Raw genomic sequence first — 72,089 nt, forward strand, 5'->3', positions numbered from 1 at the left:
ACACGTCGTCACAACCATAAAAGGTTGGTAGCACCCCGCGAAGATCCGTAGGATGTAGAGTGCAAGCTCCCATCGCCAGAAAAGGATGGCCCCAGGAAATGCTCCCAATGGGCATCCTCTCGCTCGAGGAAAAGGACGCCGATATTCCACCTCGACATCGCGTTAACATGTTGGTAACTCCCTCTTTCATTTTACTCATTTCAAATAAAAAATGCACTTATGGGTGCAGCCGGTTCGACCAAAGTATACCGACGATGTTGGGCCGAAGACGATAAGACGATCCGGGTCAACGTCGCTCTCGGACCGGATCTCTAATAGGCTCTTGAGGACGATTGACACAACAACTAAATCACTCCCATCGTGCAGCCCGCTTGAGTTCAGGGTGATATGCTGAGCGTACAAGGCGCGGACGCATCGAACATGCAACGACAAGTGTATCGCCTGGGGCGCGACCCCGACCCCGACCCTGCTCCGCCAAAGGTATTAGACCCCGCGACAAACACAGGGCTAAAGCATCCAGCTATGAGCGACAAGAAAAGATCCAACACCCCATTCCTATAGCTGGAATTACCCTCGAAAGAGGTCAAAGGGTAAGGATAATCACATCCCCGGCCAGACTTGGCCAAACGAGAAAGGCGACTATAGCGAGGCTTACTCCCCGGAGCGCCGCCTCCACACCTCATAGAAGGGAAGAACTACCCCACCTTTTTTGTCAGTTACTTTCTTTCCTTATTATTAACCTGTACGCAGGGTATTCGGTAGTTTCGGGTCCCGCTCAAGGGCCCGCGACCGTCACGAGGCTCGCCGGGCATTCTCTCCTTGATCAGGTTTCTAGCAAGAAGAAGGTTCCGCCAACAAGATTAGTAGTAGAACTACGTATCCCTGGGAGGGGGTCCCAAGAGATCGCAATCATCTCTCCTAAAAACTTTCCAATATGGAATCAAGCAAGCACGTCGGAAATTCGGGGAAGCCGCACCCGAGAGGACCAAACTCACAAACAACAGGACAACATGTATTTTCTCGTCAAACAATAAAGAATATTTTATAAGCACTCCATGCATCGAAGAAGATTATTTCAGCTTATCCACGGCAGGAAATCTCTCCATCAAATACGTCCCGAAACACTCAGAGACATAAAGCAACTCGACATCCACCCTATCTCAGGGTCGGAACTCCAAGCTCACAAAGCCCTCACAATGCAATGCCGGGCCCGCAAAAAGCTGTCTTCAAGCTTGAGCGGGACCCAGTATTTCGGAAAATCATCTCCAATCGCCATACACCGGAAAATCCGAAATTGTAAGACCTTAACAGGCAGCCTCGACACATCCAGATCTATTCTCCATACATTGTAAGACCTCAATAGGCATGAAAAGTCCCCCAGTCTAGGCTATACGTCACATTTGTTAGAATCCCTAAAGGGCATACCCTCGGTGTAGATGCCTAGAACTGCTTCTCGGGATCAAAATGGCCCCGGCCAAACGCACATGACTCCGATCATAATGGCTGCTACATCCCAGAAACCCGACTCGAGGACGACCGACTGTCGTTACAAAATCCTTCGAATCTACTTCGGAAAGAACCGGTAAAAAACAAGCTTCCCTCAATAGGCAAAAAGCACGAGTTCCGACCACGTCGGCTCCAAAATCGCAAAAAATGTCGATCTACTCGACCTATGAGCTATGAACCTTCCGAGGTGCTCAAAACATCGCTGACTATGACTTCAAATCGAGGTTCTTTTAGAACCGACGACGGGTCAGGCAAAAACATTCAATAGATCTTAACGAGAGGAAACAAAGCCCACAGAGAGCCTCTGGGCCTCATATCAAAAGGTCTCTACAATCAAACGACGTAAGTTCCATTGTCGCCGGCTAAGCACGCCTTCGGGCCTCACATTGAAAGGTCTCTATGACCAAAACAGCGTAAGAGCCATTGTCGCCAGCTTGAAAATTGACAACTTGAGGATTAAAATGAGCTTGAAACGTAACCCGATTCGTGGACCGGATCCAAAATATTTAACTAAGTAAAGTCTCCGGGCCTCATATTAAAAGGTCTCAACAACCAAGTAGGAGAAAAGCCACCGCCGCTGGCCGCAAAAGATTTGGGGGTTGATTACAGCTCGAGTCGCAATGCGACTCGGAGTCTGGGCCCTAAAAATTATTACACGCTCAAGGGCATGTCAGCGACACTACTATCGCAAACTGGAATATCCAGAAAGATAGAGGGTCGATTACAGCTCGAGTCGCAACACGACTCGGAGACTGGACCTGGGAATTCGCCAAACGCCTGAGGGCAGAAAATGAAGGCTATTGTCACCAGCCCGAACGTGCCCAAAAGCATATCAGACTCGAGTCAAATCCCGACTCAAAGACTAAGTTCGGGGACAATTCAATCGTAAAACGCTTAAAGGCACGCCCAAACAATGCTACCAACGGTCAAGACAAATCTCCAGGCCGTGCGCCCCCTGAACCGTTTGGCCTGGGGGCACAAAGTGTCATCACCCTCTGCTCATCCCTGGTTTGGCTTAATGCCGCTTCCGCCCGAGCATCGGTTATCTCGGCCTTGACCTTCGATAGGTCAGACTCAAGCTTCTCGATCATGTACTCCTGGACTTTGGCGTTATCATGGGTCAATGCAAGTTGAACTTCAAGGGCTGGTATCCTAGACAAAATACCCATTTCCTCTAGGGCTTGAGTCTGCACTTGAACTCTTATCTCCTCGCAAGATGCCCTGACGCGGCTCACACTGCCTATAAGATACTCGAAGGCCTCTTTCTATTTCTGCAACTGATATGGCACGAAGGAATTAGCCTTGAAGATTACAGAGAAGCAAAAAATGCACTATAGGAAGTTACCTGTTCCATCAGTTAGCTCTCATAGTTTGAGCTCCAATACACCTTGTATCGCCAATGTTGCAGCTCGACTTCCTTCACCTTGCAAAAAAGCCTAAGGGATTCTCCCTTATCCAGGATCCTTGGAAATTTGGCCTTTTGACGAAACAACTCGGATTTAAGCCTGTCATAGGCCTGCACAGGGAAGATTCAATGAGAGGAGGAAGATGCAGGACATAGGAAAATTATGCACAAACTCACCGCGAAGTGAAGACGTTGGATCTCTTCCAGATCAGAACATGCTCCAGCTAGTCCTGCCCCAGCAACCCAGAGGAGCTGGCCCCGACCACAACACCCACACCCAAGGGAGCCGTTTGCCGAGGAATGGGTGCTCCGGAAATATCCAACTTGAGCGATGCCCTGTCCCTAAAAATATGGGCCCGATTAGCACTACTAAAGGATCCCTCGCATTGTGGGCTCTGGTCCCCCTTGTTGTTGCCATTTCTCAGTCCGGAGGCCGACGACTCTATCTCCCCTCTAGAAAAGCAACGCCTCGCCCCAAGGAACCGCCCGACATCTACAAACAGCAAACCCAACACAAATGAGATAGGGAAATGTTATCTCGAGTATATGCTAGCAGGAGAAAGGCAACACACACACATACCTCGGAGCTCCACTCTCCACCTGATGCAAGACATAGCTCGCCACTTGTGTTCGTTACAAGATGAATGGGTCACCAACCTCCGTACCCAGCCAGGAAGATCATGAACTTGGACCGACGTCTACGAAGTCGATGCAACAAGACAAATGTCATTGTTAACTGGTCGATTTTTGCCATAAGAAAAATCTAAAAGAGCGACAAAAGGCCTCACTTATGCGCTTGATTCCACCCCTCGGGGAATGGCAGGAACTCCATGGGGATAATATCGACCGTCCGGACTCGGACAAACCAACTGGCCCACTCTCGATCTCTGCCCTCCTCGTCATCAACAACAAAGGGCATGGACGAATGACCCCTTAGGGTTAGCAGGCCTCGATGATAAAAGGGCCGATATAGCCTGATAAGATAATCAAGCGTGAACTCGAGCCCGGCCTTCTCCACAAAGAATCTCATCATCAGCACTGTTCGTCAAAATAATGGGTGAACCTGCGCCAGGGTAACCTGATACTTCAAGAAAAAGTCAAAGGACAACCCTGTTAGGAGGGCTGAATGCAAATAGGTATAGGTGCACATTCAAAAACCTATCGGCGGAATCCACGATGCCTTCGCCTAGGGAAAATACCAGCAATGTCACCCCTTCGCCCCATCCGAAGTACCGCCTCACCATTTCCAGGTGTACCTCTTCTATCAAGGACGCCGTCTCTAGAACAAAATCTTTCAACTCCCCAGCACCGGGAACATCTTTCTCCGCCATTCACCGTGACAGTTCCGAGGTAGTCGCCATGGCTATGGTAGAACTGACAAAATAAAGCAAAGGTACGCACCAATACTTTCGCGCCTCGAAATGTGCAGTCCCCTGTACAGAAACGATAAAACAACTGTGTGAAAATAGTTGAGCCTTGAGGAAACACTGAGGCCACTCCGCATATATGAAAAAAGCAGCAACGATTCACCTATCCAAGGCAAGCCCCGGAGGCCCGCGGCTTCAGTACAGATCGATCAGTTAATACTCGGCCCAAGGAACACCCTCCAATAGATGACAAAACTCGAGGGACCGCAAAAATTATCACCGCGCTCGAGGCATCATTTCACACTTGGAACCCCGGTTCCGAGAAACAGGGTCACAATAAGCTCCAAAGCACCGATACCAGACACAAGACAAGTGCCCAAGCTCGCGATCCCCTCTATAGGGGAATAAAACCCCGGAAGGCCCGATCGTCAAAGCTCCACGAGGGCCCGAGAGAGGCGCCCAAGCATAGGCAAAATTGCTCAACGAAAAACAACCTTACACTCTCTGAAAAGGTTATCTACATCAAAATCAGTAGAGCCCAGAGCCCACTGGGTCTCCCGAAGATGATCCTCATCTGGAGCAGCATTCCCGAAGGCCCCGAGATTCGAGGCACGATCTCCAAACAAATTATCAGACCTCGGTAGCCCGACCTTATTCGGTCGATCCTCCCTTGGTTTGTAGCACGACAAAGAGATCAGGGAAGAGCTTTGACAATTAGCTGGAGACCGAGTCAAATCATAATTCAAAAGATTATAATTCGAAGAGTCATCCGCACCATCTCCATGCTTGGAGCAGCACTCTTCGATAGAAGGCCCCCGCCTAAAGAGGTCGAGCTTCAATGAGCTCGCGACGATCAACACTTAGTGTGAAGCAAGCAACTGATCCCACCAGTCACTCTCTCTGGAGGGGAAGAGTAGATACAAGAAGCTCCGATCGCGAAGGCTATGCGAAATGCCCGAAGAGGCACCCAAACTACATGCAAACTCCTCAGCATAAGTCTATCTTATATGATCTGGAGAGGCCATATGTATCAAAGACCAGTAAGGATCCCAGGGCACCCAAATACAGCTTATATCTGGAGTAGCGTCCCCCGAACCCCCAGAATGCGACACGTAATCTCCAAAAACGAACCAAGAGGCCTTGAAAGGCTCGACCCATCAGGTCAGTTCAAGATTGGTCCGAGGATCGACGACGAATCCAGAAGAAAACCATGCCAATCAACAAAGGGTCAGTGTTAGAGGGAGCTCGAGAGGTCGAGTTTCAGAATCGTTTACCATCACTTCGTCATGGGAAACGCGGAGACTATCTGTACGCGGCAAAATCAGAAGACTTGATTTTTTGCTATCAAGGCACTTTGAAGGCTTTTCCCCAAGATCCTGAGGGTAGAAGGCCGCGACCCAGTGTAGACCTTAGGGCTCGACGAAGTCAGGATCGAAGGAAGCAAGGTCCGAGGCCGGGATAGAAGAAGAAATCTCCTAGGCACACGTCCGTACCTGACAGATCTGACCTATCTAAGGCCTACCATGATGTTTCGTGTCAAGCCGTCCCATCCTTGTACTCTTGCAGTTAACACGTTTATATTATACCAAGTCCCCTCGCCTATATAAAGGGGACTCGCCCTACCTTGTATGGGGCTGAGGTTGCTCCACTTCTCCACAAAGCAATAATACTCTCTCTCTCTCTCTCTCTCTCTCTCTCTCTCTCTACTTCTAAGATATTTGTCTCCATCGACCTCGAGGGCCTTAGCATTTTATTATTTCCTTGCTTGTTCTTTGTTATTTTGCTCAATATTGGTAGTATAGAGATTGGTTCAACTGTGTTATTACTTGTTATCCCCTTCCCAACCATCCTTGATTAGCCCGAGACAGGCTCGAGGCTCAGCCTCGAAGTACCCACTGACTGGCTTTGTGCCCGGGGATCGTCCCCTTACTAGTTCGGTTATCGATTTGTTTAACTTGTTCTCGATCGTTTTACTTCTTGTTTTGACACTAAACACCCCTACAAACTAGCTCGGGAATAGATCACGTATTTTTGGAATCCCATTTATAAATTTAATTGTTGTTACCATTTTCACGTTAAACAAAGTATATATGAAATGTATAATAGTAGTTCATGGTCGGTCTACCGTAGCAGATCTAATCGAGTTAGATATGGTAGAATTTGATGTTATAATGGGTATAGATTGGTTGGCTTCTTATTATGCCAACATTGATTGTAGATCAAAGATAGTCCGATTTCAATTTCCAGGGGAGCCTATTTTGGAATGGAAAGGTAATACGACATCGCTGAGAGGAAGATTCATTTCCTATATCAAGTCAAGGAAGATGATCAGCAAAGGCTATATTTATCACTTAGTTTGGGTTCAGGATGTGGAAGTGGAGTCACCAACCATTCAGTCCATTTCTGTGGTGAATGAGTTTCCCGATAGTTTCCCCAATGAGCTTCCAGGTCTCCCGCCAGAGCGAGAAATTGAGTTTTTTATTGACCTACTACCAGATACTCACCCAATATCTATTCCTCCCTATAGAATGGTTCCCGCAGAGCTGAAAGAGTTGAAAGAACAACTAAAGGACTTGCTTGAAAAAGGTTTTATCAGACCTAGTACGTCACCGTGTAGAGCACCTGTTTTGTTTGTAAGAAAGAAAGATGGTTCCTTACAAATGTGTATTGATTATAGATAGTTAAATAAGGCGACGATCAAGAATAAGTACCTGCTCCCGAGGATTGGCGACTTATTTGATCAGTTTCAAGGTGCCAAGTGTTTTTCAAAGATAGACATGAGGTCCGGGTACCATTAGGTAAGTGTTAAGGATGAAGATATTCCGAAGACAACATTCATGACTAGATAAGGGCACTTTGAGTTTCGAGTTATGTCGTTCGATCCGGCCAATGCCCCAACAGTATTTATGGATTTGATGAACCATGTGTTCAAGCCTTTTTAGATCTGTTCGTTATTATATTTATTGATGATATATTGGTGTATTCTCATTCAGAGGATGAGCATGTTGGTCATCTTTGTACTGTTCTTAGAGTTCTACAAGAAGGGAAGTTGTATGCTAAATTTCCTAAATGTGAATTCTGGTTGAACTATGTAACTTTCCTTAGGCATATCATTTCGGGTGAAGGCATCTGGGTGGATACACAAAATATTGAGGCGGTAAAGACTTGGCCTAGGCCCACAACACCGATGGAGGTTCATTGCTTTCTTGATTTGGTAGGTTTCTTCCCTTTCAGCACCATTGACAAAGTTGACTCAGAAAGAATCAAAGTTTCAATGGACTAATGCTTAAGAACGAAGATTCCAAGCATTAAAGGACAGATTAATGTCAGCACCAGTTCTAATGCTTCCAAAAGGGACTGATGGTTACGTTATCTATTATGATGCTTTAGGCATTTGATTGGGTTGTGTGTTGATGCAGCATGGTAAGGTTGTGGCTTATGGTTCTAGACAACTAAGAAAGCACGAGAAGAACTACCCGACCCATGAATTAGAGTTAGCTGCAGTGATTCATGCACTAAAGATGTGGAGGCACTACTTGTATAGCATTCATGTTGATATTTATACGGATCATAAGAGCCTCCAGTACATCGTCAAGCAAAAGTAATTGAATCTACATCAAAGGAGATGGTTGGAGCTACTTAAAGACTATGACATTGAAATTTTATACCATCCGGGGAAGGCGAACGTAGTAGCCGACGCCCTCAGCCGTAGATCTACGGGTAGCCTATTGTATTTGCAGCTAGAAAAGAGTGTAATAGCCCATGAGGTCCATCAACTAGCTAATCTTGGAGTTTGGTTACTGGACTCAGGTGACATTGGAATTACTCTTTAGAATACGACAACATCCTCTTTAGTAACTGAAATAAAAGAACGGCAGTACGAGGATCCCGTGTTAGTTCATTATAGGGATACCAGCCTTCAGAAGGAGAAGGCGCCGTTTGAAATTACAGAAGATGGGGTCCTCAGATATCGAGGATGATTATGTGTGCCTAATGTTGCAGGGCTGCGTCAGCAGTTTATGGGAGAAACTCACTATTCTCGTTATTCTATCCATCCAGGAGCAACAAAGATATATCATGATATCAGGAAAATGTATTGGTGGGACGGAATGAAAAAGGATATAGCAGAGTTTGTTGATTAGTGTCCTAACTGTCAGCAGGTTAAAACCGAGCATCAGAAACCCGGTGGGTTATTGCAAGCTATGGAGATTCCGACTTGGAAATGTGAAGTAATCAATATGGACTTCATCATAGGCTTACCTCGTACCCAGCGCAAGTTTGATTCGATATGGGTGATTGTTGATAGGTTTACAAAGTCAGTCCATTTTCCGCCCGTTAGAACTACATATTCCTCAGAGGATTTTTTGAGGCTTTATATCAAGGAGATAGTCTGACTGCATGGTGTCCCTGTATCTCTTATCTCGGATAGATGAGCTCAATTTATAGATAACTTCCGAAGGTCCTTCGAAAAGGGATTGGGGACTCAAGTAAGTCTTATTACAGCATTCCATCCCCAAACAGACGGACATGCTGAGCGTACTATTCAGACACAAGAGGATATTTTACAAGCTTATGTAATAGACTTCAAAGGTAGCTGGGATGATCATCTGCCACTAATTGAGTTCGCATATAATAATAGTTACCATTCCAGTATTCAGATTGCTCCATACGAAGCTTTTTATTGACGGAAGTGTAGGTCGCCTATATGGTGATTCGATGTTGGAGAATCCGAATTACATGGGCCAGACCTGGTTCAGCAGGCCATAGAAAAGGTAAAGCTTGTCCGGGATCGACTATTGATAGCTCAGAGTCATCAGAAGTCATATTCTGACGTGCGGTGATAAGATTTAAAGTTCGGGGTTGATGACTGGGTATTATTAAAGATATCACCTATGAAGGGTGTGATGAGGTTTGGCATGAAAGGAAAAATTAGCCCACGGTATATTGGGCCTTATAGGATCATTCGGAGGGTGGGCCAAGTAGCTTATGAGTTAGGATTGCCGTTGGAGTTGGAGTCTGTCAATCCGGGGTTTCACATATCTATGTTACGAAAGTGCATTGGCGATCCTACCGAGTGGTGCCAACAAATGATGTACAAATTAAAAAAGACTTATCATACGAGGATGTTCCGATTACCACCCTAGACCGACAAATCTGTAAGCTGCGAAATAAGGAGGTAGCCTCCGCGAAAGTACTTTGGAGGAACAACAATGTGGAAGAAATGACTTGGGAGGCCGAGAAAAACATGAAGTCTAGATATCCCTACTTATTTCCTCCTTCAGAAAAGGTTCCAATGAAGACATCATAACTATAAGGTACGTGTACAAATTCTTTTATTGGTTATTGTCATTGGTCGTGTGAGGTCATTGTGGTTATTGATAATTGTGGTCCTGTGTGGCGTTGGGTTATTAAGCTTCTACGGGGAGAGTTGGTAGTGGTGTTGTTACAGAGGCGACCTTGCCAAAGTTATATAGATCACTGGGAGTTGAACATTCGAGGACGAATGTTTCTATGGAGGGAAGGATGTTACATCTAATGTTTTCGAACGTTAAAATTTCGTTTACCGTTAACTGACGTAGACTCGGGGATGAAATCATCTTGACGTTGACATACTTACGCTATTTATAACAGGCTATAAATAAGTGTTATGAAGGATAAATGGGTACATAGATTAAAAAAAATGATTTTTGTTGAATATGGCCAATTTGGAATAAAATACGGGTCGAGCGATAATACCCGATAATTATGAACTAATACCATACAAGGTATCATATGACCACAGTAGTATAATGTATATAATATATATATAGTATATTAAAAATAAATAGAATTTTAAGTAATTTGAGGCAATTTTTAAATTATACAGGTAATTGATTAATTACCGGGTAACGGGACATTACCCAGTTAACTAATAAGCGGACAAAAATTAACTAATTATTCCCAAAAGAAACATGGAACAAGGACACTAATTGAGAAGAATGACTCATTAATACATGTATAGGTGTCTTAAGTTTAAAGAATCTTAAACGCTTAAAGTCTTGGTAAGACTTATCCCATGACATTTAGAACGAATACCTTGCAAAGGTTTCAAAGGAACAATCTGCCTTTAAGCCAAGAACGTGGAGCAGAAACATTTAATTTAAAATCAAAAGCTTCATTAGAAGCAATTTTCGTCCAAACTTCAACAAATAAAGCAAAATTTCGTTCAACAATCAATGAAGCAGGAGCTTTATTCTTTTGCGTTCAACATATTTCATAGAAGAAGAACTTCATTTCATTCAAATAATTCAAGGAACATGTATGTTAAGGCCCTCCCTTCTTTCTTTTGACATAGTCCAAATTATACTAAGAAATGAGCAAACACATAGTTTTCATAAATTACTCTATTCACAAAAATAGTAGGGGTGTCTATATACTTGATTCCCTCTGAAAATTATTATTATCTTCTGTTCATAGGTCTCAGAATAATACACAGTTGGAAAAGGTTATCCGGAAGAAATATTGAGATTATTATGTATTTTTCATGCATTTAACTCATTTATACATGTGCACTGACCCATGATCAGATGTCGTTATATACGCGTATATATGTAAATATAAGTATATGGGATATGGGAAAAGATTACGGCGCTATATACACACCTTCACCTCATCAACTGCTATATGTTTATGATGTTACTCACAGTGGCCGAGATGATATGATAGGATGCCCTCATTGGCTTGATGATATTATGTACACCCATACCTATGCATGACATGATATTTATACACATGTGCATGATGTTATAAATGTTTTAGAATTTACAAAGTTATTCAGATATAAAGACGTGTTTCTATAGTCCATGTTTCATCTATGTCTGTTATGTACTAATTTTCATGCCTTACATACTTAGTACATTTTTCGTACTGACGCCCTATTTCACAGGGCCTGCGTTTCATGCCCGCAGGTGCAAATAGGCAAACCGACGGTCCCCCTTCTTAGGTTCCCTAATCAGCAGAGTCGTCGTGCTCCATTTGATCTGGAGCTTCTTTTGATTTTGGTACGATACGTTTGTGTGTGTGTATATATATATAGGTATGACGTGGCTCAGTCTCGTCTTTATACAGTTATATTTTGTTAGAGGTCTGTGGACAATATGTCTAGTTTGGTTGTATGTTACCTTGTCGACTTTCAGTTTTGGATGTATAGTTGTCTGTAATATCCTTTCCGGCTCACCCACTCTATTAATGTATACGTACATATGCCTTGATGGTAGTATTCCTCCGTGTATGCATTTTTCGCAATGCAGCAAATGTTATTCAAGTTCATATCTTAGATGAATTCTTAGGGGTGTTTGACAGGTAGGACTCAGACACCCATCACGGCCCATCGGTTTGGGTCGTGACAAAAATCTTATATATTTTTATGTGTAAACCCAGCCGGTAAATTTTGTATTTAACACGTGAAATACATTCAGCGAAAGTCTAAAGAAAATAATCAATAAACTAAATTGTCAGTAATTTATTTTAATTGATTAGCATCTGAATCATAACATTGAAAGTTAAATAAGATTTTATCGATGAATTTCGAAATTGAATAAAGAGTGCAATTATGAATATTTAGTGGAATAATTCGTAATTAATTATGGTAGATATTAATTTCAAAAATTTAAAATTAATTATATAATTTATAGCATTGTTAATTAATTTTTATGGTCCTTGACGTGCCTATATAATAGGAAATAAAGGAATTCTTTTCTAATGGAAAAGAAAACCCAACAAGTTTTGGAAAATGGATTTTAACCCTTAAAACTTGTGCTATAAATATTGCGACCCAAATTCCGGTCGTGATGGCGCCCAACACACTACTAGGCAAACCCGACCGTTATTCAACACTTAACCCAATTTATCAAAAATAGCGGAAAGAAATATCAATTAAGCAAAATTAAAGTACTGAAGATTTTAACAAAATACACAATATAATCTCATTAGGACCTGGTGTCATGAATCTGAGCCTCTAGAATACAGAATATCATCCTAATACACGGTATATCCAAAGTCCGATAATGCGGAAATAAAGAGATAGGATAGGAGGGAGAAGATCAATGGCTGCGAACGCCGTGCAGCTACCTCGATACTCCCAGAGGCTGGATCTGCTGATCAACTGGATCTACTGAGCCTGAGACTGCCCTGGATCTGCACACAAGGTGCAGGGAGTAAAGTGAGTACTCCGACCCAGTGAGTAATAAAAGTAACTACAGTCCGAAGATAAGAAAATCCAGTAAATACACAAAGTAAGCTACAATCCGAATATACAGCAACATATGGAACTGAGCAGCTAAACACCAGTATAAATACAAATACATGAATGCAATGCAATGCATATGATGGTACATTCCAGTACCCACTGCGGCGTGCAGCCCGAGCCATCCATATTTATTTATCGTCGACGGCGCTCACTGGGGGTGTGTACAGACTCCGGAGGGGCTCCTACAGCCCAAGCGCAATATCTTGGTCAGTCATTGTTACCTGACCGGTCAGCCATTGTTACCTGACCAATTTATATCATACAGTGCCATTGTTACCACTGTTCAAGTATATCATCCAGTGTCATTGTTACCACTATTTCAAGTATATCACACAGTGTCATTGTTACCACTGTTTCAAGTATATCACACAGTGTCATTGTTACCACTATTTCAAGTATATCACACAGTGTCATTGTTACCACTGTTTCAAGTCACTTTATAATCAGTCCAGAAAATAATATAATAAGCCCCTTGGGCATTTACAAAACAGAAGTTCCCAGCCCGGAATACATTTAAAAATATCATTTAAGTTTTCAACACTTAGAATTATGGCTGAGTTTGCAAAACAGCATTTAAAACCTTGGACTGAAATTAAATGATATGCAAATCATGCTAAGCAGTAATATCAATCCTCGAAGGATTTTACAAATCGGCACAAGGCCCCAAACATGGCATCAAGCCCAGTAATATCAATGAAGTATGTGTATCAATCACCAGTATAGTATAAACATCACACGGGATGGACCAAGTCACAATCCCCAATAGTATCCGACCCCGCACTCGCCATGGAGTGCGTGTCACACCTCAATATAGCGTTACGATATAAAAGTCCAGGGTTTCAAACCCTCAGAACATCATTTACATCTATTACTCACCTCAAGATTGCCAAAAGTCTACTCCGCGATGCCCTTTCCTTTCAAATCGACCTCCTCGCGCGTCAAATCTTGCCAAAACCACAAGGAATATATTACAATAGGCTAAGGGAATATAACCCAATCAAAAAGACTCGAAAAATATCGAAAATCACGAAATTTGCAAAACCCGAGCCCCGGGCCCACTTCTCGAAAAATTACGAAAGTCACATCACCGGATTCCTTGTCTCGCCACGAGTCCGTACACATAAAATTTACCAAAATCGTAGTTCATTTGACCCCTCAAATCACCAAATCTTATTTTCAAATCACTAGGCCTAAATACTCAATTTTTCTACAATTTTCATGCTCAAATCCATACATAATTGATATACTTAACTCAAAATAGGTGGGGATAACTTATCTTCACATTGATGATGAAAATCCCCTCTTGAAGCTCCCCAAAAATCGTCCATACTTTGAAGAAATGAAGAAAAGTGAGCTAAATCCGTGTATAAAAGAATCTGCCTGTGCTTCGTCGAGTTGTACCTTGCACTTGTGCTATACAAGTTGTACATCCTATTAAAATTGTTCCTTGTCAGACACCTTCTGTTTAAACACCCATAACGTCTTGTATAAATATCCAAATGACAAACGGTTTAAATATTTAGAAACTACACTCAAAGATCTTTAATTTAATAGGTTGTACACCTTATAACTCTTTATATATCCCGAGATATGAGCTTCTAAAGTGCATCGTAAATTCTGCCGAAATTGCTCCAGCAGCCCTTTTCGATCCATTGTAACTTTCTGAGATGATATCCAAATCGCGAATAGTTTAACTTTCCGAAAACTAGAATGTATGGGCTACAACTTTCATGTTTTGTACTTTTTCTGATTTCGTATAGATTACAAGATATGAGCTTCCACACTGGACTACTCGCACCTAAAATTTTCTGGGCACAGCAGAATTTTCTGCAATTTTTCTCAAGTCCGAAATCACTCCGAGACATCTCCGAAACACTCCCGAGCCCTCGTGTCTCCAAACCAAATATGAACACTGACTCTAAAACATCACACGAACTTACTCGAGCGATCAAATCGCCAAAATAACATCAAAATCAATGATTTGAGCCTTAAATCCAAGAATTCTTTCAAATTTCATAAACTTTCAAATTTTCCAATTTAAGGCCGAAACCCGTCAAACAACGTCCGTTTGTAACCAAACTTTACAGGAAGCGCTTAACCAACATATATGACCTGTACCGGGCGTCGGAACCAAAATACGAGCCCGATACCATTACTTTCTGATCAAATTTCATTTTCATTTTCCTTAAACATTTTCAGAAAACAATTTCACGAAAAAATTCATTTCTCGGGCCTGGGACCTCGGAATTCGATTCCGGAAACACGTTCAACTCCCATATTTTTCTACGGACCTTTCAAGACCAAAAAATCACGGATCCGGGTCCGTTTACCAAAAATGTTGACCAAAGTCAACTTTAACAATATTAAAAATTTTCAAATTTTTCCCATAATTCATATATTTCAACACAAAGATATTCTGGACACACTCCTAAGTCCCAAATAACCTAACGAAACTATTAAAACCATAAAATTCGCATTTCGAATCCGATATCAAAATTTCCACTTCCGGCCAGATCTTCTCAAAAACCTTCAATTTTCCATCTTTAGTCGAACGACTCCAACATGACCTACGGACCTCCGAATTAACTTCCGATCACTCTCCCAAATCCAGAATCACCATACGGAGCTACTCCCAGTCTTGGAATCCCAAACAGACATCAATAACACTGAAATGCATTTTAAACCAAACTGATGCAGTTTCTTCTAAAATGCTATCTTCCACAATAGGCGCAAAACGCTCCCGGGTTATCCAAAACCCGATCCGGGCATACGCCCAAGTCCGAAATCATCATACAAACTTGTTGGAACCTTCGGATCCCAATTTCGAGGTTGTTTACTCAAAATTCCAATCCTAGTTCATTTCTTCAATTTTAAGCTTTTAAAATGAGAATTTCCATTTAGATTTGACTTTTCCTGAATTTTAATTCTGACCATACACACAAGTCAATATACCTGAGATGAATCCGCTCATGGCCTCAAACTGCTGAATGACGCGCCAGAGCTCAAAATGACCGGTCGTGTCGTTACACTCTCCCCTACTTAAACATACGTTCGTCCTCGAACGTGCTGAGAACTACTTTGCTGAATTCACACTTTGCATCACTTTACTCATAGAACCATAATAACATTCTTTAAACATAATAGTCGAAATTCCACGAATCGATGCTCCCATTGCATCTCATGATCTACACAGGTCTTGCTCTAGTTTTTTTTTTCAACACCGATACGACTGAAGAGATGTGCCGAAATTCACAACCAACTGCTGAATCAACAATTCATTGGATCTACACTCCTGACAAGTTCCATTACCTTGTCCCAAACCAAAGAATGATCTTTGCTCTATAATATACTTCATATAATCAGTTTGCACTGACCCCAAATCTAGTAACCTCGTCTCACCCAGTACGAACTGCTCAGGCAATAAGCCACCTCAGACATAATCAAAAATCCCACAAGACGCCACAATGTGCCAGTATGCTATCAATTCGAACGCGATACAAAAGGAAGGCGAACTCTAGAAGGAACTACTCAACTCGCACACTAACATAGACTTCCTCAGAAAACAGGGAAACAGAACACACAAAAGCAAATATGGGCACTGAACTGAACATCACACTGTTGCGGCGTGCAACCCGATCCAAACAACATACCCATGGCGGTGTGCCACCCGATCCACATATAGAACTCACATAAGGAGATATACGTCGAGCTGAATAGCTCATCACATCAAAATACCGAATATCGGTCATAAACACACTAAGGTGCATAATATCATTCCCAAGGAAACATATAGCGCTATAGGCTACAAACTCAAGCACAACTGAGGTGCGATACATGATCTAAGTCTCATCCTGCTCATATAACATCACCGCTGAGCGGAACCTCAACACATAAGGAATTTACCAAGCCGTCTCACAACTCATACGGTGCAATATATCTTTACATGAATTAACTGACCACGAAATAAGACTGCGACTATCCTTCCATAAAGAGCGCATTGCTGAAATAAACACAACTGGCCTGACGTAAGGCTCACTTCCACATTTAAATCTATCCACCGACCTCAAGTCGATCCTGATCGTGCCAAGCTAGGCCAATAATCTTTCACAGGTCCATAACCCAATAAACAGAGTGCCCTCCAGGCATAAATTCTCAAATGGATGATATTACCAAAATCCTCATACTTGGTTTAAATTTCTAATTAATCAAGTGACTACATGTCACACTTATACAATATTCCTGTGGGACAAGCTCCCACCATCTTCCGAAATAATTAACGGGTCTGCACATCCAAACCACCGGCTGCACTAACGCTGAAAAGCGATCAAGAATCCCTAACCAGGATGCAAAGCCTTTCTCAGAGAACACCGACCTCAGGTGATACTGACGTCAATACCCATCTTACTCAAAACACTGAAACTCATATACTGCTCATCCGAGATCGTGACATCACAGTCATTGACCAAACTACAACCTTGGTCCTTACTTCAAATTACATACCACTCACTACACCTCACGTGCCAATATACAATAGACGCGATTTCCATCACAACTCTGGAACCTCCGATAGGCTAATACTTCATCACATAAGACTTTCCATTTAACTCACTTCAGGAGAACTATAGCAGCATACAGGAGAATCCTCATAATCGTCGAATATGCCAATCTCTAAGTAGTTGTCCAAGCCACTATAACACTTTCTGGGATCTGCCTACTCATAATAGGCCCTAACAAAAGAATGCTTCAGAATAACATCAATCACTGCGGCCGACAAGCCTCACATGCATAACTCGATCACGCTGAACGAACCGATCACTGACACCAGTATACCAACTCAACTATGGCTAATCAATCTACTTCCTTCCAATTTATCCTTGATTGCCTTAGAAATAATAATATCTCCCTTTAACACCTAACTTATTTCAACCAAACTCACCCCGAGTGACCTTAAATCACGAGACCATGCTGTCTCAAATACCATGACCATTTCATGTCTCTCAAATGCTACACCGCAAGTCAAAACATCATAGAACATTCTGTGCCTTTCTTCATAAGCTGCTTCAAAAGCTTGACTCTTAACCGTACTTATAGACTCAAAATCATTAGGCACCACACTTTACCTCTTGAATTAACTAGGACCGCTATTGAGAGCCACCCAGCTCTGACTTGGCCCCGAATGCAACCAACTCTACTGAATTTTATAACATATGAATACCCTCTCGATAAAGCACCTAGAGGGATCACTTCCCTCGAAGCCTGCACCTATACGAGGCATAAATCATGAATCTTCCCTCAAGTCTGAACATGAGCCAATAAGGCTAACCATAGCATGCATCCAACAATTCATTTACTCAAATTACCACTCATGGTCCTTTTCCGTAGCTGCAATAACCCACCAATACGCCAATAACCAGAATTCACGCAGGTAATAAACCGTGCAATCAGCTAATCAACAGCAAGCTCCCCAACTTGGCTCGAAGCCATAGATCACAACACATATACTCTATTGCTGTCATAATATCATGGTGAGATTAAACTCACTCCATCATAAGCTCGTGGAAACACGAATCATCTGGAATTTTAACTCTTCTGCAATTCTTGCATTTACTCACACAACAGTTAAGCCCACTATCTAGGCGACCAATTTTTTTTTTAAGTCCTAAATTTTTCAAAAATTTCGGCAGAGCCTCCTTTGTAATTGGTCTTATCCACCTTCCAGAGAATCACCAAAACCATCATAACAACACATCCACAACTTGACAAAGCATCACAATGCATATCAATTACATAAATCTAAATTGATACATGGACATGCGTTGCACCTATTTGAATCATAACACATAGAAAATACCCTTCAACCCTCCATTATTGGGCTATTCAACCAAGTAGGAACATATTCTTCCTTTAATATTTTCGACCTTCAAGGTGGTCTCCTTGACTCAACGATTTCGTCATAATACATTTACGGAAGCGATCTCAGCTCCCAGACTTATCTAACTAGGAGACACGAAAAATATTCTTCACGCGCCCATAACTCGGGCTACTCAACAAATCACAATAAGAAACGAATCACTTAACAGTTCATCTACTATCCAGTAGGCTTCTTCGCCACTACCAAGTCGTACAAATACACCTCGCAACAATAACATACTTATCACGTGGATATCCAACCGCCATTCTGGCTAACAAGGACAATAATGAACATATGAGTTCAAAACACTTGCTCACAAAATCAGTACCTCGGTGCTCAAGCCATTGGCAAAGATTTGGCCTCAAGTCCTCCAGACTAGTCTAACTTCAAACTCATAGAGATTACACCTCGCCCCTCGATCGGGGAATAAAAAGCCATCGAGACACATCTGATACTAAGCGCCCGTTGGTGCATACGATCACGCGGAACGAATTTCAAAAGTTTCTTTTCAAGCTGAATCAAGGACGCACGATAAGAATTCAAGAATGTGAAGTTTTCCTAAAGGTTCGGTAGCCTCTCGAGAATAAGTACAGACGTCTCCGTACCGATCCGCGAGACTCTGCTAAACAGGCTCATGACTCGCGAGACCAAGTAACCTAGGCTCTGATACCAACTTGTCGCGACCCAAATCCCGATCGTGATGGCGCCCAACACACTACTAGGCAAGCCCAACCATTATTCAACACTTAACCCAATTTATCAAAAATAGCGGAAAGAAATATCAATCAAGCAAGATTAAAGTACTGAAGATTTTAACAAAATACACAATATAATCTCATTAGGACCCTGTGTCACGAATCTGAGCCTCTAGAATACAGAATATCATCCTAATACACGGTATATCCAAAGTCCGATAATGCGGAAATAAAGAGATAGGATAGGAGGGAGAAGATCAATGGCTGCGAACGCCGTGCAGCTACCTCGATACTCCCAGAGGCTGGATCTGCTGATCAACTGGATCTACTGAGCCTGAGACTGCCCTGGATCTGCACACAAGGTGCAGGGAGTAAAGTGAGTACTCCGACCCAGTGAGTAATAAAAGTAACTACAGTCCGAAGATAAGAAAATCCAGTAAATACACAAAGTAAGCTACAATCCGAATATACAGCAACATATGGAACTGAGCAGCTAAACACCAGTATAAATACAAATACATGAATGCAATGCAATGCATATGATGGTACATTCCAGTACCCACTGCGGCGTGCAGCCCGAGCCATCCATATTTATTTATCGTCGACGGCGCTCACTGGGGGTGTGTACAGACTCCGGAGGGGCTCCTACAGCCCAAGCGCAATATCTTGGTCAGTCATTGTTACCTGACCGGTCAGCCATTGTTACCTGACCAATTTATATCATACAGTGCCATTGTTACCACTGTTCAAGTATATCATCCAGTGTCATTGTTACCACTATTTCAAGTATATCACACAGTGTCATTGTTACCACTGTTTCAAGTATATCACACAGTGTCATTGTTACCACTGTTTCAAGTCACTTTATAATCAGTCCAGAAAATAATATAATAAGCCCCTTGGGCATTTACAAAACAGAAGTTCCCAGCCCGGAATACATTTAAAAATATCATTTAAGTTTTCAACACTTAGAATTATGGCTGAGTTTGCAAAACAGCATTTAAAACCTTGGACTGAAATTAAATGATATGCAAATCATGCTAAGCAGTAATATCAATCCTCGAAGGATTTTACAAATCGGCACAAGGCCCCAAACATGGCATCAAGCCCAGTAATATCAATGAAGTATGTGTATCAATCACCAGTATAGTATAAACATCACACGGGATAGACCAAGTCACAATCCCCAATAGTATCCGACCCCGCACTCGCCATGGAGTGCGTGTCACGCCTCAATATAGCGTTACGATGTGAAAGTCCGGGGTTTCAAACTCTCAGAATAACATTTATATCTATTACTCACCTCAAGATGGCCAAAAGTCTACTCCGCGATGCTCTTTCCTTTCGAATCGACCTCCTCGCGTGTAGAATCTTGCCAAAACCACAAGGAATATATTACAATAGGCTAAGGGAATATAACCCAATCAAAAAGACTCGAAAAATATCGAAAATCACGAAATTTGCAAAACGCGAGCCCCGGGCCCACTTCTCGAAAAATTACGAAAGTCACATCACCGGATTCCTCGTCTCGCCACGAGTCCATACATATACAATTTACCAAAATCGGAGTTCATTTGACCCCCTCAAATCACCAAATATTATTTTCAAATCCCTAGGCCTAAATCCTCAATTTTTCTACAATTTTCATGCTCAAATCCATATATAATTGATGTACTTAACTCAAAATAGGTGGGGATAACTTACCTTAACATTGATTATGAAAATCCCCTCTTGAAGCTCCCCAAAAATCGTCCATTCTTTGAAGAAATGAAGAAAAGTGAGCTAAATCCGTGTATAAAAGAATCTGCCTGTGCTTCGTCGAGTTGTACCTTGCACTTGTGCTATACAAGTTGTACATCCTATTAAAATTGTTCCTTGTCGGACACCTTCTGTTTAAACACCCATAACATCTTGTATAAATATCTAAATGACAAACTGTTTGAAGATTTAGAAACTAGACTCAAAGATCTTTAATTTGATAGGTTGTACACCATATAACTCTTTATATATCCCGAGATATGAGCTTCTAAAGTGCATCATAAATTCTGCCGAAATTGCTCCAGTAGCCCTTTTCAATCCATCGTAACTTTCTGAGATTATATCCAAATCGCAAATAGTTTAACTTTCCAAAAACTAGAATGTATGGGCTACAACTTTCATGTTTTGCACCTTTTCCGATTTCATATAGATTACAAGATATGAGCTTCCAAATTGGACTACTCGCACCTAAAATTTTCTGGGCACAGCAGAATTTTCTGCAATTTTTCTTAAGTCCGAAATCACTCCGAGACACCTCCGAAACACTCCCGAGCCCTCGGAGCTCCAAACCAAATATGAACACTGACTCTATAACATCACACGAATTTTCTCGAGCGATCAAATCGCCAAAATAACATCAAAATCAATGATTTGAGCCTTAAATCCAAGAATTCTTTCAAATTTCATAAACTTTCAAATTTTCTAATTTAAGGCCGAAACCCGTCAAACAACGTCCGTTTGTAACCAAACTTTACAGGAAGCGCTTAACCAATATATATGACATGTACCGGGCGTCGGAACCAAAATACGAGTCCGATACCATTACTTTCTGATCAAATTTCATTTTCATTTTCCTTAAACATTTTAAGAAAACAATTTCACGAAAAAAATTCATTTCTCGGGCCTGGGACCTCGGAATTCGATTCCGAAAACACGTTCAACTCCCATATTTTTCTATGGACCTTTCGAGACCGAAAAATCATGGGTCCGGGTCCGTTTACCAAAAATGTTGACCAAAGTCAACTTTAACAATATTAAATATCAAAATTTTTCAAATTTTTCCCATAATTCATATATTTCAACACAAAGATATTCCGGACACACTCCTAAGTCCCAAATAACCTAACGAAGCTATCCAAACCATAAAATTCGCATTTCGAATCCGATATCAAAATTTCCACTTCCGGCCAAATTTTCTCAAAAACCTTCAATTTTCCATCTTTAGCCGAACGGCTCCAAAATGACCTACGGACCTCCGAATTCACTTCCGATCGCGCTCCCAAATCCAGAATCACCATACGGAGCTACTCCCAGTCTCAGAGTCCCAAACGGACATCAATAACACTGAAATGCATTTTAAACCAAACTGATGCAATTTCTTCTAACATGCTACTTCCACAATAGGCGCCAAAACGCTCCCGGGTTATCCAAAACCCGATCCGGGCATACGCCCAAGTCCGAAATCATCAACGAACCTGCTGGAACCTTCGGATCCCAATTCCGAGGTCGTTTACTCAAAATTCCAATCCTAGTTCATTTCTTCAATTTTAAGCTTTCAAAATGAGAATTTCCATTTAGATTTGACTCCAAACTTCCTGAATTTTAATTCTGACCATACACACAAGTCAATATACCTGAGATGAAGCCGCTCATGGCCTCAAACTGCTGAATGATGCGCCGGAGTTCAAAACGACCGGTCGGGTCGTTACAATAAATACATAAGGTTTTCCACCTAGAGGGAGCAATAAATGGTGGCCAAAAATTTCAGCCAAGTTTTCCTTGAAATTTCGCCCACACGAAATTACTATTTTTCGGATATTATTTGGGTAACATAGTAGAAGACCATGGTACGTTCGGGAATCGTGATTGTGCTGATAGTGGAGATTTCATTGAGTTGTTGTGGAACTAGAGGCTCATGTAATAGAGGAGTTTTGTTCTCGCTTCAAGAGGTAACCCGTGAAACCCCAAATATATAGTTGTCTAGATTATATGTTATTTTGATACTGGAATTGCTTTCGCTACTTATAATAATCCATCAATTTGTATGTCACGACACAATTCCCACTACTGATCGTGATAGCGTCCAACGTTGATGTTAGGCAAGCAAACGGTGAGCTAACCATTTATCCACTCATTTTGTTATTATTAAAATCAAGGCTTTTATTAAATAAGAAATTAATGCTTAGATAAGTCGTGAATATATACATAATATTAGTAAAACATAAACTAAGAAGGTTACAATATTAAGCAAGTCCATAAACATCTACCAGAAATCCCAAAATCCGGTGTCACAAGTGCATGTGCATCTACTAGGAAGTACAACAATAATACAACATATGTCTGGAATGTAATATAGACAAGATAAAGTAAATAAATATAATGGAGACTCTGTGTGCCATAGATCGTAACATGGAATACAACTCACCATAAAGTCCACCTGGCAGCTGCGCCTATGCACCCAAATGACCACCAAAATATCTGCACAATAAGTGTAGAAGTGTAGCATGAGTACATATATCAACACGTACCCAATAAGTATCTAGTCTAACCTCGGAGAGGTAGTAAAGAGGAGTCGATATCGATACTTACTATTGGTCTAATAAATGAATATAATAGATTATAAACAGATATGAAACATAACAGTGTTAACGAGGTAAGACTTGTAACTAACATAATCCTCTAACCTGATGACAACATAGATTTCTCAAATCTCATGTACTATCTCAACAAATAGAAGAATCAAAGGCTAACTCAAACAGGTAAGGAATATCAAGCGCTATCTCCAACAAAAAAGGCATATCTTGTAACAACCAAATCTCAATCAAAGGGCAAACTCATAAAAATTCAGACTCCTAGCGGTATCACGCATGAGTTATGCCGAGGTCGTACGGACCGATCCAAAATAGTATATATACATGGCCAATGGTCGACCGACGCGAGCAATAGCTGCATATCAAATAGACTGCCAAGCCCGATTTACAGAAAAAAGGAGAAACTTATCAAATTACGAGTCACGTGTTTGCAATATAAGAGCAGTAACATAAAGTAAGCATAACTGTTACCAGCAATCGGATTTCCCGCCAAACAACTCTAGATGTAGAGATTAGACCTAACATGATCTCTAATCAAATTACATTTACAAGTTTAGGTACTTAAACTAACAAGTTAAGTTCATGTAATACAAATATCGCATGATATAGTCCTAAGTCAACTCGGACATATGCATAATTTTAGCTACGCACGGATTTTTGTCACCTCGTGCATACGTAGTACCCACAACAAATAACACATAACAATTACATCACATATGCGGATAATTTCCCTATCACAAGGTTAGATAGGAGACTTATCTCTTTCCGAAATCCGATTACCGGCTCTAACGCCTCTCTAGCACCTCAAACCGATGCCCATCGATCCGAAACTAGCCAAACAGCGTGCAATCCAATCATAATATACTCCAATACTCATAATTCAAAAATTTATAACAATTCCCCACTCCGTTCGAAAAGTCAACAAAGTCAACGTCGGGGTTCTCGTGACCGGATTTCGAAAATTTCGAAGATAATCATTACCCATAATGACACGAACTCAAATATATAATTTATTCCTAATTCCAAGTCCAATTTCGTGGTAAAAATCCAAAATAGCGAATTCTATGTTTTCTTCAAAAATCCCACAATTTTCACAATATTCCATATTTAAATCCATACATAATCCATGTATTTAACTTACAACAAGTGGAAATCACTTTGGCACTCCAAAATCGCCCCAAGTTCGGCTCCAATGAGAAAAATAAGATGAAATGAACCAAAATCTGATTTTTAATAAGTGTTCTGCCCAACAATCGTTCTTACCGATCGCGGAAAGCACCTTGCGATCGCAAAGGCCAACCAACTTTGCCCAGGAAATCACACTACGCGAATGCGAGGGATCCTCGCGATCACAAGTCTCAGCCTGCCCAATTGTTCGTGAACGTGAGCCTAGCTACTTGAACGCGAAGCTCAAATCTTTCAGCTTCTGAAACCCCCTTACACGATCGCGACCAAGCCACACGATCGTAATGAACCACCATCCATACCCAGGCCAACCCCTCTTACTCAGCGCGTTCACGACTATCACCATGCGAACATGAAGCATAGCCAGATCAAGCTATGTAAAGGCGACACCATCTTCACGATCGTGAAAAACAAAGTCCCTAAACCTTTCGCGATCTTGATGCTCACCAAATACACCAAAAGCTAGCAGCTGCAAAACATAGAGAAATGATCCGAAACCATCCCAAAACACACCTGAGGTCTCCGGTACTCTGTCCAATCACACCAACAAGTCCCAATACTTTGTCCAAAGTCCCGAAACGCCATGAGTAACATCAAAACCATGAATCGACATCAAAAACCTTCTTTTCACTTTCTAACATTTAAACTTTGTTGAATGCATCCGAATCACACTTAAACATTCCGGAACAATGCCATATTTTACGTACAAGTCATAAATCACAATACGAAACCATTCCAAGGCTCGGAATCCCAAACGGACATCAATTCCACTAAAGTCCACTTCATATCAAACTTAGGAAACTCTAAAATATTCAAAATGCCAACTTTCCATAATAAGTGCCGAAACAGTCCCAGACCATCCGATACTCAACTCGAACATCCGCCCAAGTCCAAAATCATAATACGAACCTATTGGATCCTTCAAATCCTGATTTCGTAGTCATTTACCAAAAATTCAAACCTTGGTTAACTCTTTCAATTTAAAGCTTCCGAATTGAGAATTTTCCTTCCAAATCAGCTCCGAACTTCCCGAAATTTAAATCTGACTACACGCTCAAATCATAATACATGAAGTGAAACTACTCAAGGCCTTAAACCACCGGTCAGGTCATTACATTCTCTCCCACTTAAACATACATTCGTCCTCAAACGTGCCAATAACCGCTTTAGAGTTGCCCAAAATCACTATGTAACACCTCTATGAGTATACTAGATCAAGAAGCACTGAAGATCTTTCGTAACACCTTAGCCCACAAGCCTTATAACCAAATTCCTATGTCCAAAGTTCTCTATCAGGTCTGTTTCTTACGTACGAACACCGTATCAATCTCAACATACCAAAACATGACCATGCACCCATACCATAGTCACGTAAGGCACCGCATAATTCGTATGCACGCAATAACATCCTCCAACTACTATAGCTGCAAATTTATGAACCTGATGCCTGTATTATACCTCATACACATATAATTCTGTCTCAACCCTTCGAAATACTGCAACGATGAAATAGATGTGTAGAAACTCATAAAAACCCACCAAATCAATAATTAATGGAGTATCTCTACTTGACAAGAACCATTGCTCACTTTGAATTGACTAGTGATATTTTATTTCTAATATACATTATATAAATCTGATTGCACTTATTTCAGGTCCAATAACCTCGTGTCACCTAGTAAAAGATGCTTGGTCAATAAGCAACCTCAAACACCATCTGAAACCTCATACAACGCCATCCATACACCAACAAGTTACAACTCGAATATGACCAATAAGGAAGAATGAACTTTGGCAAAGAACTGCCCAGTCCGCATAACATTCAAATCAACAAGACAAATGCTATGAACTATCACAAGTGTGAGAAACAAAATGTCACGACCCAAACTGGAGGGCCATGACTAGCACCCGACCATACTTGCTGAGCACCAACGTACATTTTATCTAACCTTTTTCTTATTATCTTTTAGGGTTGATAAGATTAATATAAATGGTAGACCTGGATCATGGACAACCAGCAATAAAATATGATGGCATGAACATACATAGTAGGGGATTAACAGACAATCAAGAAACTACATATAAGGTACGAGCTACCACGCTACCATGAAAGACTATACAACAAAAACCAGCCGACAAGGCATACCAAACTATACATGAGTCGACACTTGTCTATGAGCCTCTAAATGAACATAAGTGCTGCAACATAGCCGGAACAGGGCCCCGACATACCCATAATGTCTATAACAAAAATGCATACCAAGACCAAGGCAAGTCCGGAGAAGGGATCTCGCCAATCACCGCTGAACTGGACAACCTACTATGGTGGGGGAGCTGCACCTGCCTGTTTATTAGGGCCTGCAGCACGACAAGCAGCATCGACAAATAAAAGGACGTCAGTACGAATAAAGTACTAAGTATGTAAGGCAGGGAACCATAAATATGAACAGTAATGTAAGCAAGGATAGAGAATATACAACCTGGAACATCTGAGTACCTCTGAGGGCTACTGACATGAAATGCATGATACATATGTATGTATACATAAACTTTTAAAACATACGCCTTTGTTGGTATCATCATCATCATATCGTACCCAGCAATAATAGGCTTGGTAAAAATGTACCCGGCCATCATAAGGCTCGGTAGAATCGTACCCGACCACGTGGAGCTCGGTAAAACCCAACTGATCAGTTGTGGCACAATATGTGCCGTACCCGGACGATTATAGTGCGGCTCGATAGAGTAAAATAGATACATATATATAATGCATGCTCGACTCTTGGAATCACATTCTAAACCTTTCGGAGTGATGTAAGGTCGGTATCCTCTGTACACGTTATTAGGACCAACTCTTCATTACGAACCTTATAAGAATCAGGAAGTACCAACAACATTGATAACATAAGAATAAGAGAAGCAACATTAACATCAATCGTTCCATAAGAGGGAAAGCAATGTAAGTACTGCTAGCTTCTAAGAGTAGAGTATCTTTGGAAGCTCGTTCATTACATTATGTACAATCGGAGTCGTGCAAAAGAAGAAAAGGGATAGCCTCACATACCTTGTATATACTGCCCCAATCACAAGCTATGCCATTGTCACAACTCCTTAGTCTACAATAAGAGAAACGATACTATCGTTATCATTTAAGCGTCACAACTATTATGTATCGACCACAACCTATTTTACGTTGAAACGGACAGCACCTCCCCTATATATATGAATTCACACCATTCCAAAAAATCACCAAACAGCCCAAATAACATCAATAATAAACATATTGAGCCTCCCAAAACAGTCCACGCACAACCTAATTACATCATACATACGACGACCACCGTACTCGTGTCAAACGACCCGAAAATGTTACGAATCACTATCAGCCCACAACCCTACATATATATGGTGTTCCTCCACACCATTCCACCACCAAAACTCCACAAAATAGTAGTAAAACATGCAGCCCAATAGCAACACAAAACAGCCCACAAAACAGTCCGCTACAAGTGAATAACTCGAACTCACGGCTTCCGATCACCGTCCCGTGAGTTCTTACATGTATAGAACGAATTACCATGAATTCACAGCAGAGAAAAATGTATGAAATATGGCAGTAACTTACCTTACTTGTTGGATAACTCAGCCCTTCCCTTGGTTCTTCAAACTCTAGGTTTACCTTCAAATAGAACTTGAAAGAGAGGGAAAATCGATTAGGGTTTGTGTGGGATTTTTGGGGAGGAGTTGCAGGGGTTAACTTTGGTTTTGAGGGTCTGAAATAAGGATGAAATAACTGAGTTCATAACCCCTTAAAAGTCCTCTCTTGGCCGACTTAGGTCTTTTAATTTTGTCCTATCATTTTGGCAAGTAGGTGATGCACCTACTTGCCATCTACCAATCTGCGCAGGCTTGCAAAAATATGAATATCTCTATACTCCGAGATCGTATTGACAAATGGTTTAATGTGTTGGAAACTAGACTCGTAGATTTTTAATTTTGTGGGTATATGACCCTTTAATTCCTTATAAATTAGGAGAAAAGCTTAGAAACATTTAACCTAATGTTTAAGTAAAATTATGAACCTAAGTTGCGACAACGTTTGTCGACTTTTGTCATAACTTTTTTGACTTCAAGACTTATGATACAGATATTATATGATTCAAACGCTTTAATACATGACCTTGAGTTTATTAAGAACCTTTAGGTTTACCTGAAAATACGAGTTACAACATCCTTGATTCGTTTAACTTCTAATACTTGTTAATCACCCTTATACACCCTTGTATCACTTAAGACCAATAGGATTAACTTATTATCATCTCAAAGGTAATTCCTTGTTGAATTTATGTTAACTAATATATGGCATGAACTAACGCGTGTGGATATGGGTTGTAACACCCTTCCCCCTTAGGAACATTCGTCCTCGAATGTTCCGGTTTATGGGGAGTTTAAATCATCGTGGATTCCGGTCAAGTTTCTCCCATAAATAGAGGACAAACTTGCAAGCGGTTAACTCAACGTATGGCCTTACAAGAGTATGCAAAGCATTATGGACATGTACATTATCTGCATATCGCCATTTTGTATTAAGGAAGAGTATTCTCAAGTTATTGCTTACCTCATAGAGCCATTTCACCTTCCAATGTATCATGTGTTCCACCAGCATCCTTGTTATCTTCATTCTGGAATAGGTACGGGTATTTAGACTTCATCTCCTCTTTTGCTTCCCATGTTATTTCTTCCATATTCTTGTTCCTCCACAATACTTTTATGGAAGCTACATCTTTTGTTCTCAGCTTGCGAACTTGTCGATCTAATATAGCCACTGTCACTTCTTCATATGATAGGTCCTCTGTAACATGTACATCTTTGATAGCGACGACTCGAGAAGGGTCTCTAATACATTTCCTCAACATAGATACATGGAATACCGGGTGGACAAATTCCAATTCGGATGGAAATTCTAACTCATAAGCAACCTGTCCAATCCGTCGAAGAATTTTATACGGCCCGATATACCTTGGACTCAGCTTACCTTTCTTCCCAAAATGCATAATACCCTTCATTGGTGAGATCCTCAGGAAAACCCAATCACCAACCTCAAACTCTAGATCACGACGTCGGACATCAGAATAAGATTTTTGCCTGCTTTGTGCCGTCCTCAATCGCTCCTGTATCACTTTCACCTTCTCAATAGCTTGGTGAATCAAATCTGGCCCATATAATTCTGTTTCACCGACTTCGAACCATCCAACTGGTGATCTACATCTCCTCCCGTATAGTGCCTCGTATGGGGCCATTTTAATACTGGAATGGTAGCTATTGTTATAGGCGAATTCTATGAGTGGAAGATGGTCATCCCAATTTCCCTTAAAATATAGAACACATGCTCGTAGCATATCTTCCGGTGTCTGAATGGTACGTTCAGCCTGTCCGTCAGTCTGCGGATGAAATGCAGTGCTGAGATTCACTTGTGTGCCTAAACCCTTCTGAAAAGACCTCCAAAAGTTAGCTGTAAATTGAGCTCCTCGGTCTGATATAATAGATACCGGCACACCATGAAGCCTAACAATCTCCTTGATATACAACTTCGCATAATCTTCAGCCGTGTAAGTTGTCTTAACTGGCAGAAAATGGGCACATTTTGTAAGTCGATCAATTATCACCCAGATGGAGTCAAACTTATGATAAGAGCGAGGTAATCCAATAATGAAGTCCATATTAATCACCTCCCATTTCCAGGTCGGAATCTCTATATTCTGAAGCAATCCACCGGGTTTCTGATGTTCTATCTTTACTTGTTGACAATTGGGACACTGGGCTACAAATTCTGCAATAGACTTCTTCATGTTATCCCACCAATACTGCTCCTTGACATCATGATACATCTTTGTCGAGCCGGGATGGATGGAATATCGGGATTGATGAATCTCATTCATAATCTTCTCTCGCAACCTTGCCACATTAGGCACACATAATTGGCCCTGGTATCTCAGTGCCCCATCGCTTCCGATCTCGAAAGCCATACTTTTACACTGCTGAATGCTCTCTCTTAATCGTACTAAGATAGGATCTTCATATTGCCGTGCTTTTACCTCGGCTACCAAAGATGATTCTGATGTATTCTGTACAGTAACACCTCCGTCATCAGAGTCTAACAATCTGATTCTCATATTGGCTAGCTGATGAAGCTCTTTAGTCAACCCCCATCTACCTGCCTCAATATGTACTAAGCTTCCCATTGATTTACGGCTGAGAGCGTCTGCCACAACATTGGCTTTACCGGGATGATACAATATCTCGACGTCGTAGTCTTTCAATAATTCAAGCCACCTACGCTGCCTCAAATTCAACTCTTTCTGCTTGAAGATGTATTGTAAACTCTTGTGATCTGTGTAGATGTCAACATGGACGCCGTATAAGTAGTGTCGCCATATCTTCAAAGCATATATTACTGCAGCCAATTCCAAATCATGGGTTGGATAATTCTTTTCATGCTTCTTCAATTGTCTTGATGCATAAGCAATCACATTCCCACGCTGCATCAATATGCACCCCAAACCTATACCTGAGGCATCACAATATACCACATAACCTTATGTTCCTTCAGGAAGAGTGAGCACTGGTGCAGATGTCAATCGATTCTTCAGCTCCTGAAAACTATGTTCACAAGTGTCAGACCACTGGAACTTGGTAGCTTTCTGTGTTAACTTAGTCAATGGTGATGATATAGAGGAAAATCCTTCTACAAACCGCCTATAATATCCTGCTAGCCCTAGGAAGCTGCGGACTTCTGATGGTGTTGTAGGTCTCGGCCAATTCTTTACTGCATCGATCTTCTGAGTGTCGACACTAATACCCTCATCAGATATCACATGGCCAAGGAATGCTACTGAGTTCAGCCAGAATTCACATTTGGAGAGCTTAGCATATAACTTACGATCCTGAAGCGTCTGTAATACTATCCGCAAGTGGCCCGCATGTTCCGCCTCCGAACGAGAATACACTAGAATGTCATCAATGAATACAATCACGAACACATCAAGATAGGGCCTGAATATAGTATTCATGAGATCCATAAAAGCTGCTGGGGCATTTGTTAGCCCGAACGACATCACCAAGAACTCAAAGTGCCCATATCTTGTCCGGAAGGCCGTCTTTGGAATATCCTTCTCCCTAACCCTCACCTGATGATACCCTGAACGTAAATCAATCTTGGAGAAATACTTGGCACCCTGGAGTTGGTCAAACAGGTCATCAATTCTTGGAAGTGGATACTTGTTCTTTATAGTAGACTTATTCAACTGTCGATAGTCGATACACATCCGTAACGACCCGTCTTTCTTCCGCACGAATAGGACTGGTGCACCCCAAGGTGAAGTGCTAGGCCTAATAAAGCCCTTATCTAGCAAGTCCTTCAACTGCACCTTCAACTCTCGCAACTCTGCCGGGGCCATTCTGTATGGAGGAATAGAGATCGGTTGAGTGTCAGGCAACACATCAATGCTAAACTCAATCTCCCTTTCAGGAGGAAGGCCTGGGAGTTCATCTGGGAAAACATCTGGGAATTCGTTGACCACAGGGATTGATTGTAAAGTAGGCGGTTTCGCCTCCGCATCCCTAACGCGAACGAGATGATAAATGTAACCTTTTGAGATCATTTTCCTTGCCTTAAGATAGGAAATAAACCTACCTTTCGGTGTAGCAATGTTCCCTTTCCATTCAATGATGGGTTCACCCGGAAATTGGAACCTAACCATCTTCGTACGACAGTCAACATTTGCATAGCATGAGGCCAACCAGTCCATTCCCATTATCACATCAAAATCAACCATTTCTAACTCAAATAAATTTGCCGAGGTTTGACGACTACAAATCATCATAGTGCAACCTCTATATACCCTTCTAGCAATCACAGAATCTCCTATCGGAGTAGATACCGCAAGGGGTTTACTTATCAATTCAGGTTCAATGCCAAACTTATTAGCCATAAAGGGTGTAACATATGATAATGTAGATCCCGGAACAATCAGCGCATATACATCATCAGAAAACATAGATAATATACCCGTAACAACATCTGTAGACGACTCGAGATCCTGTCGACCTATTAGAGCATAGGTTCGATTTTGACCACCCCTCAAACTCGGCACTGCACCTCTACCTCTACCATGACCTGTCGACTGCTGAAAACCCCATGTTGGAGGTCGAACAGATGAGGAAGAAGTAGACACAGATCTAGTCTGCTGAGCCATACCATCACCTCCCCTGTTAGGACAATCCCGCATCATATGGCCAGGCTGTCCGCAAGAATAACATGCATCAGAACCTCGACGGCACAGTCCAAAGTGGGCCTTGCCGCACTGATCACAACATGGTGTTGTGGGTCTTGTCTGACTAGTATCCCTGTGATGTTGCGAGCCTGATGCCTGCGAACTCTGACCTGGACCAGAATGGGTAAATAGATCATATTGAGACCTCTGAAACTGTGAGGGAGCACTAGCTATAGGTGGCGCCGAACTCCTCGAAGATTGGGGCCTGACGCTGCCTCTGAAGTCATTAGAATACCTTGCAAATCTCGCCCTCTTATGCTGGCCCCTATCCTGCTCCCTATCTGCCCTCTGCTGGCGCTTACGATCCTCTAAGGTCTGGGCATAAGCCTGAATACGGGAAATATCCAAGCCCTCCACCAAGGAGGCTGTCATGCACTCATTTATCAGATGTGGTCCCAATCCGTTCACGAACAAATGCACCTTATCACTCATCTCGGCCACCATATGTGGAGCATACATTGCTAAAGAATCGAACTGCATACTGTACTCTCGCACACTCATATTACCTTGTCTAAGGTTCAAGAACTTATCAGCTCTAGCTCGTCGTATCTCAACTGGCAAGTAGTGACAAAGAAAGGCCTCAGAAAATTCCTTCCACACAGCTGGAGGAGCGTTCAAACCCCTGGATCTCTCCCAACTATCATACCAGAGAACCGCTAAATCCCGTAGCCGATAAGAAGCCAACTCTATTGCCTCTGTATCACTAACATGCATAACCCGAAGTGTATGATGAACCTGGTCAATAAAAGTCTGCGGGTCCTCCTTGGGGTCTGATCCGGTAAACACTGCAAGGTCATAATTAATAAAATCACGAACTCTCGTACTAACTGGTTTCTCAGCAACACCTGTATTTTGCCTCTGAACCTTAGCAACTACCAAGCTAATCAATAACTGCAAAGCACTCCGCATATCCTAGTCTGTAGCACCAGACGGAGTAACTGGAGGTGCTGGATGCCTCCTAATATCCTCTGGAGGAGACGGGGTAGCTGAGGTATGAGACAATATCTCACTCTGAGCCTCACTTTGGCCTGCTCTGGTTTTGGGGCACCTGACTGGTACCCTCTCCCTCAGCTGTATCAAGTCGTCTACTAATTGTTTGCTTCCTAGTCGAAGGCATCGCTGAAAGAAAACAAGGTGAATATTAGAAACAAACACTTACGACTCAACTCTACGCACGATCTAGATTCAGGAAGAAGGTAACAACCCTAGATGTCATGTAGCCTCCTGATTATAAATATAGCGCGCTACACATCCATAATCAAGACTCTACTAGACACGGCTCATAGACTATCCATAGGACAGACTTGCTCTAATACCAAGTTTGTCACGACCCAAACTGGAGGGCTATGACTAGCACCCGACCATACTTGCCGAGCACCAACGTACATTTTATATAACCTTTTTTTTATTATCTTTTAGGGTTGACGAGATCAATATAAATGGTAGACCTAGATCATGGATAACCAGCAATAAAATATGATGGCATGAACATACATAGCAGGGGATGACCAGACAATCAAGAAACTACATAATGTACGAGCTACCACGCTACCATGAAAGACTATACAGCCAAAACTAGTCGACAAGGCATACCAAACTATACATGAGTCGACACTTGTTTATAAGCCTCTAAATGAATATAAGTGCTGCAACATAGCCGGAATAGGGCCCCGACATACCCATAATGTCTATAACAAAAATGCATACCAAGACCACGACAAGTCCGGAGAAGGGATCTCGCCAATTACTGCTGAACTAGACAACCTACTATGGTGGGGGAGCTGCACCTGCCTATCTATTAGGGTCTGCAGCATGACATGCAGCGTCCACAAAAAAAAGAACGTCAGTACGAATAAAGTAGTAAGTATGTAAGGCAGGGAACCATAAATATGAATAGTAATGTAAGCAGGGATAGAGAATATACAACCTGGAACATCTGAGTACCTCTGAGGGCTACTGACATGAAATGCATGATACATATGTATGTATACATAAACTTTTAAAACATACGCCTCTGTGGGCATCATCATCATCATATCGTACCCACAATAATAGACTTGGTAAAAACGTACCCAACCGTCATAAGGCTCGGTAGAATCGTACCTGGCCACGTGGAGCTCGGTAAAACCCAACTGATCAGTGGTTGCACAATATGTGCCGTACCCGGCCGACTATAGCGTGGCTCGGTAGAGTAAAATAGATACATATATATAATGCATGCTCGACTCATGGAATCACATTCTAAACCTTTCGGAGTGACGTAAGGTCGGTATCCTCTGTACACGTTATTAGGACCAACTCTTCATTACGAACCTTATAAGAATCAGGAAGTACCAACAACATTGATAACATAAGAATAAGAGAAGCAACATTAACATCAATCATTCCATAAGAGGGAAAGCAATGTAAGTACTGCTAGCTTCTAAGAGTAGAGTATCTTTGGAAGCTCGTTCATTACATTATGTACAATCGGAGTCATGCAAAAGAAGAAAAGGGATAGCCTCACATACCTTGTATATAGTTCCCAATCACAAGCTATGCCATTGTCACAACTCCTTAGTCTACAATAAGAGAAACGATACTATCGTTATCATTTAAGCATCATAACTATTATGTATCGACCACAACCTATTTTACGTTGAAACGGACAGCACCTCCCTATATATATGACTTCACACCATTCCAAACAATCACCAAACAGCCCAATCAACATCAATAATAAACATATTGAGCCTCCCAAAATAGTCCACGCACAACCTAATTACATCATACATACGACGACTACCGTACTCGTGTCAAACGACCCGGAAATGTTACGAATCACTATCAACCCACAACACTACATATATATGGTGTTCCTCCACACCCTTCCACCTACAAAAATCCACAAAATAGTAGTAAAACACCCAGCCCAATAGCAACACAAAACAGCCCACAAAACAGTCCGCTACAAGTGAATAACTCAAACTCACGGCTTCCGATCACCGTCCCGTGAGTTCTTACATGTATAGAACGAATTACCATGAATTCACAGCAGAGAAAAATGTATGAAAGATGGCAGTAACTTACCTTACTTGTTGGATAACTCAGCCCTTCCCTTGGTTCTTCAAACTCTAGGTTTTACCTTCAAATAGAACTTGAAAGAGAGGGAAAATCGATTAGGGTTTGTGTGGGATTTTTGGGGAGGAGTTGCAGGGGTTAACTTTGGTTTTGAGGGTCTGAAATAGGATGAAATAACTGAGTTCATAACCCCTTAAAAGTCCTCTCTTGGCCGACTTAGGTTTTTTAATTTTGTCCTATCATTTTGGCAAGTAGGTGATGCACCTACTTGTCATCTACCAATCTGCGCAGGCTTGCAAAAATATGAATATCTCTATACTCCGGGATTGTATTGACAAATGGTTTAATGTGTTGGAAACTAGACTCATAGATCTTTAATTTGGTGGGTAGATAACCCTGTAATTCCTTTTAAATTAGGATAAAAGAGTAGAAACATTTAACCTAATGTTTAAGTAAAATTATGAACCTAAGTTGTGACAATGTTTGTCGACTTTCGTTTCATAACTCGGTTGACTTCAAGACTTATGATACGGATATTATATGACTCAAACACTTTAATACATGAACTTGAGTGTATTAAGAACCTCTAGGTTTACCTGAAAATACGTGTTACAACATCCTTGATTCGTTTAACTTTTAATACTTGTTAATCACCCTTATACACCCTTGTATCACTTAAGACCAATAGGATTAACTCATTATCATCTCAAAGGTAATTCCTTCTTGAATTTATGTTAACTAATATATGGCATGAACTAACGCGTGTGGATATGGGTTGTAACACAAAACACACAAAATAAGTACAAGGAACCGTACTCAACATCTCACTACTGCGTATTCAACCCAATCTACACTTCATACCCGTGGCGGTGCGCTACCCGATCCACACATAACAATCAGTAAGTGAATACCCATCAAGCCATAATGCTCATAAGCAAGAACTCAATCCTGGGGAGACGAATAGCGTCATGCGCTACAAAAGCCCAAGCACGACGAAGGTGCAATAAACAACCAACATCTCGAGAGCTGTCTCGCTCATATAATACCACAAGATACGCAGAATCACACCACATATGTGAATAATCAAGCCGATTTACAACCACATGGCACAAAAAAGTAGCACCTGAAATAGACGTCACTAGGAATATCATCCACCACACCCGAAGGCCCATGCATAAGTGATGCTATGCCGAATAAGCGTATCTAATATGATATAATACATACATTCATAATAGGCCTAGCAACAGACCTTAAGTTGATTCCGATCATCCCAAAATGGACGACATACCTTCCAAAGATCCACAATGACCTTATTCATGACACATACAATCTACCATCCAATCTGGAACAAACTTCCACAGTCCACAACCAAATAAATAGAGCGTCTCTCAGACATAAACTCTCCCACTAGTGATAGTACCAGAATCTCCTTACTTAATTTCAACCTTTGCCCCTTAAATGACTGACACACCACACTTATACCATCATACCGTGGAAGATACTCCCACAACATCTCACACCAGGTAGCGAAATTTGCATATGTATGCCACCAACCATACCATTTCTGTAATGCCAATTAAGAATGCAAAAAAAAAAACACACAATGCCTCTTCCACAGAACGCCATTCTTAAGCGACTCAAAATAGCGTCAACATACTCTGAACATCTGAAATCTCTCCCTAGATCTTCCTAGCTCATGATATTCCTGTCAAAATTGGATCACAACCTTGATCCTCAAATTCCAATTCCAAACTGCTCATTACACCTATCATGCTGCTATGCAAAAGTACAAGAATTTCGTCATAACTCCTGAATCACTAGTAGAAAAAACACTTTATCGGCTCGAAGCTATCACGACCCCAAATAAGACTCGGTCGTGATGGTGCCTTACGTGAAGACAAAGCCAGCCGACACAATTCCCCAAGTCAACCATTTTCCATTAAAAGTTGTTTTATACCATTTATAAACCGTTAATCTCATAATGAACATTTAAAAGAAAAATGCAGAATAATTAGACAAGCCCGACATCGGGGTGTCACAAGTCATGAGCATCCACCAAGGTCTGAATACAAAAAAAATAGTAAAATGTACTAAGTATAGAAATGAAAATGAGAGGAAGGAAGCGGTGCTACGAACGTTGTGCAACCACGTTGCTAACTCTGATGACTCCGTGTCTGAGCAACCAACACCCACTACCGGGTTCCGAAATACCTGAATCTGCATACGAGGTGCAGGGAGTAATATAAGTACTCCAACCCAGTAAGTAATAAGAGTAAATAAATACAGAGCAGTAGTATACAATGAATCCACATTTATGTTAAACTCAATAAGCACACAAGCTGCTAAATCAGAATGCGAGTCAATCGCCTCTTTTAAAATCCAGATTTTAGTAAAAATCATTTAAAATGCTTTCTGACAGATTCAGTAGGGGTTCAATACCATTTTTAATAAAAGAGCTGAAAACCATAATTGGCCCCTCGGGCAAAACATAGTTTGTAAACAGACCCTCGGGCAAAACATGAGTCAGAAACACCTCCAAACAAGATAATCTCAGTGGAAATAACAAAATACAAATTAGTGATTAAGTTCTGAACATTTCATAAACCCCACCTTAAATGAAAGTTGTTTAAAATTATTTATCTAACATTTTCGACTGAGGCTCTGTATAAAGATGAGTGAAAACAGTCATTAAATCAACATATTCAAAAGAAACTCACTCTAAAGACAAGTGAAAATCAATAAGTTCATAATCTGGCCCCTCAGGCATACATCACTCATGATATATCTATCTCCCCTCGGGCTAGCCTCTCAGTCACTCGTGACTCAACTCCTACCAATCAGCGATCACACTCAACACTCATGCTCAATAGGTACCATATAGTAACCGCTGCGGCGTGCAGCCAGATCCATATATATAGTTGATTGCGCTCACTGGGGGTGTGCAGACTCCGGAGGTGCTCCTATAGCCCAAGTGCTATATCGCTGCGGCGTGCAGCCCGATCCAACATATTGCTGCGACGTGCAGCCCGATCCATATATATATATATATATATATATATATATATATATATTGATGTGACGTGCAACCCGATCCATATATATATAATCCTCACAACCAGGCCCTCGGCGTCTCTCATTCATTAATCTCACAATCAGACTCTCAGTCTATCTCAGTCATCAACCTCACAATCAGACCCTCGGTATATCTCAGTCATCAACTAACGATCACTCGGACCATCAGTAAAACACGGAACCCCAGCCCAAACAGTTTTCACATTTTTAAGAAATATAGTGATAAAACCAGATTTAAACAATAACCAGGTAAAAACATGACTGAGGATATGCTTTCAAAACAAATAAAGTGAGGAAAAATAGTAAAAATGCCCTTAAGGGTCTCAACAGGGGCACAAGGTCCCAAACATGACATACAACCCAAAATATAATATCAATCTCTAGAACATGGAATATCATAAGGTTTCAAATCGAATACGCGACTTAACAATCGTACGGGACGGACCAAGTCACAATCCCCAACGGTGCACAACTCTACGCTCATCATCTAGCATGTGCGTTACCTCAAAATAACACAACGATGTGTAATCCGGGGTTTCAAACCCTCAGAACAATATTTACAATCATTACTTACCTCGATCTGGTCCAAACTCTAGCCCGCGATGCCTTGACCGACACGAATCGACCTCTAGATGCTCCAAATCTAGCCACAGTAAGTACATAATCATTAAAATAAGCTAAGGGGGCAAAGACCACTCGAAAATATCCAATTTAACATCAAAATCCCGAAATTGCTCAAACCGGCCCCCGAGCCCACGCTTCAAAATCCGACGAAACTCACAAAATCCGACAACCCATTCAACCACGAGTCCAACCATACCAAAATTACTAAATTTCGATAACAATTCGTCCTCCAAATATTCAAATCTTATTTTCAAATCCTTAGGTCCAAATTTCCAATTTACACCTCAAAAACATGTAATCTAGTCGGATTATTCGATGATAATTCAATATTATGGAGTAGAAATGATCACAAGTGACTTACTCAATATTTCCTATGATTTCTTGCTAAAACATCTCCCCAAGTCGTGTTCTTTCACCAAAAAAGTCAAAATGAGCTAAAAAACATAACAACTTTAATAAATCCAATTCTGGTCGCTAAAGGCTTAATTCCCATCAGTAAAAGGTCCAATCTGGTCGCTAAAAGGTGCATACCAGATTTGATGCACCAGCAGTCATTAATTTCACTAAAAAGGCTCTAACTCCATTATACGAACTCGGAATTCAATGATTCTTGTTCCTATGAGTCACAAATAATGATACGAACATCGTCCTTCAATCGAAACTCAATTTGGAGCTCGTTTGCTCAATGCGATATCCATTTCGCTCGTTAAACAATTAACTCATGATTCGCATCAAAAACCCAATCGCGACTTGATGAAATTAGACCAACTTTCTAGATCACTCCTATAATTTATTATCAAAATTCCGGATGTCTCAAATTCAAATTTCTATCTCTAGAACTAAAAATGGACCTTCGGATCATTACATGCTTATGCTCAAAATGCCAAAATCTTCCAAAAACTCTTCCAAAACATATCCGAGCCTCATGGGACCCCGACCAAACATGCCAACACACCCCATAACATAATTCAAACTTGTTCTAACCTTCGGAATGCTCAAAACAACATCAAAACATCATATCACCCTCGGATTCAAGCCTAAGAATTCCAAAACCTCCAAATCCCGAATTCGATCAAAAAGTCTATAAAACCTTATCCGAATGACCTGAAATTTTGCACACACATCACAAATGACACAACGAACCTGTCACTATTTCCGGAATTCTATTCCGACCCCGATATCAAAATTTCCACTGCCGACCGAAAAATGCCAAATTTCCAATTTCGCCAATTCGAGCCTAAATCTACCACCTCCAAAATATATTCCGGACGCGCTGCCAAGTCCAAAATCACCTAACGGAGCTAACCAAATAATAGAAATCCAAATCCGATATCGAATACTAAAAAGTCAAAACTTGGTCAAACCTATCAAATTTCATGCTTCAAGTTAGAACTATTCTTCCAAATTCATTCCGATTATCCTGAAAACCAAAACCAACAATTTTCATAAGTCATAATATATAACACGGGGCAAGCCATGCCCGAGAACTGGCGAGCAAAGTGCAAAATGTCAAAACGACCGGTCGGGGCGTTACATGCTCCCCCACTTATATATACGTTCGTCCTCGAACGTGCCCAGAGTTGTTCTAAAAGCCAACCAATCACTGAATAACCTTACCATGCATATACTCGGGATGATCCCACGTCACCCTATCTCATATAGGTATGATAACACAATGAAACTGCATATTTCACATTCCAACCTAGCCCATAAGCCTTAAAACCACGTTTCCACTTCGGACTTAATTCACAAGATCAGAATCTCACATCTATATTCTGAATAAGCCCGAACCAGCTGTAACAAACCATACCTACAACCTTGGATGCAATTCCATGATAAACCACGTAACTCAAACGCTGGTAGCGATAACTTCTATTCACATCAGCTGCACACAACACTCCAATATCGATAGAAAAACTCTTATCAACTAAAGTCTCATCCTAACACGTTCATATACTACCAATGATCCCTAAAACACGCGGTAAGCCATAACTATTTCCCAGATCAACCATTCATGAAACTTCTTCCTTGGAAAACACCATATCAAATTGTTTGAGCCAAACCTTGATATTATCCTTCCAACATGTTGAAATCGAATCCGTTCGTATTTATTAGTGACCCCAACGATATCCTCTAATCCAACACTACTATGGTGAAATGACACATCAATACAGTACTAAGCCGCAACTTGCACAATACGCGCACCAATAAGCAACAGTCCGAACATACTCAAATCATGAAACCGACTCAAATGAAAGAGCTGTACCTCAAGCTCACCAGTACCACCTGAACACAAGGCTGAGAACCCGTCTCACATCATAGGAACAAAACACATAAATCTAACCCGCAAGGTCATACGTCCACATAACTTCGCTACAATGCGTGACCCTACCCAAACACTGCTCCACATGAAACACCTCAAGTCACTCTGCTCAAAATTGACGACCACATGCAATTGATGTCTAGAACCAAAGTAAATCATCATAACCTCGGTGAAGCAAATACATAACACCGCACAACCCGAAGGACATAACGATGCGCCATTCGCCAAGCAATATCCAATACTCCTCCCACTCGACTCCCACTATGAGACCCCAATAGAACCGCACCATATGTGCCTATAACCAACAAATCATAACACTTCGCAACACAGAAAGGTGGCTCATAAACCTCCCTAGATTACTAATAAGCTCAATAACAATCGAATCAACACATCCCTCAACAATACAATTCGGGGTCAACAAGGCCGTCCCGATGCAGAACACACATCCATATAAGTCTACTAATGAACCATACACCAACTCTAGTCACTCACAACAGATAAATAACCCTCCGAAGGTTCACAATGACTGAATTATAACACATAATATCATCTTACTAACTTACCCACACCTTTGTCGTCCCCAACCACGAGCTAACCTGCTTATGAGAACTTCCAGTCTCCTACTTCATAAAGCACATGAATTACCATACTTGATCCCAGTTTCACCGCTCGAATATACAACACACTTCTAATTCTCAATCCTCCCACGAGAGGTACACCTATAACTCTTCTGTGCCACCTAACAAACTCGCATATCATTAGTCGATAAGACAAGTTAGTGTCGCAATATCAATATAGCATCCATAACTCAAACACATCGCCATTTCTAAAATGTATACCATCATCAAGCCACACAAATCAGTAGTACCTTTTCCTTAATCATCTGAAATTACCCATGTTGTCTAAGAATTTTATGTCATTCCTTTCAGAACTGCACCATAACCTTACTCACGCAATTCTCCATCCTCCATAACATATCTCATGTGGCATACCATCATAGGATATCATGAGAACTTCATATCCCTTCCTAGCCACAAGCAACGATGTACTAAACTAACCAAGAACTTTCCATTGATCCCATCTAGAAGAAAAACACTAGACATCCCATGCTCCTCATGCTTATAGAAAATATACATCTCTAACCGTGGCAGAAAGCCATTAAGAACTCTCCGAATTTCATTTGCACAAACTAAACCGCCAGGACTGAATCCTTCTAACTCAACCAAGCTATGCAGGCCACTAAAACCCAAGAGCATTGTCACTAAACACCTGTATAAACTCATTACCTCATAGGCATCCAAAGAACTAACAATATCCTTACCACACCGATCCGGGCCACTACCAAGCTATCCCATCTATCCGAGTTCCCTTCTAACTTACCTTCAACTTGATACTCCTTGATATAACATCATAATTTCTCAACCCAGACTTACCACATGAGACCCAAGCACAAAACCACACTGTTTAAGACTCATAAGCCGCTGAATACTCTCTTAAATATCCCTAAAAGCACCACCTTCAAAATACTTTACTCTGAAGAGACTTCCTACAAATCTAAATCCGTTACCTTTACCTTCTTAATACTGATACATAGAATCCCACAATTTATAGAAAATACCACAAGTCTTGACATCTTCCAATGAAAACTCAGTTTCTAACCACATATGCAACTTTAAAATACCGAATTGTTATATGTAGAATCTTGAACACATTAAAACCATTCTCGCAAGTCATCCACTCTACTCAAACCACAATTCGCTCGATCAAAAGAACCGAACAACCTGTGCCTCATTAGCACTTCAGACACTGCAGAATGCAACCTCATCCTAATAAAACCAAGCAACTTCCTGCTCTATGCACCGAGCATCTTTTACCAACAACAACTCAATACATTCTGAGATTCTCTTACACCTATGAAGCATGACATAAGCTTTGTCAAAATTTTCCTTTACTCGAGACATCCTCAGTCTCAATCTCCGTAAGCCATAACTGATTCACCAGTATGCCTCAAACTGGAACTAACATAGCACATAACCGTGCAATCGCCTAATCAATAGCAGACTCCCCTACTTGGCTCGAAGACATAGACCAAAACACACACAATAACTCATAACGCATATACCCTATTACTGCCATAATACCATAGTTAGATTAAACTCAATCCTTCATAAGATCGTGAAACACAGACCATCTGGTACTTTAAATCTTCTGCAAATCTCACATTCATCCTCGCAACAATCAAGCCCACTATCTTAAGCGACCCAAATTTAAATTTCAACACATATTTTTCAATTGTAAATGAGATCTTCTAACAGACAACATAAGGATCACACAACCTCAGAACACTCCGTAGGAGATAACCCACCTGCTTTGCCTCCAACTAACATTTCCGTATACCTTCCACCGTCATAAATATTACGTAGTCACTTAGTCTTCCTGTGTCTGAACTCATACCGCATCATGAATTTTTTTTACTTCACTCCCACAAGGAAACATGGAAAGATTCTTCACAAGACCATAACTCGAGGCTATACCTCGAATCAAGATGGAAATCAAGCATGTAATAGTTCTTCTATCCTCCAGCAAACCTTTCTCGTCGCTTCCAAATCATATGAATACATCTCGCAATCACATCATACTCGTCACGTAACTATCTAGTCATCACTTCCCTTAATAAGGACACAACAACACATATAGATCCAGAAGCACGCGCTCACACAATCAAAACCTCGGTGCTCAAGTTATAAGCCAAAATCTGTCCTCAAGTATTCCAGACTAGCCAACATCAACACACAAAGATCACATCTCGCCCCTCGATCAGGGAATCATGAGCCATCGATGCAAATCTGATACTGAGCGCTCATGCGCGCACACGAACGCATTGAAGGAATTCAAAGAGTTACATTTCAAGCTGAATCAAAGGACGCATGATAAGAATTCAAGAATCTGAAGTTTTCCTAATGGTTCTGCAACATCTCGAGGATAAATACAGACATCTTCATACCGATTCGCGAGACTCTACTAAACCTGCTCATGACTCGTGAGACTTATGTAACATAGGCTCTAATACCAGCTTGTCATGACCCCAAACCAGACCTGATCATGATGGCGCCTCTTGTGAAGACAAGGCCAACCGACACTATTCCCCAAGTCAACCATTTTCCATTAAAAGTTGTTTTTACACCATTTATAAACCGTTAATCTCATAATGAACATTTAAAAGAAAAATGCGAAATAATTACACAAGCCCGACATCGGGGTGTCACTAGTCATGAGCATCTACCAAGGTCTGAATAAAACAAAAATAGTAAAATGTACTAAGTACAAAAATGAAAATGAGAGGAAGGAAGCAGTGCTGCGAACATCGTGCAGCCACCTTGCTAACTCTGATGACTCCGTATCTGAGCAACCAACACCCGCTACCGGGTTTCGAAATACCTGAATCTGCACACGAGGTGAATGGAGTAATGTGAGTACTCCAACCCAGTAAGTAATAAGAGTAAATAAAGATTGAGCAGTAGGAAAAAATGAATCCACATTTATGTTAAACTCAATAAGCACACAGGCTGCTAAATCAGAATGCGAGTCAATCGCCTCTTTTAAAATCCAGATTTTGGTAAAAATCATTTAAAATGCCTTTTGACATATTCAGTAGGGGTTCAATACCATTTTTAATAAAAGAGATGAAAACAATAATCGGCGCCTCGGGCAAAACATAGTTCGTAAACAGCCTCTCGGGTAAAACAGGAGTCATAAACACCTCCTAACAAAAAAATCTCAGTGGAAATAACAAAAGCCAAATTAGTGATTAAGTTTAGAACATTTCATAAACCCCAACTTAAATGAAAGTTGTTTAAAAACATTTATCTAACATTTGCGATAGAGGTTTAATATAAAGATGAGTGAAAATAGTCATTAAATCAACATATTCGATAGAAACTCACTCTAAAAAGAAGTGAAAATCAATAATTTCATAATCAGGCCCCTCATGCAAATCTCACTCATGTGCATGTATATATCTATCGCCCTCAGGCTAGCCTCTCAGTTACTCGTGACTCAACTCCTACCATTCAGCGCTCACACTTAGCACTCATGCTCAAAAAGTGCCATATAGTAACCGCTGCGGCGTGTAGCCCGATCCATATATCGTTGCGACGTACAACACGATCCATATATATAGTTGACTACGCTCACTAAGGGTGTGCAGACTCCGGAGGGGCTCCTATAGCTCAAGCGCTATATCGCTGCGGCGTGCAGCCCGATCCATATATATATATATTGTTGCAGCGTGCAGCCCGATCCATATATATATATTGTTGCAGCGTGCAGCCCTTGGCCTCTCTCAGTCATTAATCTCACAATCAGACTCTCAGTCTATCTCAGTCATCAACCTCACAATCAGACCCTCGGTCTATATCAGTCATCAACTCACGATCACTCGAACCATCAGTAAAATAGGGAAATCAGCCCAAATAGTTTTCACATTTTTAAGAAATATAGTGATAAAACCAGATTTAAACAATAACCAGGTAAAAACGTGACTAAGGATATGCTTTCAAAACAAATAGAGTGAGGAAAAATAGTAAAAATGCCCTTAAGGGTCTCAATAGGTCGTCACAAGGCCCCAAACATGGCATACAACCCAAAATATAATATCAATTTTTAGAACATGGAAAATCATAAGGTTTCAAATCAAATACGCAACTTAACAATCGTACGGGACGGACCAAGTCACAATCTCCAACGGTGCACAACCCCACGCTCATCATCTAGCGTGTGCGTCACCTCAAAATAACACAACTATGTGTAATCAGGGGTTTCAAACCCTCAGGACAGTATTTACAATCATTGCTTACCTCAATCCGGTCCAAACTCTAGCCCGCAATGCTCGCCCGCACGAATCGACCTTCGGATGCTCCAAATCTACCCACAATAAGTACATAATCATTAAAATATGCTAAGGGAGCGAATCCTATTCGAAATATCCAATTAAACATCAAAATCCCAAAATTGCTCAAACCCGGCCCCCAGGCCCACGCTTCGAAATCCGACGAAACTCACAAACTCCGACAACCCATTCAACCACGAGTCCAACCATACCAAAATTATTAAATTCCGATAACAATTCGGCCTCCAAATCTTCAAATCTTATTTTCAAATCCCTAAGTCCAAATCCCCAATTTACACCTCAAAAACATGTAATCTAGTCGGATTATTCGATTATAATTCAATATTATGGAGTAGAAATGATCACAAGTGACTTACCTCAATATTTCCTATGATTTCTTGCTCAAAAATTGCCCCAAGCCGTGTTCTTTCACCAAAAAGGTCAAAATGAGCTAAAAAAACGTAACAGCTTTAATAAATCCGACTCTGGTCCCTAAAGGCTTAATTCCCTTCACTAAAAGCTCCAATCTGGTCGATACAAGGTGCATACCAGATCTGATGCACCAGCAGTATTTAATTTCACTAAAAAGGCTCTAACTCCATAATACGAACTCGGAATTCAATGATTCTTGTTCCTATGAGTCACAAATAATGATACGAACATAGTCCTTCAATCAAAACTCAATTCGGAGCTCGTTTGCTCAGTGCGATATCCATTTCGATCGTTAAATAATTAACTCATGATTCGTGTCAAAAACCCAATCGCGACTTGATGAAATTAGACCAAACTTTCCAGATCACTCCTATAATTCATTATCAAAATTCCGAAAGTCTCTAAATCAAATATTGATCTCTAGAACTAAAAAATGGACCTTTGGATCATTGCATGCTTATGCTCAAAACGCCAAAATCTTCCAAATACTCTTTCAAAACTTATCCGAGCCTCATGGGACCCCGGCCAAATATGCCAACACACCCCATAACATAATTCAAACTTGTTCCAACCTTCGGAATGCTCAAAACAACATCAAAAAATCAAATTACCCTCGTATTCAAGCCTAAGAATTCCAAAACTTCTGAATTCCGAATTCGATCAAAAAGTCTATCAAACCTCATCTGAATGACCTTAAATTTTGCACACACATCAAAAATGAAACAACGGACCTGCTCCTATTTCCGGAATTTTATTCCGACCCCAATATTAAAATTCCCACTAACGACCAGAAAATGTCAAATTTCCAATTTTGCCAGTTCGAGCCTAAATCTACTACGGACCTCCAAAATACATTCTGGGCGCGCTCCCAAGTCCAAAATCACCTAATGGAGCTAACCAAATCATAGAAATCCAAATCTGAGATCGAATACTAAAAAGTCAACACTTGGTCAAACCTTTCAAATTTCATGCTTCAACTGAGAATTGTTCTTCCAAATTCATTCTGATTACCCTGAAAACCAAAACCAACGATTTAGATAAGTTATAATATATAACACGGGGCAAGCCATGCCCGAGAAATGGCGAGCAAAGTGCAAAATCTCAAAACGACCAGTCGGGTCGTTACAGAAGCCTTTCACTTAACTCATTTCAAAAGAAGAATATCCACACACAACCAACTCCACATAACCGCAAAAGACACAGAGCTCAAGTTGTGTTCTAAACTGCCATAACTCTTTCGAGGATCTATTTACTCATAACAAACCATCAGAATCTAATACCTCCAAATAAATCAAATTACGATGGCTGTCACTCCCCCATTTACAACCATGAATCACCTTTATAACATTACTACAATGAAAGAACCGATCATTTCCTTAACCATGCCGATCCAAACAACTACTAGACTGACTTAGCTTCTTCTGATTTCTTCTTGATTTGCCTTTAGAATCAATACCCCTACTCAAACACATAATGGACCTCAATAAACACTCATCTTGAGTGACCTAAATCATGATACCACCTTGTCTCAATACCCATGAGAAATTTTATACCCTCCTTATGCACTCATTAGTATCTCCAACTGATACACCTACGCTGATTAGATCTTCTGCGAATCTGTAGTTGTTTCTCCCATTTATCTAACACTACACTGCAGATAACATAGAAATTTTCCAAGTACCTTCACACTCTGCTATAAAACCCAATCCTCAGCAATATAACGAACTCGAAAATCCTTAGGCACCATACTAAAATTCATAAGCCCACTAGAACCGTTGTTAAGAGTCACCCATTTTGACCTGGTCGCGAATATATAGCTAAAAACTAGTGCTCCGTTAGCACACAAATACCCAAGAAGAAGCAATCAAATTAATATGTTTCCTTTCACATTACCTTCACGAAGAAGTATCGAATCCGAGTCATTTCACAAACTTCCCATATCAATAAGGTGAAATGTAGCACACAACCATCAAATTCCTTGCTTGACTTACCCCTACTGTTTTATTCCCTTAGTCATTTTTAATTCACCAATGTACCGATAAACCAATATTGCCAAGGCACATAACCACGCGACCTAATCGTAGATAGTAGGCTCCCCCACTTAGCTTTAGGCCACAATCACATAAATTCATAAATCACATGACTTATTCTTCTTGATTACCATGATTTTGCACCGTTACTCTGCCAAATTCCTTGCAATCTCTTGTTAAACTTTTCATAACATAACTCGAATTATCATCCCCAAACACACACTCAACCTCCTTGCTGTTACACCATCTTATTCAAGCTAACCTAGCTCACATCATAGTTCATGCTTCATGTTGGATAGAAAATAGAATTATTCATAATATCTTTAGTAGAAGTCACTTAACTCCTAACACCTCACAAGATATAGCCCACCTGTGTAACCTCTAACGTCTTCTTGCAGGAAAATTACCGTGATTACAACCACCATTAAATCAGTTAATCCTCTTGAGCCCACACTCCCCCACCAGTTGTACGCATACGTTCATTTCTATTAACATCCATTGAAGATCCAGAAATATGTTAAAAACTAATTCATATTACATCCCGAAACAATAATCAACCATTCACGTTCTTACACATCCCAAGCAAACTCTTCTCGTCATATCCAAACTTCCTAAGCATAGAAGCCATTAACAAATTCTCACTGAGCTTTCTCAAAGCATGTGGCTATCCCATGACGAAATCCATATGATACGCTAATGTTACCATTACAAATTAACCATTTTCTAAAGCGAACTACTAGACCTCTGCTGCTTATACTTCCCCTATTAGCGACCCAACCACCGTGAGACATATACCATGTCTCTTCTCATCATCTGCTACCAGTCATGCCACTCCAAATCACGATCCTTTTCTTAAGCATCCGGACAATTTGATTGCCATCAGTCTAAGCCTACTTAAGATCATTTTCCTCAAATACTAATCCTATAAACCATGAACTAAATAATCCTTCTCTCAAATCATTCACAGTTGCGACACATATTTAAGCATCCTACCATTTACACCAGCATTGTGCAATAATAATGCATGAACTTTGGTGACCTCCAAATCCACTACTAAAAAGTAAATGGACATGGTCGCATGCAATATAATTTACCCAACTATGAGTCGGGGTCGAATCCCACAGAGAACAATGTGTAGGCGATTAGGAATGTAAGAGAATTATTACTTATCGTGCAATGCCAAACACTAAGAATTTGGTTTAAATAGTGTTTATACCTAAATGTGGAAATGTAAACTAACCTAGAAAGCAAGTAAAATGATTAATGGATACAAGTATGAAAGCATCTAGAATTACACTCAAGTAACGATCCAATGTATTTCATGATTTTACAAATATGAGTGAGTTTATGTTAATTAGCCACATGCAATAATTCTTAATTAGCTTCTTCCGAAGACTAACAAGACTTTCTAATTGAATTATCCCTAAAATAATTAAGAGATTAAACACACCTGAAATGTCTACAAGTAGTTTAATCCTATCCCTAGGTAGAATCTATAAAATGAGGGTTAACACCTCAAGTTCTTGTTAATTAATCTTTCCCAACCCCAAATTATCTTTTTTCAAAATTAATTCGGAGTTAATGGGTGAGTCCTAGGGTTAGCTAATTCCTTTGGAAACATTAAAGAACAAGAATAACTAAAGAAACAATAACTCACTTCATAAAAGGATAAAAATCATTCAATACATAAGCACAACAAGGTATTTAATCCACACTTTAAATATGAATACTTCCATAAACAAGATTCAAGTGTTGGAAATAAATACTACACACTTAAATATTCAATTCAAAGCAAGGAAATAAAGAAATAAACATAAATGGGTAAAAAAATCTTAACCACATGCTTGAAATCTTCAAAACCCAAGTGTGTGTGCAAAACCCTAGCTTCAAGACTTGTTCTCTCTAGCTCTAAGAACTGAAAATAAGCCAAAGATTTGCCAAAGATCTGCTTGGACGAGTATAAAAATGGTCTGGGGATTACAAATGTGAAATTCCATTTTCCCCAGAACTGCCCAGAAAATACACTATGCGTTCGCAACAGTCCAACCGCGATCGCAGAGAATGATTTCTCCAAGCTATGCGATCGCATACATAGTCATGCGTTCGCATAGCTTAATTGACCAGCCGCTGACCAGGCTTCCTTATATGCGTTCACACTCATTTACCCGCGTTCGCAATGCTTTGCTTTTGTTGACTTATGTGATCGCACAGTGTAATAACTAGGCAGACTTTGTTTTCCATTTTAGCTCTTTTTTTACTTGTTTTCACTTGGTTTCTTCACCATTTCTTCTAAATCACATACAACCTGTAAAATAGAAGTAAATGACATCAAATACACGATTTTATCACTCAAACATCGCAAAAATATAGGCTTAAAGACAAGATAAGTTAGTAAAATACCAACTTATCTAACTCCCAAACTTAAAATATTGCTTGTCCTCAAGCAATGAAAGCAACAAAATTTCCTCCCAAGTAGTTAACTCAACAATGCATCCATATCATGCCAAGCTAAATAGGTCTACTATAAGCAAAAAAACGTGACTTCAGTTGGTACCAACAATAACTCCAAAACATATGAATTATCAAGCATTTCTCATGAACTTCATTATACTTCAAGTGCTCAAACACTAATGCATATCAAAGTAGCAATCAAGTCATGACACTAAGGCTTCAAAATTTTCCTCTCTATCACAATTAACTTTCTTTGGTCATTCCTTCCAATTGAAAATGGGATTAAATTCACAACTCAAATCTCATGTGCCCTCACATTTAAGAGATAACCCACACTCATAAATCTTAATTCAAAAGAAAAAATGGGATATCAAATGGAATGAATTAACTCTCTCTCAAAAAGATGTTCAAATGCATATAAGTAGTACCATAGGCTTGCCCTTCATGTATTCCTCCACTAATTTCGACAACTTGGTTCAAAATCGATTAGGACTTAAAGGGTTGTAGTTTAAGCTTTTGGTTAAGGTAGGGCACAATTTTGATTAGAGTGACTCAAGACCTCCCCAAGCACTAGAAAATTTACAATCAAAGTCTACTTCCTTCGAAAACATTCCCCATCCTTTTTTCACTTTTCATTCCACATCTAGTCTTCCCTTTATTCACAACTTCTTATCATTTTACTCTATTTTTTTTAAATCAAGGAAATTTCATTATTTTAACTTTCACCTTTTCAAACAACTTCCATATCACAACTTTTCCAACCTTCACCCCCAAACATAGGCTTTTAGCCTATATTTACACTTTCAAAATACTTAGGGAGGTAGGGTGCCAAAAGCTAGATCAATAAAGAACAAAAGATTAAAGTTTGTAACATATTGCCAAAGAATAAGGTTAAAGGCTCAAAATGGGTTGACAAAATATTCAAGGGTAGGAAATTTAAGGCACAATGACGGTCCAAGGAAGGCCTAATATCATTTTTCGCACCAAGTTAGTCTATAATTTTGCCTTGAAGCACATTCCGGGCAAGTTCTAGACTACAAGTAATGCAAAAGAACTCATAATAAATCTCACCACACATGGCACATGAACACTCAAGTGGAATACAAATCCAAAATCCAATTGAAACCAATGACTCAAAGAGGTTGCATATAGCATATGAAGCTATTTAGTGAATCAAAGAGCCAAAATTTGAGTCAAAAAGTCATGACATAGTTACTTCAATTATTTTTCTTTTTTAACAACCCAAAAATTCATATGCCGAGGTTTAAATCATGTTGGTACCAAGCAAGCCACAACTTAGTCAATGAGCACAAACCCCAACTCAAACCATTTATTTTTCCTAAATTAACATAAGCTATATCTAACTACAAGACTAATTCCCTTAAAAAAGTTGCCTAGCTATCCATCTTCGGGAAAAGTCAACAAAAATTCTATACAATTACCCCGTTCAAGAAGAAAATTGGCATCATTGGAAAAAGTCTCGTGGTACAAAGAAAACCAAGGATATCGCCACTAACTTAAAATATACTGTATAGAAAAAATTAAGAAGATAATAAAAAAATTAAGAAGCTAATAAACATCAAGTAACTAAAAAAACATATATAAAAAAACAAACAAGAAATTAAGATGCTACTAAACATCATAATATCACACATCTCATAAAAATATACTAACAACAAAATGAAAACAACTACAATAGCAATCTGCTATAACAACAGTTACACAAGAGCCACCCCAACTAAAGATGTTTCAACGTCCCCAATGCAACTAAACATGATAGAATAAAATGGTGGAAAGTGCTCCCTGAATACTGCATCACTCGGAGCTGGAGGTGGTGGGAAATTTGAGCTCCACATCTTTATCATCATCATCCCCAGAATCCTGTGAGCCACATAATGAACTCAGCTTGTGCATCATCCTGGACAGAAACTTGTTTTTCTTTTTCTCGTGCTCCTTGAACATCATCTGCCGCATTTCAAATTTTCCTTGTCTCCGGCTCAAGTCTTCTAATCTGCTTTTGATTACCTTTTGCTCTAGCACAACATCATCCAAGGTCGCTGGCTTCTTGCAAGACCCAGTCGAAGTGGCCTTACCAGATGGACCAGAGGGAAGACCTGCGACAAGCTGTCGATTATGAGCATCAACACCATAAATCTGATGAGAAATGTGGCGCATAGTAGGGGGTCCAAAAGGAAGTGGAATAATGGGGTCATGTGATCCTGTTGTAGTTGTGGGGGCACCACCGGATCCCTCGGCGGACTCATAAAACTGCCCAAATGAAGGAGATAGCACATCAATGATTCTCTTCTTCTTCTTCTTCTTCTTCTTCTTCTTCTTGCTAGTTGCCCCTTTTCGAAGCAATGGATAAATTTCCCCTTATCGTGCAATGCCAAACACTAAGAATTTGGTTTAAAAAGTGTTTATACCTAAATGTGGAAATGTAAACTAACGTAGAAAGCAAGTAAAATGATTAATGGATACAAGTATGAAAGTATCTGGAATTACACTCAAGTAACGATCCAATGTATTTCATGATTTTACAAATATGAGCGATTTTACGTTAATTAGCCATAGGTAATAATTATAATTAGCTACTTCCAAAGAATAACAAGACTTTCTAATTGAATTATCCCTAAAATAAATAAGAGATTAAACACACCCGGAATGGTTTCAAGTAGTTCAATCCTATCCCTAGATAGAATCTATAAAATGAGTGTTAACACCTCAAATTATTGTTAATTAATCTTTCCCAACCCCAAATTATCTTTTCCAAAATTAATTCAGAGTTAATGGGCGAGTCCTAGAGTTAGCTAATCCCTTTGTAAATATTAAAGGACAAGAATAATTAAAGAAACAATAACTCACTTCATAAAAGGATAAAAATCATTCAATACATAAGCACAACAAGGTATTTAATCCACACTTTAAATATGAATATTTCCATAAACAAGATTCAAGTTTTGGAAATATATACTACACACTTAAATATTTAATACAAAGCAAGGAAATGAAGAAACAAACATAAATGGGTATGAAAATCTTAACCACAAGCTTGAAATTTTCAAAGCCCAAGTGTGTGCACAAAACCCTAGCTTCCAGACTTGTTCTCTTTAGATCTAAGAATTGTAAATAAGCCAGAGATTTGCCAAAGATCTGCTTCGATGAGTATAAAAATGGTTTAGGGATTACAAATGTGAAATTCCATTTTTGCCCAGAACTGCCCAGAAAATACACTATGCGTTCGCAACAGTCCAACCGTGATCGTAGGGAATGATTTGTCCAAGCTATGCGATCGCATACATAGTCCTGCGTTCGCATAGCTTAGTTGACTAGCCGCTGACCAGGCTTCCTTATATGCGTTCACACTCATTTACCCTCATTCGCAATGTTTTGCTTTTATTGACTTATGTGATCGCATACAATTCCTTGCGATTGCACAGTGTAATAACTGGACAGACTTTGTTTTCCATTTTAGCTCCTTTTTTACTTGTTTTCACTTGGTTTCTTAACCATTACTTCTAAATCACATACAACCTATAAAATAGAAGTAAATGACATCAAATACACGATTTTATCACTCAAACATAGCAAAATTATAGGCTTAAAGACAAGATAAGTTGGTAAAATACCAACTTATCGAACATCACAATAAAATGTGCATAGCCTAGAACTGTTGAAAACACTATGATCGATTTGAGATGATAGAACACCATTCCACAAGGTGACGATAATAGCTCGTTCGGATACACAAGGTAAACATCCTGCACCACATCTGCAGCACCACTACAACTCCTCGATGCCCAATTGTTAACGGACACTCAACATCGTATAAAAATAAGTAGGAAGGAAATAAGACATAAGCTTCAATGAAATCAAACCACACGATAAGGAATCAATAAGGGAAGTTCTCTTAATAGCCTTGAAGCCTGTGGAAGATAGGTACAGACGTCTCCCTACCAATCCACAAGACTCTACTAGACTTGGTCATGACTCGTGAGACCCAAGTGAACCTGGATCTGTGATACCAAGTTGTCATGGCCCAATTCCCACTATTGGTCGTGATGGCATCCAACGTCACTGTTAGGCAAGCCAACGGTGAACTAACCATTTGTTTATTCATTTTATTCCTATTAAAATCAAGGATTTTATTAAATAAGAAATTAATGCTTAGATAAACTGTGAATTTATACATAATATTAGTAACACATAGAATAAGAGGTTACAATATTAAGCAAGTCCATAAACATCTACGAGAAATCCAAAAATCCGATGTCACAAGTGCATGAATATCTACTAGGAGGTATAATAATAGTACTACGTATTTCTTGAATGTAAAATAGATATGATAAAGTAAATAAATATGATGGAGACTCTGTGTGTTATAGATCATAACATGGAATATAACTGACCATATGTAATGACATACTGATCATTTTGTGTATTGTAGCCATGTTCTCTAATTTATCAATTCTTATATACTCTTTTATAGTTATGTTACTTTCCAGGGTGGCTGGATTGGTTTCGGAGAGCTTTCAGAGTGAATTAGGATACTTAGTCTAACGGTTCGAAGCTTAAGTTGAAAGAATTGACCGGAGTTTGAATTTTGTGTAGACGACTCCGGAATGGAGTTTTAATAGTTTCAATAGCTTCGGATGGTGATTTTTCACTTAGGCGCATGTCCTGATATTGATTTGGAGGTCCGTAGGTTGGTTTGACACTTTTTGGCGAAAGTTAGAAAGTTGAAGGTTTGGAAGGTTGAGAGGTTTGACCGAGGGTAAACTTTGTTGATACTGGGTTCGGATTTCAGTTCTGAGAGTTGGAGTAGGTCCGTTGTGTCATTTATGATTTGTGTTCAAAATTTTAGGTCAATCGGAGTTGGTTTGATATGATTAGGGATTAGTTTTAGAAGTTGGAAGTACATTAGTTTCATCAGGCTTGAATTGGTGTGCGATTCGTGATTTCGATATTTTTTGATGTGATATGAGGCTTCGACTAAGTTAATATCATGTTTTAGGACCTATTGGTATGTTTGGATGGGGTCCTGGGGCCCTCAGGTGTGATTCAGATCAAGTTTAGATTCATTTTAGACTTAGAAGAGTTAATGATTTACGGGAATCTAGTTTCTCTTCCGCGACCGCGAGGTCAAGGACATAATTGCAAAGAGTCATTTCTAGCAGTTGGGTAGTTTTTCAAAGTGTTCGGAAGGAGAATTACGCGATCGTGAAGCTTTGGGTGTTCGTTCACCGCGAAAGCGAGTGAGGGGACACGTTCGCAAAGAATAAAGGGGAGGTTTGAGGAATTTCACGTATTGTTCATCATGATCGTGTGATATGGTCCACGATCGCGTAAATGTTGGTTACTAGTCATCACATTTGCGATTTGGTTATCGTGTTCACGTACAAGGATTTTGCTACTGGAGATTTTTGTTCTTCGCGATTGCGAGGGACTTTCCATGATCACGAAGGGTAATGCCTGGGCGGACTGTTAAATGGGGTAGGAAAATGGGGGATTTTGTTGAAACTTTTCAAAAATAAAAATGGAGGTTTGAAAATCAATTTGAGGTCGAAATTGGATGATTTTGGTATGGTTGGACTCGTAATTAAATGGGTGTCTGGAATTTATAAATTTTGTCATGTTCTGGGGTTGACCTTTTGGGTAGACTTTTTGATTTTGGTTAAAGACATTAGCTTTATTATGTGGAATCGATTCCTATAGATTGTATTGATTTTATCAAGCTGTTTGTGGCAAGATTCGAGTCATTCGGAGGCCGATTCGTGAGGCAAGGGTTTGTTAGAGAATTGAGTTGCGTACCTTGAGGTAAGCGACATTTCTGAACTTAGAATTAAGGGTATTTATCCATGGAAAATTTGTTATTTGTGTTGAGTTGTGGTGATGCACATGCTAGGTGACGGGCATGTGAACGTGCACTGTGGTAATCATGATCCGGTTAATTCTTTTGTACTATATTGTTATCAAGTATTTTCCTATCCATGAAATCCTTACTTGTTAGAGTCATTGAACTATGATTTATGTTAGAAACCATGTGGATCGGATTGCACGCCGCAGTAGGCCTTATAGGCATTATATTAGCACTTCCTTTGGAATCACACATATCAGTAGTGAGCGAAGACGCAAATATAGATATATATATATATATATATATATATATATATATATATACAAATGCTTTTATGAGGGGCATTGATGCTAGATACCTGTAGAGTGTTGAGTGCTTGTATGTGAGTTGTGTCATTTGGCAGACAGTTTGAGCATTTTCTGAAGGTATGAGTACTTTTGGATATCACTATGAACTTATTCATTTGACATGCATATGCGAGGTAGTCATAGAGATATAACATTCCTCATGCTAGATGTAATTGACATGTTCCTATTAGTGTTTGGCTTTAATTGTTGAACTTGAAAGCATGTCGAAATTCGTGTAATATGAACGAGCGGATTATGATAATTTCTCTGAATTATTTATTGTTTCTATTATCATTAAACCTGTGTTGTCATTATATTGGACTTTAACTATCTTCTTCTGAGCTCATCACTGCGTTCAGCCCAAGGTTAGTTCAGTTATTCATTGAGTACATGTGATCAGTTGTACTCATACTATCTTTGCACTTCATGTGCAGATTCCGCTACATCTGCATAGGGTGATTGCTAAATCTGTGCTAGTACCTTCTTGGGAGACTACAAGATAGCTGCTATGATGTCCGCATACCTTGACTCTCTTTCCTTTTATTTTCTTTAGTACTATTCTATTATTCAGATAGTTGTACTAGAGTTTTGGTTTATGTTGATACTTAGTAGTGCTCATGTGCTCGTTGACACTAGGTTTCAGGGTGGTTAGCGTAATATTTCAGTTATTTGTATCAGATATTTATGAGATTTCGATTGTTGAGTTTTATTCAAATATTTAGTTGTTATGTGATTATTGGATTGCCTAGAAAGTGTCTTACACACCATTATGACAGGTTGAGATTTTGGGTCGTGACACCAGATAAGTTAGTATTTTACCAACTTATCTTGTCTTTAAACATATATGTTTGCTATGTTTGAGTGATAAAATCATGTATTTAATGTCATTTACTTCTATTATACAGGTTTTATGTGATTTAGAAGTAATGGTGAAGAAACTAAGTGAAAACAAATCAAAAAGGAGATAAAATGAAAAATTGGACCACTGCCAGCGATTGCACTATGTGTTCGCAGGGAACTGTATGTGATCGCACAAGTTAACAATAGCAAACAAAGCAAACGCGTGTAAATAAGTGCGATCGCGTAGAAGGAAGCATGGTCAGCGGATGGTCAACAAACTTGTACGAACGCGAAGACCTTATGCGATCGCATAAATGGGAGAAGTTGTTCTATGCGATCGCGTTTGCATTGTTGCAAAAGCATTGAGTAAAAATTGGGCATGAAAACTGGACAGTTCTGGAATTTCACATTTTTGACCCCAAATCATTTAATACCCAAACCAACTCATTTGTAAAATATCTTTGGCAAATCTTTAGCTTATTTTCAGTTCTTAGGGCTAGAGAGAACAAGTTTGGAAGCTAGGGTTTGCACCCACACTTTGGTCTTGAAGATTTGAAGCTTGTGGTTAAGGATTTCTTACCCATTTATGTTTATTTCTTCCTTTCCTTGCTTTGTATTGAATAATTAAGTGTGTAGTATTTTATCCAACACTTGAATCTTGTTTATGGAAATATACTTGCTTAAAGTGTGGATTAAATACCTTTTTGTGCTTATGTATTGAATGATTTTTATCTTTTTATGAAGTGAATTATTGTTTCTTTAATTATTTTTGTTCTTTAATGTTTCCAAAGGGATTAGCTAACCCTATGACTCGCCCATTAACTCCGAATTAATTTTGGAAAAGATAATTCGGCGTTGGGAAATATTAATTAACAAGAACTTGAGGCGTTAACCCTCATTTTATAGTTTGTACCTAGGGATAGGATTGAACTACTTGTAGTTATTCCGGGTGTGCTTAATATCTTAATTGTTTTAGGGATAATTCAATTAGGAAGTCTTGTTATTCTTCGGAAGAAGCTAATTAAGAATTATTATCCATCGCTAATTAACATAAACTCGCTCATATTTTGTAAAATCGTGAAATATATTGGATCGTTACTTGAGTGTAATTCTGATGCATCCATACTTGTAGCCATTGATCATTTTACTTTCTTTCTAGGTTAGTTTACACTTTCGCATTTTGGTATAAATAATTTCTCAAATCAATTCTAAGTGTTTGGCATTGCATAACAAGTGATAATTCTCTTACATTCCTAATCGCTTACATATTGTTCTCTGTGGGATTCAACCCCAACTCATAGTTGGGTAAATTATATTGCATGCGACCATGTCCATTTACTTTTTAGTACATTTGGACGTCATCAAAATTGGCGTCGTTGCTAGGGAACAATTTTGCGTAATTTAGGTTGTTTGAGAAATAAGCGTAAGTGCTTTGGTCCAAACTTGTGAATATTTGTGTAATTATTTTTTTTTACCTTGGTTACTTTTCTTGTTTGTTTCTTGTTTATTTTTCTAATTTTTGAAAAATGGCATCATATAATGAAAATTGGTCGGATGGTAGTTGTTCATATTTTGATTACCTTTGTTCTTATTATGGAGGACTACACTCGTGGCAAAAGGTTTTAAATTCTCTCGGGGGTGGATTGTGCGCACAATCCCAAACCTATGAGTGGAGTATTTGTGACAAGTGTGGTTTTCAAAATGGTCATTGGGATGATTGTGCTTATGTGTCCTTCCCTTCCCCAAGCTCCCGCTATGATTATTCTACTTTTTTTTTTATGAAAATGATAGGGCTATGGGAATGGAAGAAGTTGAGCATGGCCGAAATTGAGAGTTCAAGCTTATGTTGGAGTGCTTACTTGAAGGAGGAAACAAAGAACAAAGTGCCTTGGAAGTGCTTTTTGAGAATAGTCTCCAAAATGACTTGGCATTTGAAAGGTCGCACTCACAAATGGGAGAAATGCTTGAAGCTTTAGAGGTCCAAAAAGCCTCGGAAGTTAATGAGAGCCAAGAATTTTCCTTAGATGTGAAAGCCGGAAATCCTTCCTTGGCACTTTATCAAAACCAAGAAGAAATCTCAAATGCTCAAAATGAGAAGATGATACTCATGTTGGAGACCATTCTTGAAAATGAGGAGGAGCACAACTTTGCACTCAAGGACTTGAAACAAGGCTTGGATTACAATGATGAACATATCCGCACTTTGGAAGATCAAATAAAAATATTGGTTGAGGCTCACTATGCCCACCAACTTGAGAGTGTGGAAGGAAGCCAAGAAGAGTCCAATTCCAAGGAAGAAAGTGAGCTTTACTTCAAGTAATCAAGAATTGAACATCCTCCAACCGACTCCATGAGTGTTAATGATGCCGAGAAAAATATGAATTTAGAGTCAACCGGTGTAAATGAAAATATGGTTGATATTGACTCTAGTTCGGGGGAAAAAGAGTATGTCAAAATCCCGGAAGCATTGCAAGTTGGAGGTTTGAAGTCACATTCCAAGCATTTTTCAACATTAGAATTGTGTGGTGATATGGGAATTGAACTACACAAGTCAATGAGGTATTGTGAGGAGGAAAGGCAACAACCATACATCTTACAATTTGAGGGAACAAGAAGGCAAAATAACATTTATCACATGAGAGCCAAGAAGTGCAAAATGAAGAATTTAAAGCTTGGCTTGATCATCGACTTACCACCCCCATCGCTCGTGGTCACAAGCTAGATTCCAATCTAGGTGCCCAATTCATATCATCCAAGTGGCGTGAAAATTGGTAAAGTTGAGTTGTGTCCTGCCACGACGTTAAATGCGGCTCTTGGAGGGAGGCAACCCATCATTTTTTTAAAAAACAAATTTGGTCATTTTTGAAGTTTTATTTTCTAGAATAGCTTCTTATATTGTTTCTAACCAATCTGCCAAGTTTCAAAACTTTTGGAGTTGATTTGAGCAGGTAGGGGTGATCGGGAAGCCAAAAACCAGTATTTGGTACAAAATTGCAGTGCAACACATTGTTGCACTATGCAATCGCCGCAAAACCATTGTGATCGCATTTCAGTAGGTCGCAGATCCACTATGCAATCGCATAGTTGACAAAGCTATCGTAAAAGTTCAGGATGTTGCACTATGCGATCAGGTTTATGACCCCGCGATCGCATATCTCCAGGTAAGGGAAAATATTTAAACACTGTAAACGACCTTTTCACTCAAATCTTCTACCCAAAAACGAGTTTTCTTACCCCTGGCCCTTAAAAATTATCTCAAGGGTTTCCTCTCTTCAATTTTATTTCAATAATCAAGTTTAATCTCAAAGGTATGTGCTTTGTTACTCTAACCTCTCTTAAAGTCCATTCTTGGTGCTCAAAAGGTGAATGGACATGCATTTTCTTCTTCTTCTTCTTCTTCTTCTTCTTCTTCTTTCTTCTTCTTCTTCTTCTTCTTCTTCTTCTTCTTCTTCTTCTTCTTCTTCTCCTTCTCTACTTCATGTCTAGGGCAGACATTTTTGAGTATTTGCTGTGTATTGTGCTTGAAGGTGTGCTTATTTTCTGCGTAAAGTTGGTTGAGAGAGTGAGTTCTTAATTGTTGACAAATTAGGAGTTAGATCTGCGTTTAATTCCTCTGAATTTGATATGAAAACCTACTGCAGAATATTTCCCTGATGCTTTCTGATCTTTTTCTTTGGCCTAAGTGCATCATAATACAGTGTATAAAGTACTTGTTCATGCATTTAACATTTGGTCCCCATTTGTAGGTACTTTGTGCGTAAAATGGCATCGGAAAATGTTAAAAATGTTCAAGAATATGTTTCCGCAGCTATGGAAGAAGAGTATTTTGATGCAATGAGATTCATGGCTGCTGAGTGTGAAAGGAATTATGAAAAACTCATGTCAAAGAGCATTGACAAAGAACGGGGCATCCGTTTGGACAACGTTGAGGCTAAGATGCCGAATTTTTTCCAAAGACTGATCGACAGTGGATGGATATGCTTTGCTCCTAAACCAATCAAAGCGAACTACACAATAGTTTGAGGGTTTTATGCTAATGCCTTGAAGACTAATTTCCGGGGGGATGTATTCACTTTTGTCAGAGGAAAGCGGGTTGACTTTGGCCTTGAGGTAATAAATGCACACTACGGGCTTCCCAATGTTGAAAAATGAGATCTACAGAGCCAGAGGAAGAGAGACAGGAGCACAGTTGTTGGTGGAAAAGCTTCATGACGGAGTGAAACCGACTTGGGAAAGAATACACAAAGGGGTTGATTCATATGATTTCACTGTGGAAGCCAAGCTTTGGCTATCCATTATCTGTGCCAGGATTGTGCCATCTAGAAATGAGACTGATGTGACGTATAAGAAGGCATTGATGATTGATGGCATTATGGATGGCTTGCCAGTGAACATGGGCTAGCACATCGTGAGTGAAATTGAGGAAGCATGCAATGGAAGGTCAAGAAGCCTATTCTTCCCTCATTGATCACTCAGTTGTGCTATATTGCTGATGTGCTACCAAGCCCGACTGATGTTGAGAAGGACCCTGCCGTAGCAATCCCTCCATTGCTTCGAAAAGAGCCAACTGACAAGAAGAAGAAGAGAAGGATTGATGTGATATCTCCTTCATTTGGGCAGTTTGATGAGTCCGCCAAGGGATCCAGTGGTGCCTCCATAGCTACAGTAGAAGCACATGACCCCATGGTTCCACTTCCTTATGGACCCCCCACTATAAGCCACATTTACCATCAGATATATGGTGTTGATGCACATATTTGATAGCTTGTCGCGGGTGTTCCCTCTGGTGAGGGCACTTCGACTAGATCTGGTAAGAAGCCAACGACCTTGGATGATGTAGTGTTGGAGCAAAAGGCAATCAAAAGAAGACTAGAAGACATGAGCCGGAGACAAGGAAATGTTCAAAGGCGATAGATGAAGTTCAAGGAGCACGAGAAGAAGAAAAGCAAGTTTATGTCAAGGATGATGCACAAGCTGAGTTCACTATGTGGCTCACAAGATTCTGAGGATGATGATGAGGAGGATTTGGAGCTCAAATTTCCCACCACCTCCAGCTCCGAGTGATGCAGTATTTAGGGAGAACTTTCCACCATTTTACTCTATCATGTTTAGTTGCATTGGGGACATTGCAACATCATTAGTTGAGGGTGGCTTCTTGTATAACAGTTGTTCTTGTATAATTGTGAATAACTGTGGGTATGGCAGATTGGTACTGTAGTTATTTTCATTTTGTTGTTAATATATTTTTATGTGATGTGTGATATTATTATGTTTGGTAGCTTCTTAATTTCTTGTCTTTATATACATTATGTTTTAGTTACTTGATGTTTAATAACTTATTAATTTTGGTTATTAGCTTTTTAAATTTTTGTTTTTTTTTAAATATAGTATGTTTTATGTTAGTGGCGATACCCTTGGTTTTCTTTGTACCACGGTTCTTTTTCCAAGGATGCTGATTTTCTTCTTGAACCTGGTAATTGTAGAAATATTTTGTCGACTTTTCCCGATGATGGATATATAGATAACTTTCTTAAGGGAATTAGTCTTGTAGTTAGATATTGCTTATGTTAATTTAGGAAAACTAAATGGTTTGAGTTGGTGTTTGTGTCCATTGACCAAGTTGTGGCTTGCTTGGTACCAACATGATTTAAACCTCGACATATGAATTTTTTGTTGTTGAAAAAGAAAAATAATTGAAGTAAAGATGGCACAACTTTTAAACACAAATTTTGGCTCTTTGATTCACTAAATAGCTTCATATGCTATATGCAACCTCTTTGAGTCATTGGTTTCAATTGGATTTTGAATTGTATTCCACTTGAGTGTTCATGTGCCATGTGTGGTGAGATTTATTTTGAGTTCTTTTGCATTACTTGTAGTCTAGAACTTGCCTGGAATGTGCTTCAAGGCGAAATAATAGACTAACTTGGTGTGAAAAATGATATTAAGCCTTCCTTTGACCGCCATTGTCCTTTAAATTTCCTACCCTTGAATATTTTCCCTAGTCAACCCATTTTGAGCCTTTAACTTTGTTCTTTGGCAACCATGTTACAAACATTATAACTTTGTTCTTATTGATCTAGCTTTTGACATCCTACCTCCCTAAGTACTTTGAAAGTTTAAACATAGGCTAAAAGCCTAAGTTTGGGGTGAAGGTTGGAAAAGTTGTGATATGGAAGTTGTTTAAAAAGGTGGAAGGTAGAAAAAAAAAGTGAAACCTTCTTTGATTTGGAAAAGGAAAGAAAATGAAAAATAATAATTTATATAATAAAGTTGATAATAAGAAGATTTTAATAAAAGGAAGATTAGGTGTAGAATGAAAAGTGAAGAAAGGATGAAAAGTGTTTTTGAGGGAAATGGACTTTAATTGTAAACTTTGTAGTGCTTCGGGAGGTTTTGAGTCACTCTAACCAAAATTGTGTCCTACCTTAACCAAAATCCTAAACTACAACCATTTAAGTGATAATTGATTTTGAACCAGGTTGTCTACATTAGTGGAGGAATACATGAAAGGCAAGCCTATGGTACTACTTGTATGCATTTGAACATCCTTTTTAGAGAGAGTTAATTCTTTCCATTTGATATCCCATTTTTGTTTTGAATTAAGATTTATGAGTGTGGAATCCTCTCTTAAATGTGAGGGCACACTAGATTTGAGTTGTGAATTTAATCCCATTTTCAATTGGAAGGAATGACCAAAGAAAGTTGATTGTGATAGAGAGACAAATTTTGAAGCTTTAGTGTCATGACTTGATTGCTACTTTGATTTGCATTAGTGTTTGAGCACTTGAAGTGTCATGAAGTTCATGAGAGGTTCTTGATAATTCATATGCTTTGGAGTAATTGTTGGTACCAATCGAAGTCATGTTTTTGTGCTTATAGTAGACCTTTTTGGCTTGGCATGATATGGATGCATTGTTGAGTTAACTACTTGGGAGGAGATTTTGTGGCTTTCATTGCTTGAAGACAAGAAATAGTTTATGTTTGGGGGTTTGATAAGTTGGTATTTTACCAACTTCTCTTGTCTTTAAATCTATACTTTTGCTATGTTTGAGTTATAAAATCGTGTATTTGATGTCATTTACTTCTATTTTACAGGTTGTATGTGATTTAGAAGTAATGGTGAAGAAACTAAGTGAAAACAAGTCAAAAAGGAGCTTAAATGAAAAAATGGACTACTGCCATCGATTACACTATGCGTTCGCATGGAACTGTATACGATCGCACAAGTTAACAATAGCAACAATGCGAACGCGTGTAAATAAGTGCGATCACGTAGAAGGAAGCCTGGTCAGCGGCTAGTCAACAGACTTGTGCGAACGCAGAAGACTTTATGCGATCGCATAATTGGGAGAAGTTATTCTCTGCGATCGCGTTTGCACTGTTGCGAACTCATTGAGAAAAAACTGGGTGTGGAAACTGGACAGTTTTAGAATTTCACATTTTTTACGCCGAATCCTTTAATACCCAAACTAGCTCATTTGCAAAATATCTTTGGTAGATCTTTGGCTTTATTTTCAATTCTTAGGGCTAGAGATAAGAATTTTAGAATCTAGGGTTTACACACACACTTTGGTCTTCGATATTTGAAGCTTGTGGTTAAGGATTTCTTAACCATTTATGTTTATTTCTTCATCTCCTTACTTTGTATTGAATATTTAAGTCTGTAGTATTTTATCCAACACTTGAATCTTGTTTATGGAAATATTCTTGCTTGAAATGTGGATTAAATACCTTGTTGTGCTTATGTATTGAATGATTTTTATCTTTTTTTGAAGTGAGTTATTGTTTCTTTAATTATTCTTGTTCTTTAATTTTTCCAAAGGGATTAACTAACCCTAGGATTCGCCCATTAACTCTGAATTAATTTTGGAAAAGATAATTTGGGGTTGGGAAAGATTAACTAACAAGAATTTGAGGCGTTAACCCTCATTTTATAGATTCTACCTAGGGATAGGATTGAACTACTTGTAGCCATTCCAAGTGTGCTTAATCTCTTAATTGTTTTAGTGATAATTCAATTAGGAAATCTTGTTAGTATTCGGAAGAAGCTAATTAAGAATTATTATCCGTGGCTAATTAACATAAACTCGCTCATATTTGTAAAATCGTAAAATACATTGGATCGTTACTTGAGTGTAATTCCGAATCCTCCATACTTGTAGCCATTGATCATTTTACTTCCTTTCTAGGTTAGTTTACACATCCGAATTTAGTTATAAATAATTTCTCAAATCAATTCTAAGTGTTTGGCGTTGCATAACAAGTGATAATTCTCTTACATTCCTAATCGCCTACATATTATTCTCTGTGGGATTTGACCCCGACTCATTGTTGGGTAAATTATATTGCATGTGACCATGTCCATTTACTTTTTAGTAGTGGATTTGGACATCATTAACACCATAAATTCCCGTCGATAGTTGCGCGTATGCGCCCAAGTGACCACCAAAATACCTGTACAATCAGTGCAGAAGTCTAGCATGATTACGTAAATCAACATCGTACCAAGTATGTACCTAGCCTAACCCCGAAGAGGTATTAACGAGGGGTCGACATCGACACTTACTAATGGTCCAATAAATCAATATAATAGATTTTAAACAGATATTAAACATAACAATTGTGATGCCCCGACCGGTCGTTTTTAGAATTTATGCCCTGATCCCCTATTAACTGCTTCCCCTAAGTTCATTTCTACTATTTTGGTTTGCCGGGACATTCGGTGTTGAGTTTCGGAGAGTTTTGGGACACTTAGTCCCTAAATGAGAGCTTAAGTGTTGGAAGGTGGTCCGTAGTGGGAACACTGTGAATGAGACCTCGGAATAGAAATTTGATGGTTCTGTTAGCTCCGTTAGGTGATTTCGGGGATGGGAGCATGTTCGGAATGTATTTTGGAAGTCCGTAGCTCATTTAGGCTTAAAATGCCGAAGTTTGAATTTTTGAAGTTTCTGGTCCGATGGTGAGTTTTTGATCCGAGAGTCGGAATGGAATTCTGGAAGTTGCAGTAGCTCCGTCATGTCATTGTGTCCAAAAGTTTAGGTCATTCGGACGTGCTTTGGTTAGGTTTTTGATCAAAAGCGTGTTTTGATGAAATTTGAAGTTCTTAGGCTCAAATCCTTGTTTAATTCAAGTTTCCGGCATTGTTTTAGGTGGTTTAAGGATTGGTGCAAGTTTGAATGATATTATAAGATATTTCCATGGGTTTGGTTAAGGTCCCGGGGGCCTCGGGTGTGTTTCGGATTCTCAACGAGGCATTTTGGAGTTTGAAAAGTTGCAGAAAATCTTCAGCAGTTGCAGGCTTCACTTTCTTCTTCGCGTTTGCGTAGCCCTGAGTTTATTCCTCTTTGCGTTTGCATCCTCCCCTGTGCGTTCGCGTAGTGTAATCTAAGGGGGGGATAGTGATCCCTTCATGTCCGTGACCAACATTCCCGCGTTCGCGATGCTTGGCATTTTCTTCCTTCGCGTTCGCATCAACCTCATCACGTTTGCATAGTTCTACCGGGCTCTGAGGGCTGAACCCATTTTCTTCAACGCGTTCGCGTCCCATTCGTCGCGTTCGCGAAGCTTCGTGATCCCCTGCATTTGTGTTCGTGTTCTCCTCCTCGCGATCGCGAAGGGCATTTTGGCAACTCCCATTTTCTTCTCCATGAATGCGAGCTCACCTCCGCGTTTGCGATGCATTAAATGTCTCGACATTATTTAACATTTCAAACATGAGGGTTAGCCATTATTATCAAAACACAAGCTCTGGAGCTCGGATTTGGGGGAAATTTCGAGGGATATTCGAGGGCAATGATTGGGTAACGATTCTCTACTCTCTTATGCTTAAAACCCACCAATCTAATCACGAATTCATCATTAATTTCGGATTTTTGAATGAAAAATGGGGAAACCTTCTTAGACAAAACTATTGAGTTTTGAGTGGGTGTTTGATCAACGATTTGGGAGATTTTTATATGGCTAGACTAAAGAGAGTACGAGGGTTCTGAAAATGTGAAAATTATCCGATTCCAAAACGTTGACCAGAGGGCGTTTTGGTCATTTTACCTAATTTCGCGTCTTATCTTTGAATTAAATAGTGGAATCAGTTTCGTGAGATGTTATTTACGATATGTAATTGAATTGAATAGATTTGGGTCATTTGGAGTCGAATACGCGTGGCAAAAGTGTGATTTCGAGTTGATTTTGGAGCCAGTTCGAGGTAAGTGGCTTGTCTAACCTTGTGGGGAGGGGGGGGACCTTTTTCCTTAGGACATGATATTTGGTAATTGAGTGCCTTGTACGTGAGGTGATGAGCGCGTACTAGAGCTAATTGTTGAAAATTTGGTTTTTACTTAAGATATTGAGACTGAGTTTCTTTCGTATTTGCTTTATTTTACTTGCAATTATAACCTGTGTAGATTAGAAAAGCATGTTTAGTTGGTTTAACTTTCCTATTTTCTTAAGTTGTCTTGACTGTATTACGTGAAGCATGTTAGGCTAGTACTACCTGTTGCTTGTCTTTTTGTACTTCATTTCTGAATATCTTCTGGTTGTGGTTGCGCATTTACATTGGGACTACGGATGTGGGATTTCGGTAGCTCCCCCCTTGTTTGTTTACTTTGGGACTATAGGTTAGATTCCCGGTAGATCCCCCTGCACTTTACTTTGGGACTACAAGTTAGATTCTCGGTAGATCCCCCTACACATTGATAGTTGGACTACGGGATGGTATCTCGGGAGATCCTACGGAAATACTCATATGATGGACTACGGGACGGTATCCCGGGAGCTCCTCGAAAAGTTGATGGAATGGACTAAAGGACGGTATCCTGGGAGATCCTCATTTGGTATCTTGGTATTGAGTTGTACATTTCTGTGTTTACTTTGTTCAATCGCTTATTTGTTGTTGCCTTGTAAATTCTGTCTTATTTCACTGCTGGTTCACATTATTTCCATTTGTTTTCATATTGTACATTCTTATTATATTATTTAACCTCAGTAGGGCCCTAACCTTCCTCGTCACTACCCGACCGAGGTTAGGCTTGGCACTTACTGAGTACTGCTATGGTGTACTCACACCTCTTCTGTGCATGTTTTTCATGTGCAGATCTAGGTACCTCCACTCAGGCAGACTATTCCTAAGGCGGAGACATCTAGCAGAGACTTCGAGGTACATCTTCCGCGTCCGCAGACCAGGAGTCTCTATCGTATTCCAGCATTTAGTAGATAACTTTCCTTTCTTTCAGTTGTTTAGACATTCTGGAGTTATAGCAGTATATTACGTTTCTATTAGCCTGTGTTGCCCATGAGTTTCCGAGTTTTGGGATATTGTTATAGGTTTTGTGATGTTGAGTTGTATATACCGAGCAACACTTATATACAATTTTCCCTTAGCTGTTGATTTTAAGTTCTTTACTTCCGCAAGTTATTTAATTTCCACATTGTTAGGTTTACCTAGTCGTAGGGACTAGGTTCCATCACGACATGTTCATAGGAGTCGCGGAACAAAGGCCGATTTATTAGAGTCTTGCTGATCGGTTTGGAGACGTCTATACTTATCTACGAGAGGCTATGTAACTATTTAGGAAAAATCTTCACTTCATTGATTTACTTGTCGTGCGATATTTTTGACATCGAATTTAAACTTTTGTCTTCTATTCTCTCACACATGGTGAGGACACGTGCCACTCGGGATGATTAGGCACCTACGCCCCCTACTGCAGCTGTCAGATGCCGGGACCGGGGCAGAGGCCGTGGACGCGCACGTGGTGCAGCCAGAGCACTTGCGCAAGCTGCCGCTGAGGTACCGCTAGTAGATCCGGCTGGAGTTCAGGCACCTGACATGCCTATAGCCACTACTACTCTAGCCTTTCAGGAGACGTTAGCTCAGTTCATGTTTATGTACACCACTCTGGCTCAGGCAGGGTTGCTTCCACTTGCTGCAGCCATATCCCAGGCCGGGGGAGGAGCACAGACTCCCACCACCCGCACTCCTGAGCAGCGAGTGCATGTTGAGCAGGTCCCAGAGATCATTCTTGTTCCGCCTGCAGTGCCAGTTCAGCCCGTGGATGGGGCAGCTACTTCTGACGATGAGCAGCGAAGGTTGGAGAGGTTCAAGAAGTATGATCCTCCGGTTTTCAGTGGATTAGCAATAGATGATGCCTTGGGATTTCTAGAGGAGTGCCATCGTATTCTTCGCACTATGGTCATAGCTGGATCTAGTGGGGTCTCCTTTACTACCTTCTAGCTTCGGGGAACCGCCTATGATTGGTGGCGCACATATGAGTTAGACAGTCCAGACGAGGTTGCTTCACTGACCTGGACCCAGTTCTCAGATATGTTCCTGAGAGAGTTTGTTTCCCAGAGCCTCAGGGACGCATGGCGTGCTGAGTTTGAGCATTTGCGCCAGGGTGCTATGATAGTTTCAGAGTATGCCATCCATTACACTAGATTGGCCAGGCTTGTACCGGCCTTGGTTTCTACAGTCCATGAGAGAGTTCACCGGTTCATTAAGGGTCTTATCCCACCCATCAGATCTAGCATGGCTCGAGAGTTAGAGATGGACATTCCTTATCAGCAGGTAGTGAGCATTACTAGGACGATCGAGGGTATGCTCGGTAGGGAGCGAGAGGAGAGAGAGGCCAAGAGGTCTCGAGAGTCGGGCATATTACTCTGGTGCCCATACCCCAGCAGCAGGTCGACATAGTAGGGGTTATATGGGTCGCCCGTTCATTCAGCTCTTCCAGCAGCTCACTGCTCCAGCTCCTCCTAGACCTTAGGAGCCTTACTATTCACCTTCGGTTTCTAGCGCGACTCCTACGCGGGGTGCTATTAGAGGCCAGTCTATCAGACCTGGCCCTAGCCAGTCACAGCCACCACGTCCTCCCAAAGCTTGTTTCGAGTGTGGTGATACCCGTCATATGGTTAGGGATTGCCCCAGACTTGGTAGGGGTACATATTCATAGATTTCTCAGCCACAGCGTGCTCTTCAGAGTTCTCATGCCATGATCACATCTCCAGTTGCTACCCCATCTGCCCAGCCAGCTAAGGGTGAAGGTCATGGAGGTAGAGGTCGCCCTTGAGCGGGAGGCCAGGCCCGATATTATGCTATTCCTGCTCGTATCGAGGCTATTGCCTCTGAT

This window comes from Nicotiana sylvestris, chromosome 4 (assembly GCF_000393655.2).
Source record: "Nicotiana sylvestris chromosome 4, ASM39365v2, whole genome shotgun sequence".
In the NCBI taxonomy this organism is placed as follows: domain Eukaryota; kingdom Viridiplantae; phylum Streptophyta; class Magnoliopsida; order Solanales; family Solanaceae; genus Nicotiana; species Nicotiana sylvestris.